This window comes from Lissotriton helveticus, chromosome 2_1 (assembly GCF_964261635.1).
Source record: "Lissotriton helveticus chromosome 2_1, aLisHel1.1, whole genome shotgun sequence".
Taxonomy (NCBI): domain Eukaryota; kingdom Metazoa; phylum Chordata; class Amphibia; order Caudata; family Salamandridae; genus Lissotriton; species Lissotriton helveticus.
The window spans coordinates 1246756158-1246828246 of record NC_136059.1 but is presented as its reverse complement, the minus strand read 5'-3'; the positions used below and the strand labels follow the sequence as shown (position 1 = coordinate 1246828246).

General features: G+C 45.3%; 1 protein-coding gene across 2 annotated transcripts; it reads right to left on the bottom strand.

The window, feature by feature from the left end:
* Positions 1 to 31742: 31742 nt before the first annotated feature.
* REST (RE1 silencing transcription factor) lies at positions 31743 to 64493 on the bottom strand. 2 transcript variants are annotated; one of them, XM_078676195.1, is made up of 4 exons: positions 64418 to 64493; positions 56248 to 57143; positions 40734 to 40817; positions 31743 to 36107 (listed from the first exon to the last, which is right to left on the bottom strand). In XM_078676195.1, the coding sequence occupies exons 2-4, from the start codon at positions 57131 to 57133 to the stop codon at positions 32227 to 32229; spliced, it is 4851 nt and encodes a 1616-aa protein (XP_078532321.1). In that variant the 5' UTR covers positions 57134 to 57143; positions 64418 to 64493; the 3' UTR covers positions 31743 to 32226. The 2 variants fall into 2 exon arrangements, with proteins under 2 accessions (XP_078532321.1, XP_078532320.1); XM_078676194.1 differs by lacking the exon at positions 64418 to 64493 and adding an exon at positions 64247 to 64400.
* Between the last annotated feature and the right edge of the window lie 7596 nt (positions 64494 to 72089).

Below are 72089 nucleotides of genomic sequence, written 5' to 3'. Positions count from 1 at the left end.
ACCGCAGACCGCTGGCCCTGGCCAGTCACCCACCGGCGGGCCTGGCTGGTCACCCACCAGCGGGTGCTGGTGGTGGGTGACCGCCCTGTGCCGGCAGTGGGTGACCGGCCAGGGCCATCCATGCCAGGGTGACCTCAATGCACAGGGCGCTCACCCACCGCCAGCACCCGGCGGTGGGTGACCGCCCTGGGACGGCGGTGGGTGACTGGCCAGGTCTGGCGGTGGGTGGCCACCCTGGGCCGGCGGTGGTTGACCGGCCAGGCCCGGGGGTGGGTGAACGGCCAGGCCCCGCAGTGGGTGACCGCCCTAGGCCGGCGGTGGGTGACTGGCCAGGGCCATCTATGCCAGGGTGACCTCAATGCACAGGGTGCTCACCCACCGCCAGCACCCGGCGGTGGGTGACCGCCCTGGGACGGCGGTGGGTGACTGCCCTGGGCCGGCGGTGGGTGACCGGCCAGGCCCAGCGGTGGGTGGCCGCCCTGGGCCGGCGGTGGGTGACCGGCCAGGCCCGGCGGTGGGTGACCGCCCTGGGCCGGTGGGGGGTGAACGGCCAGGCCCGGAGGTGGGTGACCGCCCTGGGCCGGCGGTGGGTGACCGGCCAGGGCCATCCATGCCAGGGTGACCTCAATGCACAGGGCGCTCACCCACCACCAGCACCCGGCGGTGGTTGACCGCCCTGACATGGCGGTGGGTGACCGGCCAGGCCCAGCGGTGGGTGACCGCCCTGGGCCGGCGGTGGGTGACCAGCTAGGCCCGGCGGTGGGTGACCACCCTGGGCCGGCGGTGGGTGACCGGCCAGGGCCATCCATGCCAGGGTGACCTCAATGCACAGGGCGCTCACCCACCGCCAGCACCCGGCAGTGGGTGACCGCCCTGGGACGGTGGTGGGTGACCGCCCTGGGCCGGCGGTGGGTGACCGCCCTGGGCCGGCAGTGGGTGAACGGCCAGGGCCAGCGGTGGGTGAACGGCCAGGTCTGCGGTGGGTGCTGCAATGTGACTGTAAGGGGGGGTACCAACTGACATTTCCAATTGCATATTCAAATGTATGTGTTAGCCTGCCCTGCCCCCGCAGAATGCGTGCTCCGCCATAGCGACGCCAGTGAGTGATTCATTTCAAATGATGCACCATCGCGGTAGCGCGCACATGCCGTTGCTGGTGTGTGACCGTGACGGTCCGTGCACATGTAGCCAATGGGAACAGGTAACGCGGGCCGCGAAAGCGCATTTAAAAATAACGGAAGCCATGCACCGCCACAACAGGGCCAGTCATTGGTTCATTTTGAATGAGGCATCCCGGGAAAACCAATTGCTGCAGACGTGTGCCACTGATGTGAGCTCAGGGCCCTATAAATGTGTGAATTTCAGCAGCACACATTCACTGCTTCCAGCCACTGCTGCCTGCCCCCATCACCTCGACCTGCTGCTGCTGAGCTATCCAACAACTGCTGCCTGCACCCATCACCTCGACCTGCTGCTGCTGAGCTATCCAACAACTGCTGCCTGCACCCATCACCTCGACCTGCTGCTGCTGAGCTATCCAACAACTGCTGCCTGCACCCGTCACCTCGACCTGCTTCTGCTGAGCTATCCAACAACTGCTGCTGTAGTGCCACAGTCCAGGAGCTTGCCATGTCCAGATTGCGAGAGATCCGGTCTCGTCCCTTCACCGCAGCGGAGCTGGATGTCCTTGTGGACGGTGTGCTCCGCCACTATGAACGGCTCTACAGTGCCCCCGGACAGGTGGTAAGTGCAGTGGGGGACATGTTGGTGTGCATGAGGTGGTCACTGACTCCTGGCTTCTGCAAGCTTGGCGGTGTGCTGTGGGACCTTCACATGTGTTGTACTGTGCATGGCTGCTGAAAGATACGTGTTGCTATTATGTTAGTGAATGTCCAACTGTCCACTGACGTTACCCTCTTGTCTCCAATCATGGTAGGTCAAGCTACACCTTCGCAAGGCCGTGTGGAGGACCATAGCACGTGATGTACGGGCAGCGGGGGTGTGCAATAGACGACACACACACACTGCCACAAGCGCTGGGACGACATCTCAGGCTCAGCAAGAATGTGGCGGAGATGACACTGAGGCTGATTCCAAGATCAACCCGGCTTGCACGACGTACCATGACCCCTCTAATGCACCGTATCATAGCTGTGACGCATCCTGACCTGTCCGCACGGCTGAGAGCGGATCAACAGCAAACTAGCGGTAAGCACTCTGAATGGGTTTGTGACTTGTGAGTGCATGCATGTATTGCTGCTCAGACACAGTAGTGACATCTGTGGTGTATATGTTGTGCTGCAAATGCATGTTGGTGCCATTAGCGGAGTGAGCGTTAGCATCCATGTCCGCCAGGTGAACATACCAGTTGCATTGTAGTGCAGGGTCCCAGGACATGCCGTTGAGGTCTGTGGTCCCATGGCATCACATGTGTGGTGGTCTGCATGCACTTGCCCTGTTTGTTTGATGTACATGTTTCACAGGCACCCCCGGTTCTTTGACATGAGGATGTCTGTTATGGGTGGTTCGTGTGCAGGATGGGTGTTACATGTTAGTCGACTGTGAGGAAAGTTGTGATTTTGTAACCTTCAGTACGTGAGTGTGGCACTTAGTTAAACCTCTTTTCTCTCTCTTTCAGATTTGGCAGAGGGCACTGAAACACAGACGACTGAGATGAGTGGTGCCAATGCCTCCGGATCAGAGATCACACACACGCAGACAGACTGAAGAGAGCAGCCCCGGAGAGGGGGACAGAACTGTCCCTGAGGAGTCACATATGGATACACCATTGTCCTCATCTTCAGACAGTGTTGGTGAGTCAGCACTATTAGGAGACACAGGGAGTGGGCAATCAACACCGTCAGTCGGTACACAGCACATAGGTCCCACACTGCCACCAACTGCAACAAGTACTGCTCGTGCTCGTCAGAGTAGGGGGAGCAGAGTTGTCTTCGGTGCAGGCACCGCTGCCCCTGCCCCTGTGACACAAAGTGCACTTTGTGCTGAGGCTGTTGATCTGCTGCGACAGCTGTGTGTAGGGCAGACCAACATGATTAATGCATTCCAAGACCACGATAGGAAGTTGGGGCAGGTGGTAGCATTCATGGAGGGGTTGCATGGCGATGTTGCTGGTCTCCACAGAACAGTTCAGTCATTAGCAAACACAGTGTCTGCAGCCATTCTACAGTCGCATGGACAAGGTTCTACTTCATTTCCCCCATCCACAACACTTGATGTCTCAGGGGAGAGTGACATTTCAGAGCAGGCCTCATTTTCGGGTTATTGCACTAGGAGCAGCCACAGGGAGCAAGGAAGGGCACGGAGGGCACAGACACCATCCCCTAGGACAGGGAAATCTTTCACAGAACACGACATCAGCTACCCTGGAGTTGACACACAGGCTCCTCAAGGGGTGTTTGGGGACAGGGATCCACAAGGACAAGGACACTACAAAGGAAAGGGCACCTCCCAAGGCCAGGAACACTCCCAAGGACAAGGACACTACAACGGAAAGGGCACCTCCCAAGGCCAGGGACACTCCCAAGGACGCTTCAAGGGACAGGTACACTACAATGGACAGGGACACTACAAAGGACAAGCCTGCTCCCAGGGACAGGGCACCGCCCAGGGATCAGGGACATTCCAGAGACAGCAGGGCTCAAAAAATCATTAAAAATGCACTAGACCTCCAGGTCTAGTAACCTACAAAATCTCCTCGACCTAACTGAAATGCACTTGATCTCTGACTTTGAAAGCTGAGCAAATGTGACAGGTTAACAAGATTTAAAAGCATTTTTATTGCTCATTTACTTTCTGAGCAATAAATATGCCTTTACATCTTGCTATCTTGTCACATTTCCTCTGCTTTCAGAGGCAGAGGTCAAGTGTCAGTTTGTATTCCTACTCGACAGAAAGGGCTAGTAGGACCTAAAAATAGCTGGTCCTGAATTAATCTGACTCGCAAATGCGAGCGGTCGAGTAAATTTATCGAGCCCTGGACAGGACACCTCCTACGACCAAGCCACATCCCAGGGACAGGCATACATCACCCCTGGCTGCCCTGAGGCTGATGTTGTTGAAGGAACGTAAAACACATGTGTCAGCGGTGGAGTCCCCCCATACCTCTACTCCCATCCACACCCCGCCGAAGCAGAGGAAGGAGTACACTGTTGTTGCATCCCCATTACACATGATGCAGAGAGCAGAAGGCAGGGCCACAGCAAACGTCAAGCAGGGTCCAGCACGTCCCCAGAGAGCAGACCCCCACCAGCACATGATCCACCTTTGAGGGTTGATGTTTCTGATGAGGCCAAACCACTTACCAGTCCAGTCATGTCCTGTGTGCCCCTACATATCACAAAGAAACGGAGACACACACCAGTGACACCTGCCCACCCCAATGTCGCTCCAGTACAGCTGTCCCCAGCTCCCAGAGCCAACCTGCCTCCTGGCCCATACAGCCCTGTGGCTCATCATTTCAGTGGTCCTAGTGGGTCAGCTGCAGTTCACTCTCATGTGTCAGATAGTGGCACTGTGTCTGTTGTTCGCTGTCATGCCTCATGTAGTAGCACTGTGTCAGTTGTGCCCTCTCCTGTTTCAGGTACTGGCACTGTGTGTGTCCGCCACTCTCATGTGTCAGATGCTGGCATGGTATTTGTTGGTCACTGTACAGGGACCTGTCCTGGCAGTGTGTCTGGGTCTATGGCTCATGTGTCAGTCACTAGAGCTGTGGCTGTGTCTCACACTCCTGTTTCTGGTGCTGGCAGTGTGTCTGGGTCTATGGTTCATGTGTCGGTCACTAGAGCTGTGGCTGTGTCTCACACTCCTGTTTCTGGTGCTGGCAGTGTGTCAGAGGCGACTAGGTCAAGCAGTCCACCAGATTCTGTGCTGTGAGGTGTAGCTCCCATCACTCACATGTCATTTAGATTGTCCATTGTAACCACCCTTGCATTATTACTGTCCTTGGGACGGGGCGCTTGACCCACGTACTTGTGTTGCCTCTAATGTACCTGCCCTGTTATGGACACTGCCCTGTTGCTGTTCTGATACTGCATTGTGCCCTCTCATGTGCTGCCACTGATGTACCTGTTCTGTGCTATGGACTGTTGATGCACTTAGCCCCTCTCATGTGCTGCCTCTGATGTACCTGTGCCTTGCTATGGACTGTTGATGCACTTAGCCCCTCTCACGTGCTGCCTCAGATGTACCTGCTCTGTTCTCTGCCATGGACTGTTGATGCACTTAGCCCCTCTCACGTGCTGCCTCTGATGTACCTGTGCCTTGCCATGGACTGTTGATGCACTTAGCCCCTCTCATGTGCTGCCTCTGATGTACCTGCGCTGGTATGGACACTGCCCTGTTGCTGTTCTGATACTGCATTGTGCCCTCTCATGTGCTGCCTCTGATGTACCTGCTCTGTTATGGACACTGCCCTGTTGCTGTTCTGATACTGCATTGTGCCCTCATGTGCTGCCTCAGATGTACCTGCTCTGCGCCATGGACTGTTGATGCACTTAGCCCCTCTCACGTGCTGCCTCAGATGTACCTGCTCTGTTCTCTGCCATGGACTGTTGATGCACTTAGCCCCTCTCACGTGCTGCCTCAGATGTACCTGCTCTGTTCTCTGCCATGGACTGTTGATGCACTTAGCCCCTCTCATGTGCTGCCACTGATGTACCTGCTCTGTTATGGACACTGCCCTGTTGCTGTTCTGATACTGCATTGTGTCGTCTCATGTGCTGCTTCAGATGAACCTGCTCTGTTCTACCCAGTGCCCATGCTCTTGGCTACTCTAGGATTATACCCCTATTATGTTTAATAAAGCAAGTCAATCATGTGTAGTGGTTTGTGGTTGTCTTCTTGCATTGTTGATATATTGGTGCTATCGTAAATGTTGTTTCCCCAACATGACCCTCCCCCTCCCAACGTCACGGCCCCGGAAGGTACTCCCCTTCAGACAGCAATTGGTGTGTTGGCGTACCTGCGTCGTCGTCGGCGACGGTCCATGACTTGCTGGTGGTGGAGCACGAAGAGTATCGGAAATGCGTGTAGCGCTTGGTCCATGACGGCGATCTGCTTGTGGTGGGTATTTCAGCAATGTGTTGTATCTCCGCTGTGGTGAATCCGCCGTAGTCAGGCAGGTTGTTTTTCCGCAGCGATTTGATGTGCGTTTTCCGCCTTCGTGATTTAGAGGACGGTCGGAGACGTCATTCCGTACGGCGGTGTCTCTGGATTGGTTACGTCCGCCGCGGGGTCGGGTGTTGTTCCGCGGCGGTGCGTGCTCTTCCGCGGCGTACGGACATTTGACAGTGTTTCCCATCCTTATATGGCGGACGGACTGACCGCGGCTGGCGGACTGTGAAAAGGCCTACTCCAGGCCGGTGGTCGTCCTTCCGTCCGCCATCGTCATCGACCCCTAGGTTAGAAGTGACTCCCTCGCTACAGGTGAAGGCCCGCTCTCTATTAATCTCGGGTTTTGGAGAGCGTGGGTTGTCCTATGATCAAGCATGACACTTGATGGTGTGAAAGGACAACACATTACATTTTTGTGTATGTCCAATACTTGTACATGTGTTGTGTTGGGAGGGATACATTATAAGTATTTGAAAAAATATTGGGTAGCTTATTTAGTGTGCATATCAAAATACTACTGCTCACAAGCAGCGCTGGCTGGTGAGGTTTTCAAAGTGGTGCGCTATAAAAGTTGGCCATGGCTTTTGACATGCGACTGTGTTTGGGTGGTAGTGGGGAGTTCACCTGGAAAAACAAAAGAGCAAGAAAAGGCACATTAAAAAAAATGATTTTAACAAAGAACTTTGTGAGAACGCAAGAAAGTTTATAAAGCAACTATAAATGTGTGATCTCAAAAATTTTAAAACATTAAATATCACCCGTATCTTAGTGCATTAAATATGACTAACATTTATAGAAGTATGATAAATTGACTTCAAAATGTACTGAAATGTATTTCATCTACGCTTAGGAGCATTTCACTTTAGCACATCAGATTATTTTGAACCTGAGAAACAGTCCTGAGCCTCGCCTTATGACACTGCTATTAGTTAAATAAGAGGCAAGTCAGTTGTCATGTATGTTATGTTATGTTATATGATATTTATTAAGCGCACTGTCACCGTGAGTTTCCTGGCGCTCCAAGGATCCTAAAACTATAACAGAGGAATTCAGTGACAATGGGAGAAGAGCAGGGTTTTTAAAGATTTCCTAAAGGCAAGAAGGGAACCGGAGGTCTTGAGGGGGAGAGGAAGAGAGTTCCATAGTTTTGGGGCCAAATAAGAAAAGGTGCGGCCACCGGATCTGGTGAGTTTGACGCGGGGGACAACTAAGAGGTGAAGATTAGTGGACCTGAGGGCACGGGAAGGACAATAAGGAGTGATCAAGGACGTGAGGAAAGCAGGAGATGGACCGGTAAGTGCTTTAAAGACCAGGCAGTGGACCTTAAAAGCTATTCTTTCACTGACTGGGAGCCAGTGAAGTTGATACAGTAAAGGTCGGGCCGACTGCCATCTAGAGAGATTGAACGCGAGTCTGGCAGCCTGGTTCTGGATGAGTTGTAACCTCGATAACAAGGAGTTGGGGAGACCGTGATAGATCGAGTTTGAGAAGTCTAGGCGGGACATCACCAAGGCTATGATGACTTGTAGCAGTGCTTCAGGGGTTAGAAAGTGGGCGACCTTCCGAATCCTGTATAGCTGGAACATACAGGAAGATGTTACTGCACTCACCTGGGCCTTAAGAGTGAGGCCGGAGTCAATAATGACCCCAAGGCTCTTCACATGGTCAGCGGGAGAGGGAGGAGTGCCAAGCTCGCTGGGCCAGAACTGAGGTCCCCAATAGGTGGCACTATTCCCGGGAAGGAGGAGCTCAGTCTTGCCCGGATTGAGCTTTAGTTGGTTTTGGCACATCCAGTGCTGAATGTGTGTCATAGCCGATTGGAAGTTGGACACAGCGTCAGGGGAGGTGAGGGGAAAGATAATCTGCAGGTCGTCCGCGTAATTGAACACGGTAGCGTCCCACCTGCTTAGAGAGTGAAGGAGGGGTAAAAGATATAAATTGAAGAGGAGGGGGGACAGTGAGGAGCCCTGGGGGACCCCGCAAGATGACGCAGCACTGGTGGCGCTGAACGGGCCAAGCCTGACTGCCTGAGATCTCCCCTCTAAGAAGGACTTAACCCAGGACAAGGCAGGCCCGCGGACTCCGGCGGACTCGACACGGTGGAGTAAGATGTTGTGGTCCACCGTGTCGAATGCCGCCGATAAGTCAAGAAGGACTAATGCCTGGGGTAGTCCTCTGTCCGCCTTGCTTCTGAGGTTGTCCAATACGGCGAGGATCACAGCCTCGGTGGAATGGGCTGGTCGGAAGCCGGCCTGGTTGAAAGCCAGGAAGTTGGACTCCTCGATGAAGTGTGAGGAGTGTATACGTGTCTTAGAATTCTATTATACAAGGAGCAACTTTATAAGCTACTAAATTAAACACAAGACATGTTTTGGGTACACTGCACATCTTTAACTCAAGTTTTTTGAAACTGCACTAGTATGTGATAATAAACAAAAATGATGTTGGTGAAATTATGTATTTGCTATGAATCACACGATTTGGTCAAGCAGGGAACCAGGATTGATTTACCTGTGCAATTCAGTTACAAGATTGGTATCTTTTACTACGCTTGGCCTTCTGTCCCTCAGCAAAGCATTATATTCCCATCCTATTTCCCTCACTTAACACATCAGTTCTTTCCTTCAACACAACCCAGTTTCCTTCTAGGAACACAATACTATCGATCTGCAGCACAAATCTCCTCTGCAATTTAACTCACCATTTCCCGGTCTGCGACTTTATCACTGCCCCGCTGTCAATGCATCTCAGCAAGTCTTAAATTTTCATGCTATTTAACTACAGATGGATTCATTTAATGCCCCTGCCTCGGGAGCTGCTTGGTGACTTTAAGGCTGGTTAACATGGAATTCGACCTTTTCTGCCACAACTACCCATGGCCTCTTGATTTTTGCATGTTTGTATAATGTGCCATGTGTTAGAATTGGGGGTCTCAGGTTGGCACAGGTATGTACTTGTGACAAGCAGGGACCCTCTCCTCTAGTCAGGGCAAGGGACTTACTCTCAGCAATAACCCCTGCTCACCCTCTAGGCGGCGTGGCGCAAGCAGACCAGGCTAAACTCCAGAGTACATACGGTTAAGAATTTGAAGTAACACACACAGTGACCCGTCAACCCACCACACAGAGGCACAAGACTGGTTGTTTTGTTAAAATATACTTTTACATAATAAACTCTTAAGCAGACTTTAAGTACAGGCTTCAACGACTTAATAAGGTTCCAGTTACTTTTAGAATGTTGCCACAGTGCTTCAATATAATGGACAGTACTGAGAATAGATTCAATCACTTTCAAAACGGCTTCTCAGTACTCAAATGGTTTCAGTTATTGTTAAAAGGGATTCCACAATATTCAGAGCAAGATGCAGTTCTTTTTGGCAATAGTTGTCAATGTTGTATGCTTCGTAGCGCTCCTGTGCGCTTCGTAGTGCCCCTGTACGCCTCGTGCAGCGTAAAGAAAACGGCCTCGCTAAGGCTCACGCGTCTCGCGTTAGACGCGTACGACGCGGCCTGTTCTTCAATAGGGGTACGAGTCGTACCACTTCTGTGCGACTCGTACTGCGCTCACAACCAGGACTTTTGACAACAGCATGCGCCTCGTGGACACCTTTGTCCGGGCGCAACACACGATGCGGCGCGTACCAGGGCTTTTGAGGCACAGAGGGCGGTGCGAGCCGTAGGCTTAAATGCGACTCGCACCGTTCACAGCTCACAGCGTACAGTACCTTTTTGTCTTGGGGGTTCGGGGCGGACCAGCAGGGGGGAGAGTCAATGTCCCATGTCGCGATGCCTTCCTCCGGGGGCGCGAGCTACGGCTCGGCAGCTCTGGAGGGCAGCGTTGAGTTGTGGGACCGGTTCTACCTTAGGTGATGCGCTCCGGTCCTGGATAGACCCCGAGAAGCGGTGCGAGGAGGCAGAAAAAGGCTTCCACGAGTACGGCGCGTACTCCCTCACTCCACGCGCCGCTGCTGTTCACGAACGGCGGCGGCAGATTACAGGGCAGTTTACCTCGGGGAAGATAGGCACACGGCGAGGTCCTTTCTTGCAGTGCAGACCACAGTTAGGAAGGCGGCAGTCACGGTGCTCGGGCCAGTGGGGCTGGTCCTTGCGATGTCAGCTGGGGCTTGTCAGGCAGCAGTTGCTTTGCTCGGCGGGTCGATGGTGCCCAGGGCCTTTCAGAGGGCGCAGCGATTTCCCACGGCGCACTCAGCTTTTCCTCGGTAGAGCTGCGGGGAGGAGGCAGCACTCACAGCAGCTTCTCTTTCCAGGGGGGGGGGGCAGTGCCCACTGTTCCCGGGGCGCAGTTCAGGGAGTAAGTTCACAAGCAAGCCCTTTGAGATTGTTGAAGATGCACAAGTTGAATTTCAAAAGTCTTTCAGTCTTTTTCTTCCTCTCTCCTTCTTGCAGCAAGGCACCCAACACAGGCCAGTCTCTCAGGATTAGAGACAGTAGTCCTCCATGCAGCTTTCCCAGGTCCTTCTCTTCAGGCAAAGTTTCTTCTTGGCGTCAACAGGATCTGATTTCTTAGGAGCAGGGCTCCTACTTTGATACACCATTTATTTTGTTCTCGCAGGCCAGGGGGGCCTTTGCCTAATCCAGTCAGTCTCTGAGCACTTTGTTTTTCAGGCCCTAGCTTCTTCTTTCAGTGTGCAGGGCAGGGACATCAGACGCTCCGCAGGAGGTGGAGCCAGCATTGTGGTGGCAGAGCACAGCCCTATTCAGAGTCAAGTGGCACCCACGCCCCCCCCCACCCATCCTGATGTAATCCCTCTATTCACCACCTGTCAACCCCAGCCTGTCCCCTGGAATTCCCCAGCCCTGTCACACACAGAAACCAGACAGCAGATACACATCAGAGCAGAGGCGGGCTGAAATGGTTAGGCAAGCACATACTAACTTTCTAAAAGTAGTATTTGCAAACACAGGATATTAAAATAAACTTTACTAAAAGAAGTATTTTATTATTCTGAGTTCAGGCATACTAAACCTGACTTTCTACCATGCTCTCTGAGTCTGCTGGGATTATAGAGTGTAATAATTCCAGCAGCCCACTCTGGCCTATGGAGAGTAGGTAGCCTTACAATAGTGAACAACGAAAATGGCTGTAATTCACTATTAGGACATGCCACACACATCAGGGTTTGTCCTACCTTATGCTTACAATGCACCCTGCCCTTAGGCCTACCATAGGGGTGACTAATATGAAGTTAAGGGAAGGTTTAGGGACTGGCAAGTATGTGTACTTGCGCAGTTAGCATGACAGTACCAGACTGCACGCAGGTCCTGCAATGGCAGACCTTAGACACATTTTGCGAGGCCGCTTCTGTGGGTGGCACAGCCAGTGCTGCAAACCCACCAGCAGTATTTGTATTTACAAGCCCTGGCACTCCTGGTGCACTTTACTGGGGACTGACAGTAAACCAAATAGGCCAACCATGGAAACCAATCACATATAGCAATTTACAGTAGGGAGAGCATATGCACTTTAGCACTAGTCAGCAGTGGTAAAGTGCCCAGAGTCATTAAACCAACAAAACAGGTCAGAGAGAATATTGGAGGAAGGCAACAAGTTCAGGGATGACACTGCCAAGAGGGCCAAGTCCAACACCATGCCATACAATTGAACTTATCTTTCCGTGAAATTTGTAGTTATTTGTAAGAGATGTTGACGCTTGAAACTCCTATAATATTGGAATTCTTTTGTTTATTGTGTTTGGGGGTACTTTGAAGTATAGACTGAGGACAGTGGTACACTTTTTCAATGTCATTCGTTTATCGCCGAATATATGATCATTGATGTAGCCATATTCTCCTGTGTTCCAGGGAAAAGTATTGAAGATGTGTTGTCTTTCTTTTCATGTAAGCAGAGCCTTGAGTGATGCTGGTTGAGATTACAAACAGTACAACTCCTTATATTTTTATATAGTGACATATATAGCGCAAACTCGACCCAAGGTCAGTGGGCCGTTCTGACCTTCCTTAAGGGTAAGATCGAGAGAGATTATTTTTTTTACCTACTGGTAGTTAGGACCTAGTGTCCATCGGAAAAGAGTTCTTTGTTTTACTAATAATTTTTAAGTTGTTTGATGAATCTTCATGAAATTTTTAAAACTACTTTGCTACTCACTTCAGCTGCTGTCCAGAAAGTTTTGGGGCAATTCGTCAAGTGTGGGCTGAGGAAAAAAAGCAGGGGGGGGGGGGGGGTCTCAAAACATTTTTGGACACGACTACAGCCCGAGCCGTTAAGCAGAATTATATCAAATTTGGCAGAAAGCCAGAAATATTTTTGAGTATCTAGAGACGTGGCTCTATCTCAAAGGATCAGCGGATCCACGCGCCAACAGAAATGCTGTGATTGGCTGGCTGCAACCTGAGTAAATAGTTGAGTCCGCCATTTTGTCAATTAGGACACAGTTCAAAGTGGCATGGGGGGAGTGTGCGTGGGGGTGTTGGGAGTAAAGTGTAAATAGGATATAAGGGGTCAAGTTAGAGGAATCCTTACACCATGGGACTGATGGAGGAGTCTGTGAGGGACCCCTTGTGGGCAAGAAATTGTCCGTAAAATGTTTTTTTTTTGTGCGAGCGAGGATCCGCAAATCCACTGAGGTGCTCTGCGTAGAATCCAGTGTGAATCTGCAGCGGACCTGTGGGTCCAGATCCCAATTAAAAAACAATACACCCACCCACACATCCATACAGCCACTTATATACCCACTGAGAGGCCCAGAGAGCCATTCACACACCCACACAACCACTCCAGACCCATAAAACCAGTCAAACACCAATACAGCCACTCACACACCCACTCAGAGAACCAGAAAACCACTTGTGTCCTAAGGTAACTATAACTTGCATGGACTGCTAATTACCCCACATATTGCATTACTCATGACATCTTCTATGACATCAGTGATAAAATCATTGCAACATTTGCAGTGAAATAATTGATGAGAAAACTGTACATAGCAAGAGCACGAGTTATAGTTATCTTAGGGCACAAGCTATAGTTACTTGAGAACTATAACTGCTGAATTTCTATGGTTTTGTGTATTTAAAATCTAAACTTAACTATAACGTTTTCGTACCGTTTATTTTTTGTGTGAATGAATATATATATATATATATATATATATATATATATATATATATATGATATAACAAATATATATATATGCTGGCAGCAGACAGCTGAATGGACAGGATTACCGGCAGCACTGAAGGTATTTTCCCAGACTTTGGCAGCCGAATTTAAAGAACGGAAGGATTTGTGATACTGTTCAAAAGTTTTAAAGGTCACACTGTGCCTGAATTCCATTTGTAACATTCGTGGAGAAATTGGCATTCGCAACTCCCGTAGCATGGGGTGTAAATAGCTAGACTAAGGGTTCTCATGCATACTCTATACCAAACAGGCGCTGGGAAATACAGGGCTAAGCAAGACAAATGAGGGAAGTTCAACCCTGAGCAATATTAATAATCCGCAGCTTGGAGATTAAAAGTATTCAAGCTATTTCTCCCATGCAGCCCCAAAAGTGACTTGAGACTCACAAAACGAAAAGATTAAGGGCTGCGAACTAAATAAACTAGTACAAAATATGTGCCAGTGGGGATTTAGAGTCGCACTTGGTGGGGAAAAAGAATTCTCCCCTATTTCTGCATTTTCAAAGTATAATGTCTGTTAAATGAGCAGAGACAACATTTTAAAATGTACATAAAATTTTATTTACTTTCCGTTCTGTGGGATTTTAATTATCAATTTGGGCACATGCACTTACATGGCTGAGCTCAACAAGCACAGATCGCGACCTGAGTTTTGAAATCTATGCATTATGTATGTGTGCTGCGAGGTGTTTTGCATTGATTGAGGTTTCACTATGAAGACCCGACATTTGTCACAGGTATTTAACCTGTGGTTTTCAAGTAACAAACATCAAAAAGTGCAGCAATAAGCAGTATTGCACTCATTATTTGCAGTACCTGTGGTATGTTAATTTTAATAGGGTCTGCATGGACAACATTAGCAAGCTGATACAAGAACAATAATTTTAAAAGAAAAAAAAGCAGTTACAGTTTTTTCTATGTCCATGCACCTTGTGATCTGTGACACAATAGTTAAGTGAGCTCAATATGGCGCCCAAACTATGTCAACAAGGGCGTTGCCTAGGCTGAAATGCATCATTTTGACTGAAGTCTTGGAATAAAAATCAGTGGTTGAAGAAACTGGTATTTTGTGTTGGTCATTACCTGTTGTATCCATGGACAGGTCGTGGTTGATACATATGTATATACTGTTGACATATGACACGGTGGCACAGATCCGTCCTCAACCAAAAAAAGATGCAAGAATATTAATTATTTATAGGTGAACATCAATTCTTCAATGAAACGTGTTAACAAAATACTACTAAAACCTAAACGATAACACGTTTCAGCTCAATGCCTGTAACTGTCCATAAATACTGGGCAAGTAAGAACAGGTGAGAGTGTGTTAACAGAGGTTCGTGATGGGTGTCAAGGAGCAAGCAAAACGGGGGTGGGGGCAGAGGAAGCAACTAGAGCAGTGCAAGCAACAACGGTCAAGCAACGAAGGGGCGTGTAACGACAGAGAAGGATGGAGGGGTCACAGGGCAAGCAACAGGGAGGGAGAAGCAACGACGACAGAGCGAGCAACGACCGGCAAGCAACCACAGAAAAGTAATGACATGGGAGGGGCTAAGGGGGAACAAGAAACAACAAGTTTAAGGTACCTTAATCCCAGCATGAGCAGGAGAAGGATATTAATAACAAGCACTGGCATAGCCAATCGGTCTCGCCTTCGGGACCTTTTAAGTGTTAAGCCATGCAGCACAATATCCTGTGTGCTGTGCCACCAGGGTTTGAAGAGCTATACATGTGCTGCACACTGTATACCATGTATAAGCAGTAGCCATCTGCAAATGCTCTGAGTTACTAATGAATTTCGAGGCAGGTGGTATTTGTAGCAACAGACACTCAATTTCAGGAAGTGGCAATGATATCATCCCAAGACCACCACTGTGAGGAATTGGCAAACATAACATCCACTGTCAATAAGCAGTGCAGGTAATATCCCCAGACACTCATTGCCAGCAAACAGAACTTTGAAATAGATCATATAGATGATGTCTCCAGTTTAATGTCAAGTAGAGCTCACTCCAGAATATTTGCCCTTGTGTACCTACTGAAGCGCGTTGCTATGATTCACAGCCGGCTTTAGGGAGATGTGACTGGTGCAACTACACGTGGCACCAACACGGGGCTAATGGGGGATTGTGTTCAAAGAGAACTCATCAGTTTAAAAGCACATGATGCAGAGAGTTTCTTGTGTGCTCAGCAGTTTTTAGGAAGCAAATAACATTGTTCCGATAACGCTGGTGATTAATGTCCATTCTGAAAAGAGAGACATGTTTTGTCTAGTGGCAGTTTTGGCTCATCCTTAAGTAGAGAAGAGGGTTAATATGCCTGCTGCAACTAATGTGCACTATGCAGATCACAGAACTGAAAGCGAATGAACTAGGAGTAGCGCTATAAAACAAGCATTGGCATAGCCAATAGGTCTCACCTTTGGGACCTTATGACTGTTTAGCCATGCAACAGTTAATTTTGTTGCACCGAGGATATTGTGCTGCATAACTAAATACTTAAGAGTTTCCAAAGGCGAGACCTTTTGGCTATGCCAATGCTTGTTTTATACATGAGGGAAATGAAGTGTGACTTGGATTATGTTGAATGAATTGAAGAATTATGCCTTACGGATTAAAGGTTTGCCACCATGATCATAATAGAATTATCAATTTAAAGTTAAATGGAAAAATAAAAGTTGTTCAGTGGGATGAGCGGATAAGAGCATGACTTTTTTCCCCCCAAAAAAACTTGCTTTCCATTTTTATAACAACATATTTTAGTTTTAGCTAGTGCTAGAACACTCATCGGGGAGTCCTTATTTTTTTTGTGTGTGTTTTTTTTTTCTTTTACATAGCGCGCACACCGTAGCTGGAGGTATTGGTGCACTTTACACGATCACCAGTTACATTATACAAGGTCACACACATTTTTTACGCAAGGGTAAATTAGGCGATTTGCCCAGAATGACTAAGTAATAAGCCGACGCAGAGACTTTAACCTGTTTACCTAGTTCCAAAGGTGGCAGCCCTGGCCTTAACGCCATTCTATATAATTTAAAATATTGTATCGAAATATAAAAGAGATGAAAGTGCACGAGGAAGATTTTTTAGACATCAGCGTGTGTGCGCCAAGTAATTTGAAATATTGTATAAAAACGTAAAAGAGATGACAGTGCTCAAGGAAGATATTTTAGACATCAGCATGTGTGCGCCAAGTAAGTTGAAATATTGTATAGAAACATAAACAAGACTGTCGGAGGGAGGGTTGGAAACAAAATCTAGGAGGCAGGACTATGGGCTCAATTGTGGCGGTTTATTTGACTATTTTAAAAGAAAACAAATTATAGTAGGAGCAGTTCTTCCTCACTCTACAGTCCTTCTTTTCCTCTCTTTTTCTTTCTTCCTCTTTCTGTGGTGCATGCTGAAGTCTTCAGAGCGGTTGCCTGTCCCTGATTAATGTCCTTTGGTTGTGTGTGGGTATTGCGGCCGTTTTCACAGGGCTTCTTTTCCTCTTCTTCTTTAGGTTTTAGGACTGGTGATGGACGCACCCCAGGAAGCTTGCAGAGGAAAAACAAAAGAGAATGGCAGTGAGTATATTGTTGTTCTCTTTCTTTTTTTCCTTTATCGAAAAGACCACCACCACACCGAAGACCGAGGCGTGAAGAGCAAAAGAATCGCACAGGGAGGGTTAAAAGGGTGGAGAGGCACGAAGTTGCCAGTGCTCACAACTGTGTTCACACTGAAAAGCCTACAGCACGTTGCCTACAAGCCTTGAACCCAGAAAAAGGAAATTCAAATTAAATGAATTGGCTGCCCTTCCTACGGGCGTGTGCCACTCTGCGCTCGGTTATAGTCCTGTTCCGGGACCCCACTGTCTCTCGGATCGGGAGGGTAAAAAAAAAAAAAAACAAGCGTCAGTTGCTTCTCCCCTACCCCCCTTTCTTCCCGTTTAGGCACTCACCGCAGAGGCCATGACTCTCCAGAGTCGCAGCAGCGGATTATCAGATCTCCTGGGGGGGCGGGGGCCCACGACTTCTTGGACCACCTCTCTAGAATGTCGTCTTCGGGATCTTCTCGGTTTCCCGGTAGCAGAAGGCGGCGTGTGGGTTGTTCGTCTTCTGTCTTGGGCCGAGGCTTCCCTCAGTTCTTCACCGTCTTCTGTGCGTTGTTCCTCTTCCGGTCCGCACAGTCACGCTGACTCTCCTCTTCAATGTCGCCTCCCCTTCCCCATTGGTTCTCCAGGGAGGTGGTTTCCGCACTGACCTGCATGGGGCGGGTTGAAGGAATAACCCTTTGTGTCTCTTGCCTTGATGCAGCAACCTCCGGTGTCGTCTTGTCCCCAGAGGATACGGCGTTAGGTAAGTGGTGGGGCTCCGGGTATACCTCTCTCTCACATCCCCCTTCCCTAACTTTATTGCTTGCAAGACAGGATTCTATAGGGTATTGTGACAAAAAGTCACTGTTCAGCTGATCTTTGCCTTTCTTATGCTGTGTAGAAAACCTGAAAGGTTGGAGGGCTAGGAACCATCGTAACAACCTGTCATTATGTCCTCGGTTTTTGGCTAACCATTCTAGGGGGGCATGGTTTGTGAATAAGGTGAACTCTCTACCTTCCAGATAATACCGCAAGGAATCAAAAGCCCATTTTATCGCCAGGCCTCCTTTTCCATGACTGCATACTGCCTTTCTTTAGGGATCAGTTTTCAGCTAATAAACAGTAATGGCCTTTCCTGAAATTGTGCATCCTGTTGGACAATACTGCACCCAGACCGTTATCAAAGGCATCTGTCTGTAGTATAAAAGGTTTGTCATAGTTAGGACTCAAGAGGACAGGCTGAGTGGTGATTGCTTGTTTTAGCCGGTCGAATGCTTGTAGAACCTCGGGAGAGGGTTGTTGAAGGTCTTTTTCGGTTCTTGCGGCTTAAGGAGATAGGTTAGTGGGCTTGCAACCTCTGAAAAAGAAGGCACGAACCGCCGATAGTATCCAAGGAGACCCAGGAAAGCACGGAGGCCTTTCTTATTTTTGAGGAAATGGTATTTTGGCTATGGCGGCCACTGTCTCTTCTTGAGGTTTAATAAGGCCTTCCCCTAGTAAGTACCCTAGGTATTTCACGGATCAAGCGGCTAAACAGCTTTTAGCTGGGTTTATTGTAAGGCCGCTTATACCTAGGGCGTCAACTATGTCTATTATATGTGCTAGATTTCCATGAATCACTAAAGAGGGCTATGTCATCGATATAGGCAGCTGCATAGGCTCGGTGCGGTTTAAGAATTAGATTCATAAGTCTTTGGAAGGTGACTGGGGCACCATGTAAACCGAACAGGAGGACCTTGAAGTGGTATAGCCCGCTGGGGGTAGAAAAAGCGTTTTCTCTCTGTCCTGCTTTCTTACAGGTACCTGCCAATACCCCTTGCAGAGATCTAACGTACTGATATATCGAGTTCTCCCCAGCTGTTCGATCATTTCGTACACCCTGGGTAAGGGGTGGGCGTCAAATTGGGAGATTTTGTTGACTTCCCTAAAGTCGATACACAACCTTATAGAGCCATCGGGTTTTGGGACAATTAACAATGGACGAGCTCCATTCGCTATTGGAGGGGTCTATGATGTCCATGTCCAACATCTGTTGGACTTCTTTTTCTATAGCCTCCCTACGGGATGCAGGTATGCGATAGTGCGATTACGGCCCTATCTTTTGTGGCTCAGTTTGGATAGCATGTTCGATCAGTGAGGTTCTCCCTGGGATGAAGGAGAACACTTACTGGAGAGTTGATAAAATAGCCCTCAATTCCTGTTGTTGCTCCCTAGGTAAATCAGGGTCTATGCTTAGTTGGAATAAAGGCTTATTGTTGTCTACAAGTCCTATTAAGGTTGGACTACTCCCCTACATTTTTTTTGTAGGTTGATATGATAAATCTGTGTATTCTCTTTTATTCCCAGGTTCTAGTTCAAGATGATACGTCACTGGGGTGACCTGTTCCAGGACCTTAAAAGGGCCTTGCCATTGACCCAGAAGTTTATGGTCAGAGGTGGGTCTCATTATCAATACACAGTCCCCGATATTCAGGGAACAGTCTTGTTTTTTTATCGTATTGCTTTTTGTGGGCTTCCTCAAGGTAATCCTTTACTATGCTACGTATTTTATGGAGATGTGTTTTTGGCCCGAGAACGTACTGAGGGAGTGGCTTAGCCCCTTCTGGTTCTTCCTCCCACTCCTCTCGCATCATGTAAAGTAGGGTACGTGGCGGTATCCCATATAACAACTCAAATGGTGAGAATCCTGTGCTTTTCTCCTGCTTACATCGGAGAGCAAATAAGGCCAAGGGCAACATGTCCTCCCCATTCCTGGCCTCCAAATCAAGAAGCTTTTTTTAATGTTATCTTCAGGGTCGCATTGTAGCACTCCACAAGCCCATCGGTTTGTGGGTGATAAGCCGCCGTACGGATCCGTTTTATATTGAGTTGCTGACGTAATTGCTTTAACAGCCGAGTGACAAAGGGGGTTCCTTGATCCGTTAAAATCTCTTTTAAGAACCCGACTCTTGAAAAGATGTTAATCATTGCCCTTGCCATCTGTGTGGCATTTGGCTGTACAGCCTCGGGAAATCGGGTTGCATAATCAACTAGGACTAAAACAAAGCAACGCCCACGACGGGACAGAAGAAGAGGTCCTATAATGTCCATCCCCACTCTAGAAGAGGGTTTGTCTATATTGGCAAGGCTTTTAGGGGAACTTTAGTGGGATGTCGTTGGCTTTTTTTCTGGCAAACTGGACATGCCCTACAATACCTTCGGACTTGATGGTAAACACCAGGCCAACAGAAGTTCTCTAGAATGGCTTTTCCCGTCTTTTCTCCCCCAAAATGACCCCCCAATAAATGGCTATGGGCAAGGAATAAAACAGGTTCTCGGTATGGTTGATGAACCAATAGTTGTGGGAACTGGCCCTGCCCCCCTAAACGGTATAGGAGCCCCTTCCTTTCTATGAACTGGGGACCTACTTGATTAGGGTCTTCTTGAGTTGTAGCCTTCTCTCATGCTTCTTGCAGGCTAGGGTCTAATCTCTGAGCCTCTCTGAATCCTCAGTCATGCTTCCAAGGCACAGAAGCTACAGCTTTAGTTATGGCTATGTTTGTCCATTCTCGTTTCTCTCTTTTCTTCTGTTTCCTACTTTTCCTTGGTTTACACAGTGGTACGTCTAACTCGCTTAGTTGGGGGAAGGGGGCGATTTCTCTCCACTCTTCCTCATTCTCACTCCTTTGGATGAGTTGCTTTAGATGTGGGTAATCATTTCCCCACACGAGGGGTTCCAGTAGTTTGGGAATAAGCCCTACTTGAAGATCTACAGGTTCCTTGGACAGTTTGTGTTGCACGCAAATCTTAGTCATGCACGCACTGGATATTCACGTGTTCTGTGAAGGCGTCTATGCCTCCAGGACTTCGGTCCTTATTGGGGAACATAAGTAGGACCTGGTCAGACTAACGCTTATCGGTTCCTCCTTTTGGAGACACACCCTAGCGATGTGGCCATGTTGTCCACAATGAAAACATGAAGGCCCGTGCGACATGGGAGGCCGCAACGGTACAGACGGAGAAGCGAAGGGAAGTGTGACAGTTTCAGTCCTCTTAGGAGGGTGGTTCTTGGTAGGCTCCCTCCTTGCGGTGTCCATTGGGTATCTTCCCGTCCCCTCTGGATTTCCTGTGCCCTACTATAGGCACTAGCAACTTCCACAACTCATTCAAAAGTGAGATGGGCATGTTGCCTGACCTATTTCTGTATAGGGGCTGTAGGGATGATAAGTACTGTTCGAAGTATACCTTCTCCATAATTTCTTCTTTTGTAGTGATTTTGGGTTGCAACAAGCAATCTGCCATGTTCCATATACAATAATATAGGGCTCTTGGTGACTCTTGGGGCGCTTCCTTAATTTGTTGTAGTTTGATTCGGTATGTTTCTTCGTCGATTCCCAATCGTTCCAAGATACACTTCTTGACCTCCTCGTTTTGGGTTACTCCTGATGGGTTCGCTGCCTGATAGGCGGCCTGGAGATCACCCGTGATTAAGGGACCTAAATATTGCCCCCACTATTCCGATGGCCAGGATGGTGCTCTTGCCATTCGTTCAAAATTGGAAAAAAAGAAACCGGTCTCTTCTTTTGTGGTATACATTCGTAACACTACCAACTGGAGGGTAGTATGGCTCCAAGGTTGCCCCAAAGTGTCTGTTAACCGTTGTACAATTGTCTCTTGTGTTTGGCTTTGTTCGGTTAACGTCTTATGTAATCTTTCGCTGTCTCCCTCGGCGGCAACAAGGAACCTTTCCATGATCTGGCCCAGCTTCTCCTGGTTTTCTGCCATCTTCTTTGGAGCGGCCTCCATTTCCTTTGATCCCACTTCTGACACCATGTGTCGGAGGGAGGGTTGGAAACTAAATCTAGGAGGCGGGACTATGGGCTCAATTGTGGCTGTTTATTTGACTATTTTAAAAGAAAACAAAACAGCTTATAGGAGCAGTTCTTTTTCACTCTACAGTCCTTTTCCTCTTTTTCTTTCATAGGCATGTTGTTGATTCATGCGGCCTTGCACCGCACAGCAATGCCTGGGAGTTCCTGCAGCCTCGTACACTTTGCTCTGGCTTTGTATCCGCGCCAGCTCAGCTTTGGGTAGTGGCTGCCCTATTTGCATACAATTAAAGAATATTGTTCAGCAGTTCCTTGTTTTTTTATTTTTTAAAGTTCATCACGGTCTATTTCAGCAATAAAAACAACAAAAGTAAAGAAAAATACACAAAACTCCAACAACATACCTCCCTTGGATGCATACTTGTGTCGCATTAATCCAACGTGCCACACTATTAAACTGGGCTGCAGCATCTGAAAACAAGATGGCTGGAACAGTTTTGTAACACATATTAATTGTGTGTTCCAAAGGAGTATAAGCCATTTTAAATGCTGATCTCGGGACAGGATGTGTTGTTTAGGCTAGAGATGGCCAACGTTGCCGCTAGGGCTCGAGCGATTCTTGTATGTACGGGAGGCTCAGAACCCTCTGTGGGTAAATACACAACTGATTTTTGTGTAAGGGCTCAGATAGCGTGTGGTGAAGTTTGCCCCATGTAAATTTTTCTTAAAACAACAGAAATCACATACTTTACTACAGGAAAGCATTGTCAGGTTGATGAGGGAGGTGCGGTAGCTCCCGTTCTATAAACGCATTGGGGAATAGAAATGCTGTTAGCAGAGCGCATTTAAATAGAAACGCATAACATCTAGAGCTAAAAGCACACATGGGAGATGCTTTACACTTAAGCGGGGCAGCCGTCAATCGGGTGCCACGCTAAGTGGGAAGTGCTCGATGTCAATGAAAACTGTTTGAGCTAATCAGAACACAATCCAAGGAACAACCCCAACCGCTCAACACTGGGCATGAGGCACCCTCCTGTGAAGACTTCGCTGCTTTCTTCATCCAAAAAACTGACAAAATAAAAAACGATCTCCTCATGGACGCAAGCCACTACTCCAAACCCCAATGCCTAGCACCCACTGAACCAAAAAACAATGCTACATGGTCAACCTTCGGCACATACTCGGAAGAAGAAATTGGCAAACTGCTCAGCACCCTGAAACCTTCCAATCACCTCACGGACCCCCTCCCTGCCTCCGCAGTAAAAGACTTTACCCCTTTGCTTCTCCCTCTCTGGACTAAAATTATCAACAGCTCTCTCCAACAAGGAAGCATACCTGACTCCCTCAAAGTTGGTCAGGTCACACCTCTACTAAAAAAACCCACAGCCGACCCCTCTGATCTCAACAATTACCGTCCCATCACCAATATTCCTACTCTCGCCAAACTGTTGGAAAAATGCGCACAACTACAATTGACTAAACACATTGAGCAATTTGATCTCCTCAACACCCACCAGTCAGGCTTCCGAGCAGGACACAGCACAGAAACTGCCATGACTCACATAATTGACGACGCACTTCAAATGCTAGACCAAAACGACACCTGCCTCCTCATCCTACTAGATCTCTCTTCAGCATTCGACACCGTTAAACATGAGAATCTACTAGAACTACTAAACACAAGAATGGGTTTATCTGGAACTGTCCTCAAGTGGTTCACTTCCTTTCTTCACAACAGGTCGCAGAAATTCAAGAGCAATAACCTGATGTCCTCGCCAATACCTGTAACGCTAGGCGTCCCCCAAGGATCCTCTCTATCCCCAACTTTGTTCAACCTAGTCATGGAACCTCTCACCTCCCTGCTACATGCATCCAACGTAAACTTTCACATGTACGCCGATGACACTCAGCTATATCTCAAGCTACAATCCCCCAAAGACATCTTGCGTCTGAACTCAACGATCAGAAGCACCCAATCTTGGTTGGCTGATAACCACCTCAAACTCAACGCTATGAAGACTGAGTTCCTTCTGATCTCACCTCCCACGAAAATATCTACCACACAAACATGGCTTAAGCACCTAACAGCTCTCAATGTCCAACCGACCATAGTGGATTCAACAAAATCCTTAGGCATAACACTTGACACCAACCTCAACATGCAGCAACATATCAGCAAGGCAACAAAGGGAGCGAACTTCCAGATCAATACTCTGAGGAAACTTAAACCCTACCTCCCAGCCAAAGACTTCCAAACAGCAGTACAAGCGCTAGTCATCCCACATATTGAATACGGCAGCACCGCCCTCTGCGGACTCCCCCTAACTACTACCGCACCACTAAGAGCTTCTCTGAATGCTGCAGCGAGACTCATCACTGGGTCAAAAAAGCACTCCCATATTACCCCCGACTTGAAATCCCTGAACTGGCTGCCTTTTGAAGCCAGAATACATCTGAAAATCGCCTGCATGACACACAAGGCGGTACACCTAAACTCACCCGGCTACCTCGCTCAGAAACTGACAATCTCTGGGGGTATTAGAAACACTAGAGGCACAAAGAATCTTCTGCTGAAACCTCGAAGATTCAGGAAGGAGAAAACATACAAGCGCTCCTTCTCAGGATTGGCGCCTAGGATTTGGAACTCACTCCCTCCCGAAACCAGGCTTATCTCCTCCACTACACTATTTAAAAAGGAAGTAAAAGCTATCCTCATGGCTAAATACACTTGATCTACCATCTCGAACTCTGTTAACACCCTGCACCGATCTGTACTACATGTTTGACCCATTCACTGATTTGTATGAGCTGTCTTATTACCCTCGTGATGGGCTTTGTAGCCACCTATTTGTACTGTATGATCTAGTGATTTATTGTTTGAATATGTTCCCTCATGTACCCCTCTATGTAAAGCGCTCTGATATCTGTGAAGATCTTGTTCGCGCTATATAAAACTTTGAAAATAAAAATAAAATAAATGTAAAGAAAAGTCTCAAAGACAGGACATACAATAGCAAAGTGGAAGAGGACAAGTCCTGGGGCGATCCATGGGAGTCAACAATTGAGAAGAAGCATTGGCATAGCCAATAGGTCTCGCCTTTGGGACCTTATAAGTGTTTAGCTAGGCAACAGTTAATGTTGCACCAAGGATATTGTGCTGCATAATTAAATACAATCAAAGTTGCGAAACCTACACAGCCTCCGAGTCCTATATCCACCCTTCCCTCCTACACCCAGTTTATCCCCCTAATTCTAATAGTAAATCTCCTAATGAAGGGCTGAGGATGTGGCTGTGATTTTTGCAGACGCTTTTTTGCTGTTTAAAACCTGCATCGAGGTTATTACTTAGTGCAGATTTACTTCCGAGGCTCCGCATCCGTTGTGAAGTAGGTTGCTTCTCGTGGTTCACACTTTGCTACATGCATGGGGAGGTTTGCCACCAGTTGTCTCTTGCCTGGCTCTCCGCTCTTCTGTGCATGTGCATTGCTGGAGTCAGACCCGCATGGCTGTATGTTGATTTGAATAATCTTCCTTGGGCTCAGATAGTAATGATCCCTCCCACAGCTGCTTTTCAAGAGATGCAAGCTGTCACTTCCTAATGTGAGGAGTGCCTACCTCGGTGTACAACAGCTGATGTTGCACCAAGGATATTGTTCTGCATAATTAAATATGCAAGAAACCTCATGGAGGAATCACTAGATTCATATATATCCGGACGTTAAATAAAAACAATCAAAATTGAGAAACCTACACAGCCTCCGAGTCCTATATCCGCCCTTCCCTCCTACACCCACTTTATCCCCCTAATTCGAATGGTAAATCTTCTAATGAAGGACTGAGGATGTGGCGGTGATTTTTGCTGCGCTTTGTTGCCGTTTACAACCTGCATCGAGGTTACTACCTCGTGCAGATTTATTTCCGAGGTGCCGCATCCCTTGTGAAGTAGGTTGCTTCTCGTTGTTCACACTTTGCTGCATGCATGGGGAGGTTTGCCACCAGTTGTCCCTTGCCGGGCTCTCCGCTCTTCTGTCCATGTCTATTGCTGGAGTCCCTGATGGACAAAGTACTCTATAGAAATGGGATTTGCAAAGGTTCTGTTGACAATTGTGCTTTCCTCCTGTGCGCAAACACGGACTTGGAATCATGGGTGATGGCTCCCAAGAAGAGGATTATTTCGAGGACAAAAATGCATCCTTTTTGCCCGTAAATTTGAAGACATCTTGCAAAATACTATAGTGTAGAGAACTCATGTTTTTGGCCTTGTCCCTAAAATAAACACTATAATTTCAAGGCTTTTTTTAACAAAAAAACGCATCTTTAAATCCATATATTGTAGCCAGGGGCATCAAAATCTGCTTGTGGTTTCCTTTAATAGGAATTAACAGATTAAAGGTGTCCTCGGGTCAGACCCGGCCTGTATGTTGATTTGATTAATCTTCCTTGGGATCAGATAGTAATGATCCCTCCCACAGCTGCTTTTCAAAAGATGCAAGCTGTTGCTTACTAATGTGAGGAATACCTACCTCAGTGTGCATGTCCTTGTGAACCCCCCCCCCCCTGCGGCAGAGATCAACATTGCCGCCATCTACAGTTATCAAAACTAAAAACGGTACAGTAGCATCTGTGGATCCCAAACAAAGGGAAAGCCATTCTAACACGCTTGCCAAAAAATATGCGACTGTTTCTGATTTTGTATCGTTGCATTTTTTAAATACCTTTTACTAATTCCATTAATGTGGAGCCAACCACGCCCAGAGGAGTAACGGAGCACTATTTTTCGGAATGATTCTCGTGGACTCCTCCAGTTGCCTCAGAGGCTGTTTCCATGTGGGGTACAGGTGGTGAGTGCTGGTCGAAGCACGTCAACGATCGGCCACCTTGTGATTGACCCAGTGTGAGGCCACGTGCATGGTCATGGGAGTCTCGAGCCCCAGGTCGCCAGCTGCACTGGGTCTAGGAAGCCACAGACTACATTCCTAGCAATACTCTGCTGGGCGTTTTATAGAGCTGGAGTGGGACTTGAGGCGGTAACAGCTGCTAGTGAAGCTCTGGAGGGAAAGGAACAGACGTATTATGCCAACAATAATATAACAGCTATATTTAAATAAACTAATTGGATTTCTATTATAAAAACGACGATGACGCCACAGTGTTAAAACCCCTACACTCAAATGTAACATTTCGATGATTAAGAAAATAAGGGTTTCTCTCAGTAGCACACATAGGTTTTCATTACTCGCGGTGCTGGCTGGAATGAAGTCCCATCAGTTTTTATTAAAGCGAAAGAGGCGTGAAGCAGAGAAGCGGGTGGGGGTGTCCTGGGACGATATGGAGAGCGCGCGAACAGCTAATTAGAAACAAGCGCAGCCGCAAATGCAGCGTCCCATGAGTGGTGCGCACACGCGAGCCGCTGCTCGTAACCGCAAGCCATAGGTTGAAAGTCCAGAGCGATTCCAAGAGGTCCTTTTTCTAGAGTAGCGCATGCGTGCTACGCTAGGCTCAACCTAAAAAAGGTGAGACCAGCAGAAACCTTTATCCAATTAGAAGCAACGTTTTTTAAAAGACACGGACAAAAGCCAATCAGAAACTGGAGGGGGGCAGTAAGCCCATAGAGTGAATACAGCATGTGGAGAGACAGCACACGTGCTGCTTAGGCTCGACCTAAAAGAAAACAATCAGTACTTGGTCCATGCTCCATGGAAAGGAGAAACAAATGAAGTGGAAGTGAAACCAGCATGCACTAACCAATCAGGAACCAGCAAATAGGAATGACAATGAAGCCAACTACTGATAAGCAACGAGCGGGCTCCAAGTTAACAAAATGTCTTACAAGCCACACCACATTCACCGAGTCAGGCGAGACCTAAAAAGCAGCACAGAAAAAAAAAAACCCGGCAATACAAAAACAAAAAAAAAATAACTTTGATAAAATATTATATGGTAAATGGCACAGTAAGTTGCATTTAGCCTGCATAAAGCAATACCTTATCAACCTTTTGTACGAGTCATTATGCAGTTGATTTCCTCTCAACTAGGACAAAAGTTTAAACCATTGAAGTTTATTAAACAATGTATCATTTTATTGAGATTTAGAATTAGGAAAGTACAGTCGATGGTTAATACAATGCAGCGTGGTTTTATTTTACAAACTTTTACAGTGATTAGGTTAAAACAGGACTTGCAATTAGATATATTTTGTTCAAAACTAGAACACGTAGAAAAGGTATATTTGTGTACACTACTAGCAGATAGTTACAACGTTGACATAAATATTACCTTTGGTATAACAATTACGAACATAGCACAAGTATTGCACTGCATGAAAAGCTTCAAAACATGATTTCAAAGCACTGTAAAATGTATTTTATGACCATCCTAAGAGGGGGTTATCTGCAGATGTGTGTGTGACAACATCAATTTGGTTCTCCGATTTACCGTTTATTTTTTTAAACAATTTTATGCATGTAGCCCACTATAAGGAGCAAATTACGCTAATCTCAGGAAAAGTCGCTACTGAGTCAGGAACGGTAATTACAAGCTTTTAGTTGCAAGGGTTGTTTGTAGGAGTGGTAGTTTTCTTATTTACATGTGTACAATATGTACAGAAATTTGTGAAGCAAGAAGACCTGGATCCTCAACTGCAAAGTCTTTGAGACTGAACACGTGGGCATATGAACATATGACGGCATGTCGCTGGGATGCCTCTTAAGCGAAGAATCAACCATCCAAGCACAGAACCTTGGACCAGGAGGTAAAGGCAGCAATGAGACCACCATAAAAATAAATACACATTTGTGTTACAGACACTACAAGAAATACGCAAGCCCTGGAAGACGTTGAAGACTTTCATAGTGAAGAACTAGAATTTCAGTCAACCACAATGAAAATTTGCTTCAAAAGTTCATTTACAAATCCTAAATCAATATAGAAACGAGCACAGTGCATACATCCCTTCAATACATGTAACTAGAACATCAAATTGGTACTTTCTGTAATAAAGACAGAAATAGAAATCCCACAGTATATCAGAATTTGATCTCTGAAAGCAGTCATTTTGCTAGTTAACTATTTTGTCAATTAATTTACATACGAGTGTATGAACTAACTGTACTCTGTGCAAAAAGGACAGCACGTTTAACTGTACAACAGCACTGTTCTTTGCATGAAGTTTACTAGCACTGGTTAAACAGAAGGATTCCTAGATGACAGATTGAGTGTTCAATAGTTCTACTCCAACTGCTAATGTACGGTGCAAAGGAACTATGTGGTCCTGTGGTTTGTGGCAATGAACAACAAAAGTATATTAATAAGGCACATGGCTGCAATTTTGTAAAGAAGGTTATAGTGAATATAAATGCTGAGCCTGTTGCTTGTCCGCTTCATTGAAAAACATGCAACTGTGACTGCTGTATGTTTCAAACTATGAAACCTTTAAGTAGTGTCGGCAGAGGTCCCACTACAAACTTTCTTGGTTATAAGTACAGAAACCATGAAGAGCTCTCCATAGCACTGTTCTTACAGATCTCTCTTCAAAACGTTACAGTAATGCAAACATTTGGTGTAGAAGTCCTCCACAAAACAAAACAAAAAAAAACAGTTTTCTTTCCTAAAGGTTTCAACATAAATAAAGTTACAAATCCGTTTTAGATTTACAGTGATTGTCAAAGCCAAGATAAAGACCACTCAAGAAAAATCTTTATACAAACAAATAAAAAACTGTATACGCACTGCGAAAGACAAGCAGTGCAGAAAAGGGAGGTTATTTTTTTTTTTACAAATCTTTGGCCTATGTGCAGAAGCACTGCGCCTCTCACTCATTCAGCATTCTTTCAGCTGCATAAGCACCGGTCTATTATGCATACTCACATTAAAGTGGAAATATTGATAATGAAATAGGTGCTACTTGTCGTACGTATGTAGCAAGGTGAATCCAAAAAATACAACAAGTGTCACTACTTATTTACACTAAAGAATCTAGCAACCGTACACTTTATAGAGTGGAAGCTTTTATTGAGGTTTCCCCTTTTATTAGCCTTTTCTCAGTCAACGCCTAATCTGACGGAACTTCCAAGTTTCATTTTAGGTTGCTTTGAAGTTCTCTAGGAGGATGGGTGGGTACACAAACTCTGGCAAAGACAGCACACAAGGTTTCGGTTGAATTGATGGTCCGGCATTAAGGAACTGTACTCTTTCACTGTACAATCATGTTAGAATAGCCGAATAGAGTGAACATAATTCTACCTTTTGTGCGAATGGTGCAAAGCATGAGCATTCCATTAACAAAAACACATAAAAAGAAGCACAGGATGCTTGTGCTCCTTACCTGCAACAAAGATATAGCGAGGGCTAGCCAGAACCACCCCTCTCCTTTGTTGATGTAGACTTACATTATTCCATAACGGTAAGGAATCAAAAAAGAGCCTATTTCTGGCTTGGAAAGAAAAAAAAGGGAGACAAAGCTTGTCAAAACGATTGCTAGCCCTCTGCTGTGTCAGATATGCATTATTTTATATATTATTGAACTAAATTTCCAACAACTATAAATACAAGACAGGAGCAGCTGTGAGTCCTTACAGAATATACAATATAATTTTATTTTTTGGAATGGAACCATATGACACTTATGTACTCGAAAGGGAATAATTGTCCTACACCAGAGGTTTAAAAAATATATAGATAACATATATGACCCTTTCCTTTAAAAAGGCTAGTTTATTATAGTCAGATAAAGGGTGGGGACATTTACCAAGAGCATACATCCTAGTAATCGGGAAAGCAGAAAAAGCCATTGAGGCAGCTGCAAAACCCAATTAGAGAAAAACAGGAGAAGTGGAAAGATAATGACACTAGAATATGCATATTTTGTAACTGCTGCTGTAATGCCCTAAGCCCAGAAAGTGTATTTAATAGCAGGGACTCACTTTTTTTCCATCCTCGAGAGTTTGGGCACCTATGCAACACATGGTGCAAGGATTCTTAAGATTAGTCGAGGAACCAATCCAGGCCTCTTATAATCATGTCAAACGTTCACACAAACTTCAGAATAGGAACAGTGCTTCTCATAAAGAACACAATTGCTAATAGGAATACAGTACTGCCATGGGCACCAGTCTTGGGTTTTCTGCACTCACATAGAGCCTATTAATCCGTGCGTTTTATCCCCTGTGCTTTCACCCACGAGCAGGCTTGAGTATTCTATTCTAAAACTACTAGTCTGCTTCTCAGTGCAGGGACGACACATCCTTTTTTGTGTGTTTTGCAAACAGATATATATTTCGCTCTTTTTTTTTTATAGTACAATAACACATATTCAATGACCTCTGGTAATCTGCCATGCTGGACCTTTCAAAACAAAATAATATTTCACACATAGAAAAAACATGCACATATATTTATGGATATATAATATATATATATATAAAGTGTAAATACAGTACAGTATACAGACTAACACTAATTAAACTGCATAGTAAAGATAAAACTCAAATGTGCAATAGAACAGTTGAAGCACCAAACAGAACAAAATAGGTTCACAAAAGCTCACTCATCCAGGTACATAGCGCCAAGGATTTTAATTCCTGGCCGCACAAACGAAACTGTAGAAAACTATATTTTTTGTGCACAAATCCATTTCTGTTCTGCAGCGTTTAAAACCGAGGCATACGTGACCAAAGCAAGAAGCATGACAGTTTTCAAACGGTTGTTTAATTGAAGAAGCTAAAGTAAAGGAACCAGAGACTGCAGTTTTTCTCTGGTTTCTAACTGAAGAACTTTTGGAAAGGTCATTCGTTTTAAGGTCAACAGCAGTTGTTTTCAGTTAAACAGATGGCCCCCAAAAAACCCTCTTAAATAATCAGAATAAAAGGCGATGCCCTGCTCACGTGAATGTTTTGAAACAATAATCGAAGCAGGCAATTTGATTATAGTTGGAAACTAAAGTCTATGTAGTATGCCAACATTTTAGGGGCTAATGAAAATAATGTTCACACTAAACCCGTTTGCTAATTATTTAAAGACCTCATAACTCCACTTTGCTAAAGATACCCACAAAGTGCTCACTTCATTCAACTGAAGCAAAGTTTATTTCATACGAATTTGAGGCACGACTTCACCCAACAAGACATTTGCTAATAATCAGAGCTAATGTCTGCTAAAGGAGTACATAGGCGGGTGTACGTTTAAAAACAAGCATTAACACAGTCTACTTTATCACCCAAAATAGACCTCTGATTTGAAAAATAATTTACTTGTTTGAGCGATCAAAAAATATATACAGAGTCACAATAGTACATTTAGAGCACAAATGCTATTACACCTACTAAATAGTCTCTCATTCAGAGATACAATACATAACTGGGGCCATCCCTCTACATTAGAGATGCTGGATTTAACCCAATGTTCATCCTGTGGTACAATATTTTTTTCCTATCAGTCAACCACCACACTTGAGTAAACTATGCTCAAAGCACACGGTTTACAAAGATCTGTACAAAAATGTACTGCAGGAGGCAAAGGAAGTGCAACTCAGCCACACATCTGAGAGTGGCTTACTGTTGCCCCATTGACGCTTTCTCCAGGTAGTACACATTGACCAGGTGACGGTTTAGATGTTTGCTATACTCATCTTCTTTCTTAAATGAACGATCGCAAAATATGCACACAAAATGATCCCTGGTTGCACTTTTTTCTGTTGCACTTGGTGCAGGAGCTTTGTTTTCGGGTTTCTCAGAATTCGACGAGGCGCCGTTCAGCCCAGAGTCATCGCTCCCTTCGGACATGTTGTCGCTGATGTCACTGCCATCGTGGCTGTGGATGCCTTCATCGTCCTCAGTCTCCACAGACACAGTCCTTCCTGTCTTACTAGAACATGGCACAGGCACGGTCTTGCAGGCAGCCTGGCCAGCTTTGACTGGAGAATCTGGTTCTGTGAAAGGGACAGTATTAGTCAAACCCTCTACTGGGTTGGAGCCTTGGGCATGTTGAGTCACACATTGTTCAGATGGCACTAGTTGTCGCACTACACCTGTATCCTCACTATGCTTTCCTGTATTCTCAGTGTCTGTCAGTTGATGCTCTACAGGCATTCTGAGCTCAGCATTCTGCAGTTTTACCTGTTTGTCAGTGTCCTCCTTACGCTGCTCTACATGCACTTGTGTACTGCCTACCACATTGTCTGGATGCATCTCTGTGTGCATTTTAGAGTGGTCTTTAGGCACTTCTGTGCAAATCTCAGAAGTATCCTGCATTTCTGGAATCGCGCTCTGTAAATCTGCATTAATTTCTGCATTGTCATTCTGTAGCTCCATGTTCATTGCAGATTCACTCTTTTGCAGCGTCACAATTTCTGAACCACCATTTTGCAGTTCTCCAGGCTCTGAAAGGATGTCTGCGTTCTGCCCTGCAAGTTCTAAACGAATGTCCTTACCCTCTGTGTGTTGCCTTGTATTAATCTCCACGTTATCCAGCTGTACCTCGAGTATTCTCATATCATTACTGTGATGCCCCATGCTTGTTTCCGATTCTCCTGCTTGCTCTTCTGTGCGCATTTTGGTTCCCTCATTTTGCTGTGTGCCACTAGTTTGTTCCTTTATTGGATGTTCATATGGCTTGGTCTGGCTTAACGGAGGGCCTTTGCACGTTTCGAAAAGCTCATTACCACGCTTTTCTTCCACTCGAGCTCCCTTTGGTTGCTCCTCTGTCAGCTCCACTGGAGTGACGAAATGTGGAATATCAGTCAAGTTGGGGGCAAGATGTTTTGGACTAGTTATACTGTTGCACTGTTTGGCAGCCTCCCTGTTCATCTCCAGTGCATCCAGCAGATGCTGAGCATTAGTCTCTGCCTCCAGTATCTGCTCGGACATCTGGCACTGGATACCTTTGTCCACATTATCCACAAGTGTGCACCTGCTCCCTAGCAGGAGTGTCACCTCAGCAAGTTCACTGTCCTTAACCAGACTGCAAGAGGTCTCAGATGCGTAGGGCTGGGTTTTCATTCCAACAGAAGATTTCTGCGGGACCACAATGTTTTTGCTCTTTTTCCCAGCGGCGATCTTTGTTTTCTTGCTTTGTGTATTTTTTAAATTCTCCTTTTTGCTCTTTTTCTGGCTGCATTTTTGCTTTTTGGAGACCATCTTTTCCTTCTTTTGAACTATTTGAGTGTTATGGTGAATTTCTTCCACTATCCTCTTTTTCATTGGTAGGCTGCTTTCATCCACTGGAGGTGAAGTGCACTCAATTTCAGCCTTCAGTGCATTCCCCTTCATAGACGTGGGCTTTGCTTCTGCCTTTCTATTATGCCTCCTTGTAGAAAGCGAGTCTGTTTCTGCCTTCCGGTTAACCCCCTCGATAGAGACTGTCTCAGGCTTCCTCTTTTCCGCCTTTTTAGAGGCAGCTTCTGCCTTTTGGTTATCCCGCCTGGTAGTGCCAGACTCCGCATCTGACTTTCGCTTTTCTCCTCTTGTAGTGACAGACTCTGACTCTGCTTTTCGTTTATCTGCCCTCGTAGTGGGAAACTCAAATTCTGCCTTTCGCCCATCCCTCTTTGGTGAAGCGGACTCTGGATTGTCCTCCTTTGTCGAAAAGGATTCTGCATCTGCCTTTTGCTTGTCCCCTTTTGTTGATACCGGCACATCCTCTGCCTTTTGATCATCTCCCTTAGTGGAAACTGATTCACATGCTGCCTTTTGTTTATCCCTTCTCCTTTGCACGGAGTTGGTTGCTTGTTTTGGCGTATCCCCTTTTGCTGAAAAGGGCTCAACCTGTGCTCTTCGCTTATTGCCCCTTGTACAGACTGACTCAGTCTGGGATGTCCGTTTATCATCCTTCGTTAAAATGGACTCAGGGTCTGCCTTTTGTATGGGTGAGCTTAATGAAATAGACTCAGCCTCTGTCGTTTGGCTATCTGCCCTAGTGGTGATAGACGCAACCTCTACTTTTCGCTTATCTCCCCTTTTACAGATAGACTCGGTCTCAGACTTTCGCTTAACCCCCTTTGATGCAACAGACTCAGCTTCTCCTTTACCCTTATCGCCCTTTGTTGAAATTGACTCCGCATCTGCCTTTCGCTTTTCTCCCCTTGTAGTGATGGACTCAGCCTTTCGCTTATCTGCCCTGGTAGAGACAGACTCAACCTCTGCTTTTCGCTTGTCTGCCCTGGTAGAGATAGGCTCAGATTCTGCCTTTTGCTTATCCCCCTTTGATGCAACAGACTCAGCCTCTGTCTTCCCCTTAGCCCCCTTTGTTGAAATTGTCTCAGCATCTGCCCTTTGCTTGTCTCCATTTGTAGAAGACCGTGAGTCACTTGCTGCCTTTCGTTTATCCCCTTTCCTTGGAATTGGCTCAGCTGCTTCTTTTTGCATATCCCCCTTTGTTGACAAGGGCTCAACCTGTGCCTTTCGCTTATCCCCTCTCGTACAGATTGACTCAGACTGTGTCCGTTTACCACCCTTTGATGAAATGGACTCAGTATCTGCCTTTTGGGTGTCCAAATTTGAGTGAACAGATCCAGCCACTGTTTTTTGGGTATCTGCCCTGGTAGAGATGGACTCACTCTCTGCCTTCCGCTTATCTCCCCTCGTACAGATTGACTCAGTCTGGGTCGTCCGTCTACCACCCTTTGTTGAATTGGACTCAGTATCTGCCTTTTGGGTGCTCACAATTGTTGAAACAGACCCAGCCTCTGTCTTTTGGTTATCCACTTTCGTTGGAACAGACTCCACTGTTACTTTTCGCTTTTCCCCTTTTGTAGGAATAGACTCCACCGCTGTTTTTGACCTATCCACCTTCGTAGAAACAGACTCGGCCTCTACCTTTTGTTGGACACCCTCCACAGAACCAGAATCGTCATCCACCTTATTTTTCACGCACTTTGTTTTTACTGACTTCTCTTTCTTTTTCTTGTTCACTTTTTCAGCAACATCCTTGATTTTGGCAACAGGCTTGCGAATTCTGGTGGTAGGCTCTTCCGCACAGTCCTCAGTGGTCGATTTTTCTGCTTTTGAACTCCTCTGCTCTTCCTCAGTTTGTGGAGGCTCATCAGCTTTTTCATTCTCTGTCACTTCTGCATGCACTTTCTCAGTGTTTTTATTAGCAGCAGAATCTGAACCGGCTGCATCATTTTTTTTCGTCCTTAGCTTCACCCTGGATACATCCATCGTGATATAGGAGCAATTGTAGTGCCGGGACTTGATGTGATACTGCAAGTTGCATTTCTTGGATGCAGCATACTGGCAAACAGGGCACATAAACTGCCGAGGGCTGACATGAAGCTCTACATGCTTCTTGAAGTTGCTTCGATCCGCTGTCTTGTAGTCGCAGTGTGGGCAGATCAGGGGCTTGGGCCCGTTGTGCACCTGCCTCGCATGCCGTGTTACCTCATGCTGGTTTGATGCCACGTAGCTACACTGATCGCATCTGAAAGGTTTCTCACCTAGGGAAATACAAAAATATTGGTCACCATGTGTAGTTTGATCTAGTGTGAACGAAGAAAAGTTACAGCCATTGCATGCACTTTGTCTGGGACATAAAACATGCCAATCAAATTCTGACTCAATGAAATCACACAGTTTGAAGAGTCCCTGCAAACTGGGAGTAATTTAGTATGGACCTACAGATCAGCTGACCCCACTGCACAGTTTGTCATACAACTGTATTCTGCAGCAGCACACTGTGTTTATTCAGTGCTTCATACACATTAGGGCGATTCCTAGTTAGTGCATGTCTTCCAGAGGTGCGCCATTTACCATACATAATCTATGGTACCCATATGTGGCAGCCAATAGGGTTGTCAGTCTACGGGGGTATCCGAAATTCATACAGCGAATGGACACAAACTCGCTTTTATATTAATTTGCCAATGTTTGCAAAATAGTTTTTAAACACTATGCCGCAGCCTCTGAATTATGCATGCATTTGTGTACTTTCTGTTTTTTTAATAAGGAGGAGGAAATCATTTTTCCACAAGCCAGCATAAGGCATTATCGTAAGATTATTATTAACTTGGGCAGAATTCAAACTTATCAATTTGAGTCAGTGAGTTCTTATAAAACAATACACTTACAATATCCACATGACAACATCAAGAAATTGAAACAAACACAGGCAGCAAACATAGGGTCACATTTATCTAGAAATACCTACCAGTATACACAATACTAGGTTACCAAACTGAATTCATACCCAACTGGTCCATTGAATGCATTGTAGAGAGACAGAAATTAAGAGTTTGTGAAACTAGATTATCACAGTGCAAATATGTAAAGTTCACAGAGGTTTTAAGTATTAGGACGTAGAGTGCAAATAAATGAACCAAGATAAAAAATAAAAAAAAATGTTGTGTAACTATATTCTATACAATTGGAGGGGATACAATATTATACATTTAAAAGAAAATGGCAGTAGCTGTAGAAATAATGAATACAAAATACATTTTAAAATTGTTTCTTTTTCAAATTGAAAACAAGTGTACATTAACCAGTATACACGCCTCTTCAAAGGTTATCATATATAAATGAAAAATCTAATTATATTGCAGTCCCCAAAATACCAAATGCAGGGACACTCAAGGCACTGCTTTGATTACAATCCTTCTTGAACTATATGGAACGCTTTCAACCGTGTAGTACTACGCTGTGTTTCTGGAACCTGCTCTCCAAAATAGTTTGCCATTTACAACCGAACGCTTGATTGAAAGGCAAGCCTGTAAACAAACTTAATATTTAATGAAGCAAAGACAAAGAGTGATGCACTGCTTGATTTCACCAGACACTGAGAGTTATAGTTATTAAGTAAAGGGAGCTACAACGTCACTCTTGAGATGCCCCAATTGGATATTTACACTGAATATGACCACGTGGAATATGGCAAATATTGCTTCTCCAAGCAGAAATAACTCCACAGCATAGAATTTCACAACCTATCACACAGCATCAACCACTGGTGCATGTTTGTGTGATGCCGCTGCCAACAGTATAGGAGCTATCCTTGTTCGGGGTAGTGGTTCACAGGGCAGACGGGTTCCAACTGTGGTGCTTGAGGTCGTTTGCCTGGGGTCATTCCATGGCTCTGCAAACTGGGAAAAGTACATTGTCTGCATAGGACTTTCAGGGTCGCAAGGACGAGCAGTCAGAACTCAAACAAGCGCACAAAAGGTACAATAATGTAATGTCTAGCCCAAAGTTTGTCAAAACATACGGAGTAAGGGAATCTCCAAGCATGGACTATGGGGTTCTCTATAGAACGAAAACATAGAAGTAATCACATTTAAAGCTCAGGTGCAGGACATGTCACTGCTGAGAAACTTAAGAGCCATGTGTGACCAGTAGGTCAGACCGTAGCAAATGCCTCTTCAGTCATAGTGCAGGGATAGCAATATTTGATAAATTGTTCCTCCAAACTCGGTTAGCCAAAGGTTCACCGTCAATGTCTGTCAGTGTATCGATTTTCCTGATTGGTGTGCACTCTGGTTTACCAAGTGTAGATGAGCCGGTGGACGTGTCACATGGTGACCTTCTGCGCTCACTGGCACTTGTTTGGGCAACCCGGTCTCCTCTCTGTGGTGAGTTGACTGGCAAAGCAGGGGCACCATAAAGATATCTTACAGCATGCTCCAGTGTTTGCAGAGAAGGGTCCTATCGTTGAAGTGCAACAGAGTTTTTTTTACTTTTGTTTACACTTGTCTTTATTAATGACATTGCACAGTATCACATTGAACTTCCGTCATATACATGCTACAGTACGTCATTGACAAACAATGAAGAGCAAATTATTACTTGCCAATTCGTAGAACTGTTCGCATATCGCCTGCAATGGTATCATTTCTAAACATGTTATAGCCATTGACGGTGTGCAAGCCCATCCTCTTACCCAGCAGATCAATGTACATAGCAATGCTCCTCAGTATTGTTAATAAGAGAAATGTATGTTAAATGAGAAAAGGCAAAACTACTAAACTGGAGAAAAAAAACCCTGGCAACAACTGATGGCAGCGCCCAACCCATGTATGATGTATATAATTGAGTCTAGGGCCTGGCCTTCGGGGAGACTGGCATGTTGTGCATTTACGTTTGGGTGAGAGGGCTTTTCCCATTATTTATGTGAGGTGCAGTTGGAGTGTGGTTCTAGGTTTGTGTAGGGTTCACCTCACTTTCATTCTGGTCTGTGGGGAGCGCCATTCCCGTAAGCTATTGTCCCTACGCCGCCAGGTCTTCCTCTGCATTCTCATCCACTCTCACTGCCCTCAGGCAACACTTCAGCCACGCCCCACTCTCACGCCCCCTCACTCCATTTATCTAGAGGGGGCGGGGGAGGGGGGGGGGGGTAGATTGGATCCAGTGTATGGTGATTCAATGTTAAGCCAGAACCAGGCCCAGGAGTGCAAACTTGTGCCGTATCCGGGTCCCCTTTTTTGGCATTGGGAAATGGAGGCCTCCACTCGCACTTCCGTTGTGGTGCGGAGAATCTGTGTCAACTGATGCCAATATGTTTGTAGGCGTATGCAACTCCAAGTCACGTGGAGGAAAGTAGCAGGGTCTGAAACGCAACGTGGGCATGCTGAGGGTCGCCCTGGGGTGAACCACGCCACCCACTGCAGGGTCTGATGTGTGAGGTGTAGATAATGGAACTGGGTGAGTTTAAACCGAGCTTTACCGGCTACCTCGGCCACCTGTTCTAATGCCCTCATCCACTCCCCGTCAGTTAGTGGGGACGGTACGCCGCCTCCCATCTTACCCTGGCTGCTGACAGGTCAACCGTGTGATCTCCTTTCAGTGCTTTGTAAATACGTGAGATGAGCCCTCTGCTGGACCCAGGGTCCAGCAGTAATGCCAGAGTGCGCGACTCCTTTGATTCCTCGGGGAACATGGTCCACATTTCGCAGACTGCGTGCAAGATTTTTGCGTAATGTAAGAAATTACCTTCTGGAACTTGGAACTATTCTTTTGCCTCGTTGAATGTTAGGAAAGTCGAAATGCAACAAAGTTAGAGTCAGCACAGTACATCTGTGTCTTTCTCTGCCTGGTCTAAATCAGGCAGTCTTTGCTGTGCAGTGGACACTGGCCAAGTCGGATAAGGCCCCTCCGGAGTCTGATTTGGTTCTGCAGTCAGGCAGGGAGACCAGAGAACCGTGAGCACTTTAAAAGCTTCCTCAGCACTCGCCCACATTTTCTCTGCTCCCTCTGGTCACACAGGGTTTGGCAGCCGGGTTTCCTTCAATGGTTTGGCAGCCGGGTTTTCCTTCAATGGCAGGCAAATTCTTGTGGGACAAGGGTCACCCATCTTCCCTCTCAGCAAGCAGGCAGTTTCCAGGGTCAATCCCAAACCCACAGCTTTTTACAGCAAGACATGGTGAAACCAGGCAATGTCCCATTGCCTACAGGACACTGGATATCATGGATACCAGTCCTGGAGCATAGCAGGTCTTTGCCTCTTGCAATGGATCAGATTGATCCGGTACAAAGTGGCGAGTTTTGGCCCCACTACTATACAGTATTTCAACTCATAGAATGTGGATCCACTGTCTCGCTATAGAAACTTTCATAGTCGCTTTTAGCTCTGCAGCATTAAATACCTAGGTGAGAAGTGGGACACATAATAGTAGATCAGCCTGGTATAAATCTGTGGGGGAAAAAAACACGAACCAGGGCTTTATTAGGATTTTATTTTAATATAGCTTGTTTGTTTGTGAAATCCCCTCCATCCAAAACAGGGGAAGATTGTTTAAACCTAATTCCGGTTTGATGGTTGTAGTTCCCATCCCTCGAAGAGGTATAGAGACTAGTAAAATGTTGAAACCTAAACATATCTTTACAGACTGACATTTGGTTACTTTGTGAAATTTGATGTACAGAATCACATATGGTATAAAACAACAAGCTAAGTAAGATTTCAAACATTTAAAAAGGGGAAATTGAACATTTTTACCAGGGTGACAATTGCATCTCAAGCTTACTTGTTATGTAAACAAGCAGATAGTGTGTGTCTTTATGTGTTGACCTGGGCAGTCTGTGCCACTGCTTTGTGATTCAAATATGAAAGAAAACCATACTTTGCTACCAACCTGAATGTATGCGCATGTGCCTCGTTAAGTGGGTCTTCTGTGAGCTTTGATAATTGCACACAATGCACTGGTATGGACGCTCCCCTGCAACAGAAAAACAGCAATACAGATAGCTTAAAAAACAGAGCCAGAAGGTGCAATACAGTACAAATACAAAATAGTAACTGGTCCCAATAACTTACCAATGAAGTTTTAACAGTTTCGCAAAATGGTTGCACTTGATGTAGAAAATAACTAACAGAACATTCCTTTGATGAAATGTCACAAAATATAATGTCAGGAAAACGCAGAAGTCCACATGTACCAGAATGCAGAGAGTGAAGTATTTTTACATTAAATGTAACACGTTGTTTCTCCGCCATATATAATATTGAAGTAAAAAAAATAAATTACTTGGGATGCGGCCACAGTGACTTAAATGAATTATGGTAACAAGCCCATAATATATGGGATAAAGTATCCCCTGCCATACATTATAAGGATACTACAAGTCACCAAGGACTTCCATAACCATTTAGAGGAATGAGGCTAAAGGCAAAGTTCCTTTATAAGGTATGGTGTAAAATCCTTATTGTGTAAGCCAGTGGGTACTTTATTCCCTATAATACATAGTCACACCATCACCTTACCCACAAACCACTTAAAACCTTGGTGCGTGGCAATCAAGGGCCTGGATACTCTCTCAGGTGATTAGTGTGCTATACTAATCAATATAACATAACATTTTATACGAAAGAGCCAGCATGTCTGCAAACGAAGAATAGAAATAAAACCCCTAGTTCAAAAACAAACCCATCTAAAACCTGTTAGCTATTTGTGCAAACAGATTTTAGAACAGTTGAATATTAATCAGTTTAAAAAACGCTAACTAGCTCAGACTGTGAAAAAACATGCAGGAAGATTCCAACTTTACTCTATCTAAGGAGTGCAAAAAACTAAAATATTATCTCTGCTAGTCATTGTAAACTAAAAAATAGAGCGGAAGAAAGAAAAGCAATGTTGCTAAACAGCCGATTTAATTATGCTCCGTGTGCCATCAGAACTAGACTGTAATAACTTTTAATAGTCTAGTTCTGATGGCTTTTCTTTATAATCAGCGACTGGGTGCACCACAAGTCGCCTTATTATAAAGAAATCAGAGACTGGCGTTTATACAGAGTACAGAACGCCATGTATTAAGAAATGCTTATGGTACGATTGGTTAGTTGGAAAACGGTTAGGTTACATGCTATAGATTTGATTTCTTTATTAACAAATGTGATAAAGACAGAAAAAGGCCGGAGTTATTTTGTTCTAGAAATATGAATGCAAGGATAAAGTTCATGAACCTAAGTAGGCTTCAAACTAATCACACCGTTCTGAATCTTTCTGAATCTTTGAAAGATGTCTTTTTAATATGGGACTTGGGCTTTAAAGGAACAACTCTGTGTTAAAGTCAATAAGATGTAAGGGCAGTGTTAGACCCGACATCTTTTGGCATGGTCTCCTCTGACCTTTTAGTCTGGCGACTTCATGTTTTGACCTTGTTTTGCTGGCTTAGGACTTTGATCGAATCGTCCACAGTCAAAGTGGGTATAACTACTGGCGCTCTGGCCTTAGAAAGTGGAGACGCTTTTGGATCTGGAACCATATTACACTGGTTCCACGCTGGAACTGGAGTATCCACAGACTTGTGGTGGCCAGGAAGGGGACCATCACTTGGTGGATTTTGCCTGAACGCTGCTGGCCTGCAGCTAAGTGGCAACTGTTGTGGCCTGGGTCCCTAAATACTCTCTGAGGGCCTGTTTGCCGGCCTCCTGTCCACAAGATCCCACGGACACAAAGGATCCCAGAGTTTCCACAAGATCATAAGGACCACAGTGTGTGCGGCGGAAACGGGTGGAAGTAATCGACAAGGACCGTCCTAATGTACATCGTCATCACACTGTGCTCGTAAAGATCAGCAGCCACCTGAGGTGCCGGACGTGAGGAGTTCGAGGAGTGCGGGAACCATGCTTGCAACCAAGGGGACCTGTGCTAGCTTGAACTCTGGAGCGTGTGGTGTCAGAGGGGTGTTGGGGGAACCTGAGCCAGGAGATGAGACTGTCTTCAACCTCCAGATTGGGCGGACGAAAGTGCCTGACACTGCAGCCTCTATCCGAGGTCGCTGGCTCCCTTGACCCATGCCACAAGGCACTTTGTTGTGGAGAACATCATGACGAGGCCTGAGGAGTTTTGTGTGCCTTGTGGGCACCCACAGTTGACTGTCGGGCTACGGCAGTTCACAACTCATCTTGAGGGGAAAACATTTCTCCAGACTTGGAAGCGCGCCAGCTTCCTGGGTCACAACCTTTCGTCTACAGGGGTGGGGAGAATATCGATCCCACACTCATGCAGGTGCTGCCGGGCGCCTGTAAATCTAATCCGGATGGACGAAACTAAGTAACTGTCTCTTTCCATGTTAGGTGGTTCCGACTGTCTAGTCAATGGGACGCCAGCAGATGCAACGTGTATTGTTGGCTAGTGTTACTGAGGGGTTGAGAGAGTCACAAGACATTGTCAAAGACCTGTGACTGTTTGACCTTTCTACTAATGGGAAAGTTGAACAATTGCATAAAACTGTAAAGTGTATATACAATGTGTGTCTAATTTTGATTTCAATGGGGAAGTTCGACAATTGCATAAAACTATAAAGTGTATATACAATGTGTATCTCGTTTTGATTTCAGTTTGTCTGTGTAATACAAAGAAAAGTGTTTTATAAATACGATGTGGAGTTTTTTTGTGGCACACCTAGTGTGTTGCGAGGGTGGTGTTGTATCAATACTTTACACTTGAGCTCTGAAAATAAGCCTGACTGCTCATTGCCAAGCTACCCAAGAGTGAACACAGGTCATCGGACACTTGCATCATACTCATTCTGTAATAATATGGAATCTCACAGATCATTATAGTGGCAAGGGTTTTGTTATTGGTTACAATACTTGGAAAAACCCAGAGGGTACAAGATTAGCACTGTGATTATTTCTCTAGGCCTCCCTGTCCTCTCGTGTGTTGAACGTGTGGTTCCGGGAATGTACTGACGCTCCTCTGCAGACAGCTGAATTTGATGGGCTATTCATCACACGTCACAACCCCCGACCCCCCATTTAGCGAGGCCAGGGGGCAAGTAAGTCACATGTTGAATACAGAGGTACATGTGCGCGCTTCTAGGCAGACAACACTAGTAGAACACTGCACAGTCAAACGAAAGAGGCAGTATACTGAGCAGTGGGTGCGAAGGGAGACCCAAATGCAGGTACACATAACGCAAAGATATTCATAGCAGCATATTTTACAGAGTCCATTCTTGAATCCTGCTACTGCTAAGAAAACGACATTTACATGCACAGAAGACTGTGGACACCAACCCTGCCTGCATGTGCAACACTTCCAAACAATTAACCTTTAATGGAGATTTTGTTGACCCGTTAGTTACTGGTCAAACCAGCTGCACAGATCCGTCAGATTTTTTGAAAACGCAGAGATAGAGGAATAGGAAGACGGGGTATATTTCGATCTTTCTTCCTACCACCCTCCGCCCCTCCCATGGGAAAGGTTTGCATGTTTTACTCACAAGGGATCTTATAAGGAGTACCATTTCACATATCCTTAGATATTTGATAATAAACTGTCTTACCAACGTACGTATCTAAATCAAAAGCATCCCTTAATCCACGTATTTTGAATTGTTTCAGTTGCTCAAATCTGTTTTATGTTAAATGTATTCTAACCTGAAAATTATTTTTCTGCCAAGCCTACTTTGAACCTCAAAACATTAAAACCTTCAGGTCACGAACGCCGAAAGTTCTTCCTTTAGCGCCGGAAAAAAAAATACAGACTAAAATGTGACCAGCATGTGGCCTTCATTTTCCGACAAAGGACTAAAGCCTGAAATCTTCCTTCTCTACCAATCTAAAACAAACTTTTAAAAGAGAACAGTCGAGCACATGCGGTTTCCACACAAACGGTTTTGTTCTCCGGGGAGTGAACAGACAGGCTTACAAGTGCAGTGTTAACACAACAAAGCTCCACTAAACAGGGCGCTCACAATTAGTCCGGCAGCTACTCTGCAACACCACAAATCAGGGCTTTTAACAAAAGATTAAAACGGAACAATGGGAAAGTCATTGGACTGCCCAGACGATTTGACATCAATCACTCGGCAACGCCGAACAAGGGTAAAATGCGCACAAAAAGATCTGGTCTGCAAAACCTTACATCGTGGCCGATAAATCAGAGAAAAATGAGCAATTAACTCAAGCGTTTGGGGCGAATCCGACAATTACCGTACTGTCTCTAATGCGCGCCAAATACAGTTTCAAACACTATGGTACGCTGAGAACATGGCCAACCAAAGTAGATTTCGGATTTCTTGGTTTATGGCAGACATTCCCAGCTGTCCCACATTAAAATGTCCTATCTTAAAAGTTAGTTGAAAGATGTCCCTATGGACAGGGGAAACCGACGGTTCCATTGACAGAGAAACAAAAGCCTGCTACACTGCACCCAAAATGTTAACAACACTTACATATAGTTTCTGTATCCGGACCTGATGCCTTTCATATAACCCTCCATTGCGTTGAACCGCCTAGAGTTGAGAAGAGGGTTCACCTCGAAAACTTCCCACCAACCCCACTGTTCACAGCCGAAGACCTGAAGGCCCTGGGATCCAATCCACCCCAGCCAGGTTCTGCAAAACCCAGAATCAACGATCACACAATGGGTCTGTTGACCAATGGGCACCCTCCACCCCACTAGGCCTGACCCAGCACAGAAATTATACTTTACATGGTCACATCATTTTAGGATGCAAGCTACTTGAAATGGCAGTCACTTTGAAATGGCACTAAACAATTCACAACAAATGTAATTTTGTAGACGTATAACACTCACTTGGGCTTTTGCAACACTACTCTCCACCATAGACATTTGAGAACAGCGCTATAGCAGTAGGTCTAGAATTCAAGGGAGCACTTCATACAAGACATTAACCAGAGCCACCAAGTATGATGCACTGTCAGACTGACCGAGATCCAGTACTGAAATGGAACACACCCCTGTTTTCCATTACACAATGTGTTATGACACTACAGGCTTCATACAGCTGACAGACCACTTAGCACATGCACGTTCAAGAGGAAAACAAAGCAAGAGGGACAAAAATACAAAGAAGGGAAACAAAAGGAAGGATTGGTGAATTAACAGAGAACACGATCCGTTTGTGGCTCCAGTAGCGCATTTTGTTTACTTTGTGCAGAAGACATTAGACTAGACCCCTTGAATCCCAGTACGGGTGAGGTGGTATTCAAGCAGAATAATGAGTCTGGTGAGGTCGCAATGCAGCAAAAACACATCACAAGTCATCAAAGCCATATCCAGACAGCCGTGCGCTCCATTCGGTGGGCACTTTTAACACGCCATCAAAGCATGTTTGGAGGCACTGGTGCAAAGCACACTGCTCATAGTCAAAGGAATACAAAGGTCAGAGCACGCCCTGGATCACACAAAGATTTATTTGTTATACTGAGCAGGTTGTCATATTGAAAGAGCTGTACTCAGTAGAGGTGGCAGAGCCAAATCATTAACATGGCAAGCCGAGCCAATGGCCTAGCTTGGCTCCGAGAGCCAGGGTAAGAGCCTAGCATAAACATATCTGACATGTCTATCATTTAATAAACATCATATAAAAATATGACAAATAACTTTTCCAAACTCAAAAAAGAATATTTGTTTAAATCACTGGAATAAGGTGCATTTACTAAAAGTGATAGTTCTTAAACATAAAGTACGAAACATTCCGTCCCTGCTCTAATGACAACACAATTTGAGAACTAAGATGCAACTGAGTTTCCGGTCAGTTTTATGTTGCCTAGATTCTGATTATACCTGAGCAATATTCTATTAAATCAAACACAAAAGGTTTTTGAACAGTGCATATCAGGCATTTAAAGGCACTCATATGAGATAAGAATGAGGCGACTTCGTGAAATAAAATATTTGACTGAGATCACACAATTTTGTCAAGTGAAGAAGCTGGCGTTGATCCAAGGTTTTCTGTTTTATTTGAGTAATTCAGCCACTAGATGGTTATCTCTTTCTATGTCCTTTTTTGCATCAATGCTAATTCTTGGCGCAGGAGGTTAAGGCATGGATGGCAGGCAGAAGCCACATGAAGGCTCAGCTCATTTTGGGCTTGCTTGCCTGGCCCACAAGCTGAGCCAGAGGCAAGCATCTGGCTTGAGAATTCAGTAGCTCACCCCCCTCTAATTTGTAGCCGTCCCATGAGGAGAAAATGCAAGCAGGAAAATTTTTTTTGAATTCTTCAGTGGATGCTGTATTGATTTTAGGTCTCACCTACAGACAGCCTTTAACTGTCTGTTGTGCAAGTCTATGGGGTCCATTACGTTGTCTATCGGATTCGGCTCTGCCGAATCCGATTCAGCTCTGCCGAATGCGATTCGGAACCCGTCTTTCTGACCGATTCGGATAGCGTTCCAAACCACTGATTACGATGTTGAGAGAGTTCGGACTTTCCGAGTCGGTTCCGAATGACACTCGGAGGAACCAAGTAGTTTGGTGCGACTCGTACATGTCAACGGTCTGCATTTCCGACCGAGCGATTACGTTGTCAGATTCGGACAGACTTTCCGATACGGTTGTTTCAGCACGGACCTGCTGTCGAACTCGAGCTGTCGGCTGCTGAACGGAGCAAGAAGAGGGACCCAAGGGACCACTATTTGCAACCATGCACAGTGTGGCAGGCACCACGCTTTTCCCCATCCACCCCTTTCTTCAATGGGAGCCTGTGTATTCGGTCGGAACACAGGCTCCCATTGAAGCCAATGGAAGTCTGACCGAATCGTATTCGGAACAATCGTAATCGATAGGTAGGACTCCCCGGATCAGATTCAGTCGGAAACCATTCCGAGACTGATTTGGTCAGAATGCTTTCCGAACGACATCGTAAATGACCCCTTATTGTGGAGAATACCAACACTCACACTGAGCTTTGGGCCAGCCCACTGCTCACTACTGGCTGGCTTTCTTGTCACTCTAATTTATTTCCTTCTTACTCAATGGTTTTACTTCCTCCTCTCGTGTCCGTTCCTCTCTTGCAGTATAACTTCTTACCCATTATTTTAATTTGATGGCTTGTTTCCTCTTGCTACTCGCCTTCAGTTAACTACTTTTTACTTTGGCTTAGAACGTGCTACAGTTCAGTACACTATGTGCTTTGTTCTCTCCTGCGTGCGCTGGTGTTCTTCTGCGTTTACCGTGATCACCGCCATCACCTCTTCCCCTTTGATGCTCGTCTATTGCTTCCCTTCAGCTCAGCTATTTGTTTTTTTCTTTTTCTTAAATTTAAGCCCCGCGACCACAATATTCCCTTTTTTCTTGCTGCAACATACTCCCCGCCCTCAACTCCTCACTGTTTTTTAAATTCTTTATTTATATTCATTTAGTCACAAACTACCATCATGTTCACAGGAAAAATAGGTCTGGGTACAATCTGCGGCACTCATAAGCTTCGCATGTAAGGCACAATAAGGTATACCATAAAATATAGAAAACAGAATAGACAAAAGGAAGTGGGGGCGGGTGAGGAGGAAATGATTATGCATGATTTCCTATTTCAGATTAATATTCGTGCACTTCACAAAGATCTTAGCAATATTAAAATGAGAAACGGGTGACACAATGTTTATGAATATAAAGAACCCTGAACAACCTAGGATATATGATTGCAAACGTATATGCTCTAATGCAACAACTGTGAGAGGCTGAGGGGACCAGGTTTAGTCACCCATTGGCATCATTTCCACTGCGGTACAGGAAGTCTGCCAGCTTGTCACAAATTTGGTGATACACTAAGACAACCAACTCTGCCGCAAACATGGGGTACTATTTGGTCCTTTCCCTTTTTTAGCGTCTGGCAGCTGCAAATTGCAGCCGGAATACTACTTTTTGAAAATGAAGGCCCCTTGTACATATTGGACACCCACGTACTACCTCCTGCAGACGAGGTTAAAAATACAGACCAAGAAATCTCGTGGGGAGTTAATGTGCTCCATCAGGGATGGCAAATGGGCGACTACATTTGCAACATGAATAGCAGAAAGCTGTTGCCCTTCTCTTCCGACACAGCATTGCCATGCTCTAGGAGCACCCAAGGTAGCATTTATTACATTAAAGGCAGGAGTCGAATTGCCAGCTACAAACAAATCTGGCTCAGTAGCATATTTAGAAAACTGTGTGTTATTCAATATAAGCTTTATTTTACTTAAAGAGGCCGCACGCCACACTGATACAATTGGACATAATAATATGAATACGGTGCGATCCAGATGGTAGAGTCCTCACCAATCAGTCAGATGTTTGGAGGGTTCTACCATCAAACAGGAGATCTCAGTTAGATTGGTATAAAAAGTGGACCTGCAGTGGCAGGTATTGTCTTAGCCAATGTCGGTTTAATTACAGATGGCTAATTACTGCCATTTAGTGAAAACAGTGTAAAATAATAGAAATGCAACTTTTTTTTGTGTAGGACAAGTATTTTATATGAGACTACACCACAATTTTGCTACCTATCATAACAAAACAACCCCTTCTGACATTAGGCACACTTGAACAGCTGTATATTTTTATGCAGTCTTGTTTTCCTGCTGTACTAGCTCATAAGTGACTAACACAGACTTATGTATGGAACTCCTGTACGATTCAAAGACAACAGTCCACAATGTAGAAATGCTTGCCAACTAATTTCAATGTCTAACTGCAAACTGACACTTAGTACCATTGCTATGGATGGTAATTTATGTTTTTTTACACTGGGAAAAAATGTATTTTTTCCAATAACGTCTGCGACTGCTTCCTATTTGTTTATATATATATATATGTGAAGCCGTTTTTGTTGTCCGCATATGAATTAATGATTTTTTTCATTAACATTTGGTGGAATCCAGGCCCCTCCCTAGGTAGGCTAAAGTGGCTTCGTGGTATTTCAAACAATGTAGGGTGGCCCGGAGATCACTCTCAGATGGCATTAAGAGGGGACAGAAGGATTTAATCAAGAAAGCAAGGGCCTCTTATAAAGCTTCGATAGTCAGGGCCAAGCAAAAGTATGAGAAGGAGAAATGAGAAGCCCTGTTGAATTTATAAATAAATAAAAATAAATGCAGAGAAAGATCAGCACTTGTTTTGGTATATTTTGGTCGACAGGACTTTGGAATCAGCTGTCCAGTTGAACTCTAGCATCTCTGCAATAGCATGGATTGACCACTTTTCAGGGCTGTATGCCGGGGGGGGGGCGGACCCATTGATGAGGCAAAGATTCACCCTGATTGTACTAAGGGCCTCCCTGTGAAGATAGTAGTGACTGCTTGCACACGGAATGACTTATATAACGAGACCCTGCCTTAACTGAGAGGATGTGAATTTCTCCCCATTACCATCAGGGAGGTTTACCAAAGTCATAGAATGGATCACTCCAGGAAAAGCTCAGGGGTGAGATAAAGTGCCTGGGGACTTGTTCAAGGCAGATTTTGACATTTGTGGACATTACTTTGTTATATATTTCAATTGTATTTTGGAAGGCTTGCTCATTCACCCCACTTGGGCAAGGGCCAAGTTCATACCAAATTACATGAAAGGCTTGCGGTCCCGGTCATCCAAATACTAGCCAATATGCCCTATAGGAAGCTCCCAAAATTATCATTAGTCGCTTATTGTTGGATGGGCTGGGTGTGGGTCTTCTAACCCCTCTTCATGCAGGGTTCAGATCAGGGACCAGTACCATAGACCAAGTATTTCAACTACAGCTCGTATATTGAAAGTAAATTGTCGTGAGAGGTGGTCAGCTCTATGTAGTCTTTGTTGACCTCCGCACCTCCTTTGATCTTGTGGCAAAGGAGGCCCTTTGGAAAGTTCTAATCCATCAGGATGCCCAGAGATACCTTGTTGATGTCATCAGGAGGTTGCATCAGAAGAACTATGCACACGGTAGGTACTGCAAATATGGGGAGTTGACAACATTCAGGGGGGTAAGGCAGGACGGTGTCCTTCCCCCAACCTTGTTTCCATTATACATTAATGACCTGGTAGCTCAGTCACAGAAGTGCAACCGTGACGCCCGAGCGTAGCGTGCAGGAAGATCCCAGCGCTCCTGTTCGCTGACGACACCATACTGGTATGCAAATATTGGGTATTCAAAATATCCTAGACCAGTTTGGTGTCTTCTGTGAGCAGAGAGGGCTGGAGATCAACCTTCAAAAGACCAAGTATATGGTCTTTATTCCTAGCCACACAACCTACCCAAACCAGAATCTGAATGGTGCTTCCCTCGAGTATCTGGGTCTTACCCGGATGGAGAATTTTGACTGAATTGCACAGGAACTCCACAAGAGCAAGTTGCAGCTTGACCATTATGCAGAGGCATTGTGAGGTGTTTTAAGGGTTCCTGCTTTTGACCAATATTCATGGCCATGCAGATTTTCAACCTACAAGCACTTCTAGGCTCATTATATGGGGAGAGCTATGGGGACATGAGAAGGTCACTGCTTTGGAGGTGGTTGAGAATCATTTTTTGCGAACTCTGACAAATATCCCTACTAGTACCCCACTCCTGCCACTACAGTTGGATCTTGGCCGTAGGTCTATCGCCCACAAAGCAGCTTTTATACTTTTGCTGTATTGAAGACAGGTATGGGCCTCTGTGGATTTGGCCCTGTATCAGGCGGGATTGGAGGATCTACTCAGGCATCCTTGAGTATCTAGGATCCCCTGTTTGGGTATTATAATAACTACCTAACAAAGCTGGGGTGTGAACATCTGTGGTCGAATCCAGGAAACCATGGCTGGTGTGCCAAAGACTGCTCTCACGGGGAATTATTGGAGGCATATAGATGGAGAATTGAGATCGGGCAGGAGTATGGGTGCTTTGACTCCAGCTTTCTTGGAATTCAGAGATACCTTCCTTATGGAAGAATACATTGACTCTAATGAAGCCCCGTTGGCAAAAACCTTGTACGTTACATTTTGTTTCGGGACCTTATCATTGCGTACATTTACCGCTAAATGAGGGCACGCGGATACCAACCAAGGTATAGCTTGCCCTCTTTGTCCCCAGACATTAACCATATCTTATTCTTTTGTCAACGTTATCATAATCATAGGAAGAAGTGTATTCTGTGTATGATGACACTTTAAGCTTTAAAGACCAGATCAACGCAGTGACCTCAACCACCTAACTCATTCTCAGAACCTGTAGGAAAATAATCCGCCTACTTCCGAAAGTTGCACAACAAATAGTAGTCTCAGCCCTGGTATTGTCCAGGCTGGACTATTGCAATGGTCAATACTCAAGTTGCAAGAAGACTCCATGCATAAATTGCAAATGCTGCAGAATGCTGCTGCTAGACTCCTTACTGGTATCCCTAAGTATGCATCCATCTCCCCATCTATGAAAAAACTCCACTGGCTACCAGTCAAAAAGCGCACCCAATTTAAGACACTTTGTCTGGTGTTCAAGGCCCTGTAAGGATCTGGGTCTGACTTTTTAAGGCAACAACTCCGCTGGTATATACCAAAAAGAACACTCTGTTCATCAGAGGCCAAGCTTGTAACAACACCACGAATAAAAAAATCAAAATGGGGGGCAGAAGTTTCACCGCCAATGCAGTTAATGCCTGGAATAGGCTCCCCCTACATCTAAGAAGTACGACCAATTTGTTGGCCTTCAGGAAGTCCCTAAAAACATGGCTCTTTCACAACTAACCAGCTACACCCACTCAGGTATCCCACGGGTAGGACCTCACCTTAGCGACAGGACACCTTAGGGTAGCAGCTGCGCTTTACAAATCCAGTTAACATTGACATACTCTACCACTCTATCGAAATATCGGGATTTGGGGCTTTATGATTGTTTCTAGAATCCTCAGATCCAATACATCACCCTTGATCGTATTTGCTGTGCTCTGTTTTTCACTGTGAGCATGTTTAAACAGACAGGGCAGTGTAGGGCTATGAATATTGTATTGCATTGGCCTTTGTTATTGGTAATGTGATCCATCAGAAAATAGTTTAACTACACCTTGCAACTTAGTGGCATTCTTAAATAAGGTGTTAATCTTCTAGTGGAATCCAAAAGCACAAGTTATTTGGCTGCAGCCTGTTCAGAATAATATGATTATAAATGTTTACAGACCAGTTAAATACAATTGTCTTGGTATTACGATCATGGGGAATACCAGGGTATGGTTCGCCGGCCTAGCCTTTTCATGGAAAGAAGAACGTCTCATTACCTGTCCCTATCTCTTTTTTCACCCCTTGCTTCCTGCTCTCTTCAGTCTGCCTTTCTCTCTTCTTCAATAAAGAATGCCATTAGGGGTTAGCTATATAAACTGCGATGTATAAAGGGCAATTGTTTCCTCTTAAACTAACCCCGTAACAACTGTTTGCAAATGTTTTTCTTGTATAAAAATAATAAAAAATAAAAACGGGATTAATGTTTACAGATTATGCTGCTATTTAAGAACTATTTATTAAATGGTCTTTTATAATGTTTTTCAAATACTTTTATTGTTTTTACCGCTTTTTAGAGTTCTTTTATGTGAATTGCATTTATGTGAACTTTTATGGCATTATTGCTGAATACAGATTCTACTGTATAAACTGCATCAACATTTTGTAAAGAAATAAAAAATGATTACACACAATTTTTTAAACCCCTATTTGGATAGGTTCTATTATTCTTGATTTCTTTAATAAATATACATTGCCCATACATAGATTTAGGTACCATGAATTGGTGTTCTTTAAATTATATTTTGTTGTACTGCTTGAACACTCAGGCTCCTGGGGGGCTATAGCTTTGCCCTACTGCATATGGATATTGGGAGTTTGTCAATATTTTCTTTTAAATATATTTTCTTGATAAGTTAAAGATCAATACATAGAAATATTTATGGCTAGATGCAGGTTACATTTTGAAGTTTCGCAAAATGAATGTTTGTACAGATTTAAGGTGGTTCGGCAATGGAGGGCCCACACTGCCCCATCAATCCAGATGTGGAAGTGTGTGGTCACTATAGAAAATGGAAACATTGACTGCTGTGGAGGAGGATAGGGTTTCCGGATTCAAAAGAATATGGGCCCCTTTTCATACATACATGAAAACCCGAAGGTAGATTGGCATGGGTTCTGATCGCATCCCTAAATTTCTAGAGGCATCGGGTTTATGTGATCCAGGTTCCTCTTAACCTCTTCAGCGCGGCGCAAATTCGTGCGCTGTGCTGAACGTTCTATTGGGCTTATGGACTCATGACGGAACGGTTCCGTCATGAGCACAGGCCAACCGACGCTCATGACGGAACCGTTCCGCCATGAGCACCGAAGGGGTTATTATTCCAAGGGCCTAATTACGAGTTGCTCGTAATATTCCAACCCATGCTTTAGCCCCTGGTTACACTTGGGTCAAAATTACAGGTTTGAAGGTAACCTGCCGATATTGAACAGGGGAAAACATGCGCTATTTACTGTATCAAGCGGAATCTGGTGCATTAAACCCCCAAATCAGCATGTTATTCCTCATGGACTCGTAATAGGTGTTATCACATCCGATAAATAACATAATTGGGAGAGGATGTAGCCTTACAGCTAGAGCGGTCGACCCCGAAGCTGGGGAACCGGGTTCGAATTTCAGCAACACAGCTCAACATCCTGTGATTCTGGGCAAATCACTTAATCTCCCTGTGCCTAACAAAAATGAATGTGTCCATCTGTAACGAAACTTGTGCTCATGTAAAGTGCTCTGATAGCTGATGTCTCGGGTCAAGTTCGTGGTATATAAAACTCTTCTGAAAAACCTCTGGTATCGTTAAAATAGGCGATAAATAATGCCTCAACTTGTAAATCGGGCCCTATGTGGACTATTGAAACATTGAATTGGATTTACACTAGATATACACAGATGGTGACGCATATAGCAGATAAGGAACATCTACTTTTGGGGACTACTGTAAGCAAAGTACATAAGAGGTACTGTACCCGGTGCAATGCTTACGCTGGAACGTTTGGTCATTGTTGCTATATATTATATGTAGGTTGACATCCCTAGGTTGGGACTAATATGTGGAGTTTGGGCTGTTATGTCACTCTCTGTTTTGTTATAGTTTGTTTCATTCAAATGAGGACCCTTTGCTGACAGAAAAAGTTCTCTTTGATATGATGCCTAATGATAAAATGTGACTAGGACTGCGTCTGGCTTATTTTCATTATATACATGTTTTGCCTAGGGTCTAATGACCACTATTTTCAAATCTGTACCGTAAACCAAGGTCTTCTTCTGCCCCATTGTTAGGTAGAAAATACTGATCGCCTAACTAGCGTTGCTGTGCCTAACTAGCGTTGATGATCGGACATCTGAGGACAGTTGGAAGTTGCAACAGTTCAGCTCAAATGTGGTCTCCTGGCTCTGGTCTAGGCTTGCTGTTGAAGACTAGTGTTACATACAATGTATGTAAAGTGCTTTACATACAATGTATGTAAAGTGCTAACTGTTCTATCTTACTGGAAAATAATAAAAAATAGGTTTAAAAAATGGTTTTCTCCAGAGGGAGTTTTATAACTCCAAGATCCACAACAAAAAATAAAAAGTACAACATTTGACAGAATTTGTTAGAAGGGTATGTTTCCACATAGCACCATTCCCTGCAAAATAGACAGTCTCCCTCATACAATTCAATGCCAGAGACTAACCGGACTAAACAATAACACGACGAAACATGAGAGAAATTTGGTGCTTAAATTAGGCAGCCAACCATCAGGTGGAAGCATGGGGTACAAGCAACTGAATACAGCAGTGAAACACTGTCAGCATTGTTAGTACGCATTTATCTACCACTTACAACTTCCATCCTTCTCGATGAGAGAACTTAAAAGTCAGTAGTGCAAAAGTGCTTGACACTAACCATAAAGGATCTGTGCTATGTCTCAAATGGAAAAACTCATCCACTTCAGATCATACTCTGTACATTAAAAACATAAATGCCCCCTCCATATTTGTAAGATTCATATACATTATATATTATCCCCCTTATACCCATGGATTCACAAGTCATGAAATCGGACTTGCCTCCACACGACGGCTGCTATTATACTGCATGAGGTTGACACCTAGGACAAAGTTGGGATCCATAAAAGCAGTGGTTCTAGCGCAGGACATAAGAGCAGCGGTGCTAATGCAGGTTTCCTTGCAGAATTTATGTGCACAGCACCTCAAAGAAACAAAGCCTGTGTACGTGTGCATGCCATCCAACACAGACCACTAAACCTACTGATCATGTGATGGATCAATGAGCAAAGGCAGAAGAACACGCAACACTGAAAATACACCTAATATTATGACCTTCGTCCGGCTGCATGAACATTCAAAGAGAACACCCCCCTTCTGAAGAGATCACACACTGTAAGAGATGGGATAAAAGAGCAATCTCACCTGTATGAGTGCGTATATGCTGAATATAATTGTTCTTCCTGTCTGAGAAATAGTTGCACTCATGGCAGGAGTATACTTTTCGCGGGAAATGGTTCCTTAGATGTTTTTTCCAATGATATTCACTAACTGTATTGTACGTGCAAATGGGACAGCTGAACACCTTCTCGTTGTCACCCACTTGGTTGTGGTGTTTCAAATGAGCCATATAGTGGTCGTATCGGCTAGTGTTGTACCCACACCGTTCACAGCGAATAGGTCCTTTCATTAAGTCCGACTCTTCTGGCGTGCCCGATTCAGCTTCCTTTGCCTGGGCTAGTTTTTCTGCATCTTCCTCGGCAATGAATTTCTGTGCGCTGTGAACCTTAATGTGAAGAACAAACTCTTCTTCTGATCCAGCCACGTACTGACATGGCTTGCAACGGAATGGCTTGCTCTTTGAATATTTGTTTTTCTCGTCAGTGAGCCCAGGGGGATCCGCAGTGCCCATTCTCTGATCTCCATCCACACTGCTCACGGTTGACGATTCTGAAATACTACAGGATCCATCTTTCTGATTTTCAGAATCCTCACTACACATTCGCTCATTTCCCTCACAATCAATCTCCATTGTGCACTGGGCAGTCAAACTGTCTCCTTCACTGTCTGAAAAACTACCATCTTGGACAGTGCTCAGTTCAGCCATTTGTTTTTCTTCCTCAACATGGTACTCGGAGCAGCTGCTCCCAATCTCACCAGTCAGGGCAACATCTGCCAGCATGAAGAGTTGAGGTGCTGCCAGCTCTGCTTTAGAAAGGTCGTACATGCCAGAAGCCATGGTCATCCCCATATCTGTATTGCCAACAAAGAAGCAATTACTCCCAGACTGGCTTAGCACCTGGGTAGCCATGATGGCAATTCTGCAATGAAAAAAGGAGATTAATTTCACTCAACTGTACAAAAACAAGAGTGGCACTTCGAATACTTTAATATGGTAAAGTTGGCATATGGTTTTGAAAATACAACTTCCGATCACAAATCTACCTAGTATTAAGCTAAGACAGTGTACGGTTGCATAGATTTTCCTAGCTGCTTCAAAACGTGCACCAACACAGTAGTTAAAATGACTTTCGTAGTTAAATATTAAAGCAATAGATCCAATAGGACTATCGCACTGTACTTCGCAGAAATAATGACAACATATTTACTTTCGTAGTTTAATAGCGTAGACATCAAAGTGATGACCAGGAGGAGCAGCCAAACTATAGTGAGTATACAGAATAGAGACATATTTTGCATTGCCATAAAGGTTTTGTGTCAATTAACTGTCCAGAAAGCAGACCGGACCACTAGTACGGGGTCAGAAGAAGGGGCCAATTGAAATGTATACATTATCTAGTGTGCAATAGAGGATGCAATAGAGGATGAAATAGGGACCTCACAGACTTATATTTCAGGTTTGGTGTCTTCAGCATATCATAAGATTAACAAAGAAGAAAAAAAACAGGAGGAAGGCATGGTCAGTAGGGAGTAGAAACAGGAATTTGCAAAGCCAATTGGTCTGGCTTTAATGCGCCAACGCATGTGCACACAGACATTCACAAATGCACTTTACATGCATAGATTACGAATGTTGTTTATCATATTAAAGCCTGCCCTACTGACTTTATTAAGGTCGGTAAAAACAAGAGCAAAAAGTTTGCTTTCTGTGTATAATGCATATAGGAGTTGTAGACCTGAAAACTACTTCCTGGAAGATGGCATGATACACCCAACAGCCAAAAGCATGAAGTGAGGGAGCAATAATCTTATGCGGTGAGCCATAACATAGTTTTCAGGCCAAGACTTTGAAGCAGCTTTAGAGGACTCAGTAGACTGCTGCGTCTCCAACATGCATACACAGAGGGGTTTTCGTCAGCTAGATTGATCCACTAATCTTTTAAAGACACTCACGGTTTGCTTCCACCCACCATAGCATGGCCAATGAGTCAACCTACTATACCCACTGGCTCCCTTCACGTTAGTGATTGCATAAAAGCATATTCATGTTATCCACTTCCACCTAAAAAAGTTCTATCTTTCCAGGGACAACCCTTGTTCAGTCTGTCTTTTTTCTTTTTATATTAACTTCAAATACCAGTCGTTTATTTTGCCTGCCCTTTGGGTGCTCAGTTAGAAGACGACTTATTTTATATCTCCCATTTAAAGTTGCTGTAATAAAGTGCTGAAGTGACAATGCAACTATTTAGCAGTCTGCAGCTTGAGTGCTTTACATCAGTGGTTCCCAAACTTTTGACTCCTGAGGACCCCCATTGAGTCGCCACTGGAAGCCGGGGACCCCCATACAATTTGTATGAGTTAAATTTCAAACATTAACCCCTTGCGCGCTCGTGACGGAAGCATTCCGTCACGAGCCACGGCGGGGCTGTGCTGGTGACGGAATGGTTCCGTCATGGCCCGGCCACCGCGCCTGCGTGGCGCTGATTTCGCGCCCGCGCGGCGCGTTCTATTGAGCGGGACTGGCAGTGACGGAACCATTTCGTCACAAGCACAGCGCCACCGCGGCTCGTGACGGAGTGGTTCCGACATTAGCATGGCGGCGCCGCGCGGCCCCCCGTGCCCCCTAGCGCCACGGCGGAATTACCGCCGCGGCCAAGTGGTTAAAACAGTAATTCGAAAAAAATACACACGTGTGCACACAAAACAAATACTCAAAGTACTAAGGATTTTGGGGCCAGATGTACGACCATTTCATTTAGCGCCTTGCAATTGGAGACACATTGAGAGTGGCAAATTGCGAGTCGCTAAATGAAATGTACAACAGTTTGTTTAACGCTGTTTGGGATTCCCAATGGGGTCGCAAATTGCGAGGTTCATTAATATTAATGAGCCTCTCGCAATTTGCGAGCCCATTGGGAATGCCAGCCCTCCCAGCGATGGTGGCCTGCTGGGCTTTGCAGGCCACCATGTCTCGGACTGCTTTTAAATAAAGCAGTTTAAAAAAAAAAAAAAGCAGCCTGTTTACCATGCATTTAAAAAAAAAAAAAAAGAAAATGAAACGTTTTCGTTTCATATTCTAAGGGCAGGCAGAGGTCCCTGGGACCACTGCCTGACCTTCAAAAATTATTTAGCATGCATTTGGGAGACCCTTTCCCATTTGCGAATGCATTACCATCTACTTGAAGTAGGTGGTAATAGTGACTGTTTGCGATCGCAAAACATTTGTACATGGTTTTGAGACTCGCTATTTGGAAGAGAATGCCCCTTCCAAATAGCAAGTTGCAAAATCTATTTAGAGAGTCGCATGCGACTCGCGAAATAGGCTATGTACATGGCCCAATAGGTTTTTGCATGCGCAAACGGGTTTGCGAACCCATTCGCGCATACAAAAACAGATCGTACATCTGGACCTTAGTATTTTATATTGAAGTAATAGCCCCTCTGTCACATGTATTTCATTTGATTTGTAGCATCTCTCATACCATTGTAGGATGTCAGACCACTTTACATCACACACATATAGAGACATTGAATCATACATGTAAATCAGTGTGTATATAAAATGTTTACAGAGTGCTTGGTCTGGAAAAGCACAAACTCAGGATTCAGAGCATAACACAGTGGCTAGCATTGACTTTAACATTAACAATTTATTTCCACCCAAATATATCTTTTTAGCAGCATCAGGATAACGAATAACTGGGACAAAATATAAGTTACTAACTGGTACCATGCAGTTTGCAAGCAGCTCTTTGATGACAGTTTATAGGTCCCTCTGCTAGATTACGATTGTCACTTATGAAGTGCACAGTAATAAAGGAATCTCTGTGACAAAAGCAGTGACCACGAACCTAGGCACATAAAAGGCTGCTTTTTAAGATGCATGTTACACATTCTTTGCAGTAGGCACATTAACCCTCTGTGCTACATTAGTTAAATCAAAGCTGCCACTGAACAAAACTCTCCTCACTCTCCAGCAGGTACATTAATCACTGGCATTCTCTTGACACTTTTATTGTTGCTGGAAAGCTGCTAATTATACAAGAAATGTTTCTGTGCTTTTAAAACTGTTGCCTACGGACCCCCTGGGAATGTGTCACGGACCCCTGGGGGTCCGCGGACCACAGTTTGGGAAACACTGCTTTACATGATTTATTTCGGTCTCTTTCACAAAATAATAATAATAAAATACAAAGTCCGACTGAAAGGCTTATTTATAAAACCTCACTAGTAAAGTGGATGCATCAATTAATGTTTTCAATATAAATTGTTTTACTGTAAGCAATATGGCAGTCACGTTTAGGGGGCTGCATGTCTTTTTTGTTATTTTTGGGGTATATGCTTCCATTGGAAAAAAACTTTTCATAATGTTGCCAAGGCCAGACACATTCACTTTTCCAATGCTTTATGAGCATTGACAGCAATACGACAAGCTGACAACTGTGCTGTCAGGTCAGGACTAAAATGGGACTGCAGCAGCAGGCGCAATATCACTCAGATCACATTGTGCGGAGATTGCTGGGATGTGGAGCAATGATACTCCAGTAAAATACCCATTTCCAAAGAAAGTAAACACCACAATTAGACTTCTGGAAAACACCATTAATAAGTAATAGCCAGATAGTTAATTTCTGTGAACTCATATGTAGAAGCGCAAGAGTTACAAACCTATATAGAATATCAGATTTAACTTTTTATCGATATTTAATAGCCATTTTCTCACAATAGCAATGACTTCAAAGAGCAAGTAACATGATACACATCTCTATATTTGACAACACAATAACTCCCACTCGGTATGCCACTCTTCATCACACTGTGTTGAGTACAGGGCACAAGTCCTAAAAAAAGAAGTAGGGGGACTGATCAGTAAGACAATATGAAAATGACCTCATGACATCACGACATAGCGCCATAAAAGAAATAAAACTGTGCAATTTTAATTATTTGTGTACATACTGGGACAGACTAACCCATCTGACAGTCTACAGTGTATGCATTTATATACAGGGACAGAACCAAGGCAAAAGCATGCCTCTCCAAAGTATCTGTGAAGAGAATGCAAGCTGTGTGCCTTTATTTCCCTCTGTGGCATTTACATTTAAAGGTAAGGTTCCAGACGGCCCCCAGTCAGCATATACAAACAAAAGGAGGCCGGATGGCCCCTTAACCCCTTGGATGCTGATGACGAGCTCAGCTCGTCATCAGCTACGGCGCTAATGTGCGGATGACGAGCTGAGCTAGTCATCTAACGCGGCTTTTTGAAAATTGCCGCACACAGCGGGAAAAGCCGCCGCATCGAAGCGGTTAACTTCGACCCAACTGGAGGTGAAAAAAGGCTCCCTGCATGCTGCTGCTGGGAATGTAAAGCAGGCAACGTGCAGGTGCTGCTGAACGTGTTCCGGTGCCTGAAAATTACACTGGGACAAGTTCAGCATATTTCTGTGGGGCCCAACTTCTTGGCGGGGGTAAGGCGTCCACCCTCTGAAAAGGGGGGGGCGTGTACCCCTGACTCGAGCCCTGGTTGAGTAGCTCCGAATTCGGAACATCACACAAGATCGGCCTTGTCTCCTGTAGTCAAGGAACTCTCTGGTAGTGACACAACCTGATAATGCAGTTGATCCTACACTTTAATGGACATGTATTTTTGAAACACCAAACATATGGATGACGGGGAATAGGTTAGATTGACATAGCTCTCTTTTTTCACACTGTTCCAAGAATCTTGGATGCAGCCAACTTTATTAACATACTCCGACAAGGAAATCTGCAATGGGTCATTGTTATGATGAACACACATGATGGTCTACCTAACGTAAAGATCTTAAAGCCAGCAAACACTACTTTAATGCAGCTCCCCAAGCAAGAAAAATGGCATGAGATTCAATGATGTGCAGGTTGAGAGAGTCAACCTGCGCATACTATATACGAGCTGGAGCCAACTTCGAATACATGGGGGCTATTCTGGACTTGCTCCAGTGAAGAGTCAGACTATAAGGCAAGGCATGCTCTTTTCAGCACCAAAAACATGTCAAATTCAGGCAAAGTGAGTAAGAGGCATGAGAGGCCTTCAGCCAGTGCACATAGGCTGTGTTGCTATCTCGGCAGGCAGCGGACACGACTGCCATGGTTGGCGTAGGCCAACGGCAGCATGTCAACTTATGGATCGCCATCATGAACTGCACTGAGAAGGCAAGTTACTCATATGCAAGTGTACTAGTGCCAGGCTCCATTGTGGCTGTTTATTTGATCATATGAGGGTGCAGCTTTCGTGATTTTAGAATTACCTACTTGATTACCAAAGGGTCTGCTACCAAGGCTTTGTAGAGTGACAACTCTATAATGATGGAGTAACAGCGTATAAGTAGTTTAACCCCAAATGATGCCTGCTTCAAAAGCCAAATCTATTGTAGCTAACCCTGTGGCTTAGAATAGCAGTTAGGGCCATGGCCACCCATCCTCAGTCAGTTGTGTCACCATAACTTGACAGTGACTTCAAAATCCTGCATGCAAGCTCTCCTGCGAAGTGATGTAACTGAAGTACTGACCACTGGATCAACTTCTTGTAAGGACATGAATTATTTTTCAAACCACGAAGTTAAAACTAGTCTTATTGGAGTTTGCTGCTTCCTGGAAGATAATTAGGGGCTATGGAAATACAAAACAGATACTACAAACATTAGTCTAGCGCCTGCACAGACAGCTGGGCTGTTGAGAGTTGTCGGGCACAAGCCGAGGAGTCTGAAGCAGGTCACATGCATTGCCGCAGTACCCAGAATATGCGACATAGCAAACTTTCTTGGCCAACCAAATCCGACATGTCACCAACACAATGTTGCATTCTTGTACTGAGCATAACTCTTAAATGGCAATGCACCTTATAGCCAGAGCAGCTGTGGCCTATCATATTACATCGTGTCATATATTACCATATTACACCCCTAGTGTAATAATATATGAAGAGTTTGCATAGAGTTGTTATGCAAGTAGTTTTGTTGGACCTGCAATCAGTAAAACGATCTAACGCGGAAAATAACCGGCCCACGCTGTGTAAAACCACAAAAACGAACCTAATTTATTAAAAATATATTTTCACGTCTGCTCCTTGAAAAAGTGGCTCTCAATTGTGACAAATCCTAATTTGTGGAGTGAGTTGGTTAGGGATTGCTAGTGGTGGAGGAATAATTCTTATAAAAAATACTTGTTGGCAGGCATTAAGGTCTTTTAAAAAAAAACAGTGTTGTTAATAACTCATGCGGTCGTATTTTACAAAGGCCTTGAGATGCCCTCTCTCTCTCGTGATTAGGCCTAAATCATTTAATAACTATCACGAAGTGGAGTGGCCGGGGAGTCAACAGCAGCGCCTTTATCATGTTCAGTGGAGCAGCAGGAAGCAGCGCCTGGTGCTGAAATGTGGGAACGGACACAGCAGGACGCCCTCGGGCTCGGGGGGCAGGGTCACAGCCCCTCACAGGGAGAGGATCAGACCACTGCCGAGGCGGCCGGGCGGTTCCACGGACTCCCGGGCTACGAGAGCTGCATCCGGCCATTTTCTGAAAACCACCAGCACAGGGGCCGGGGGCTGCACTCCCGAGAGTCAAACAAAGTTAAGCGGGGCGCTTCGGGGGGACTCCGACAGTGCTCCCTGCCCGGCGCCATCGCTGGTGAGGGCTGAGTGAAGTTGGGAAGTCGAACTCGGCGAGGAATCTTTGGAAACAAGTTCGAAGCGAACAAAAGTTTTCAAAGAGACGGTGGGGGAGCAGCTGCACCCCCCGCGGAACTCCCCCAGCGCCCCTGGTCGCTGCCCACTGCAGGCCGCTTATCTGGCTCGGTAAGCCCCCCTCAAACACTGAGATTTCGGGTGCGCCTGCCCGCGCCACCCCCTCGCTCCTCCTGGCCGTGGTGCTGATCGCGCTTCCGGCCCTTCCCCCCGCGCGCCGATCAGCCCTGGACAGCGCCTCTCCCGGGCCAGGCACCGGCAGGGCCCCCCCTCTTCCGCACCCCTCCCCGAGTGGCCTCTCACCCCCGGGCGGGTCGCCTCGCTCCGGCTCCGACCCCCTCTCAGCTCTCCGAAAACTCCGGCCGACGCCACATTCCACCACAGGCCGACGCGCTCCCCGCACCTCCAGCGGGAGTCAGCGCGCGCGCTCCCCGGCACACTGCTGCCTCCAGCGCGCGCGCTCTCCTCACTCACCCGCGTGCGGCGTCCCCCTGTGTGTCGATGTGCGCAGGCTCGGAACGCTCGCTCAGTCTCGCGCTTCGTTCTATCGGCACGCGCGCTCTGGGTCGCGAGGCAGCGCCGAGCTACGTGTTAAGAGTAAGAGTTGCAGCGGCGTGACTGAGCGCGCGCGTCCGCGCGGCCCCCCTAACCCCTCCTTGGCCGAGGGAGGCGGGGGGAGGAGGAGGCTCCAGGGCGCTGTCCAGACAGCTCTAGTACAACACGAGCCGACTGATGCGGAGCGAGCACGCCGTGGGGCACCCGCACCCAGGGCACTTTAAACCCTACCCTTAACTCCCGAAGCATGTGCCACCCGGGGAGTGGGTTTAGCGGACTATAGGCCTGCTCGCCACTGCTTCAAGTCCTGCGTGCGAAGTGAAGCCGGAGCAGGCCCACTCGAAGTTAGTTAGTCAAGAAACAGCAGGCGACAGCCACCAGCGGCTCCGACACGAGGCTCTCACCCCCCCACCCAGTATGAAGGTCATCCTGACTCGTTTCTCCAGACACTGCTCTGCTAGGCGTGTGCGAGAAACAGAAAACCCAACTTAAATCAGACGGGGCCATTTTGTAAATACAAAGAGATATCCGAGAAAGCTCTAACGTGGAAGTCCACGCACAGCCTTCTTTACTTAAGTAATCCCAGCACATGGCGCTGGTTAAATACTCACAAAATGAGTTACACCAACCATGCAACTTTTGACTGACTGTTGGGCACTTTGCTCGAGTTGTAATGCTTAATGTACGTACCCCTATTCCCAGCGGTCACGTTGAATGTACGCAGTTAGAAAAATGTGATCGTATTTTTGTGATAGTTTTTGTTCGAATTAAAACTATCAGTTTCTACCTTTTACGGACGATTAATTTGCCCCTCCCTTGCGCATTTCTTGGTTAGCCTGTTTAAGAATGATTATTTGTTAAATATTTAATAACAAACATGCCCTGTAATTACTGTTTTTAATCGGAGAAGTACTAATTTACGGAAGGAACATTAATCTGTTTCTTTTAAACCAACGTTCAGAGTGGGCAATTATTTTAAAGTAAGCCAAATCTTCAACATCGTCTCTATTTTAGAAATGTGCACTTGGATTCTGCAATAAGTGACAAGCAAGCCTGCCCTCATCTTCCCAATGTTGGAGGGATGTCGGCGTGGAAGGCAGTTTACGAGGGCAAACGCAAGTTAAATCGTTTCGTTAATTAGAATGGATCATTTCTCAAAGGCGAGGAGCTTTTCTCTTGCCTCTAAGAGCAACAAATGCATATAGTTTAAACGACACTATGGATGGTTGAAAGCAAGAATATGTGCTCAATTTGGGGGAAAAAACAATTTGCTAGTATGATCCTCCAAATTGTCCCTTCACTTTAATAAATGTCGAACAAACTCGGAAGCTGGACCAGCATTTTAATGTTAGGATGCCTTTACTATATACTTTGGAAATATTTAGACATATGCTATTGTATCAGTTTGCTCTCCTTCCTTTACCTTTTCCTCGATAACGTTATAAAAAGTACCACTGATTGTTTATCTGTGCAGAATGTTTAAACATTTTACCTATAAAACCCAAATGCTTCGGCGGCACTCCTAAAGACAATGGCATGCCCAGGATTGCATTGCCAATGACACTAGGAGGTCAAGTGTCCAATAATGGAACTCAGAAGATTGTAGGCACTGGCCCGCTCCTTTTCCTTGGGGGTGGTTGACTGGAACAATGGGTTTCTGAAGGTGACATTCCAATAGATGTGCTGTGCAGCCAGTCCTTGTCCAATTAAACTGACTCGAACCGACTAATTTCTTCGAGGGTAGCCCCCACTCGCCCCCTCCCCTGTGCCCCCCCCCCACTCCTGCCTCTATCACAGAGCTGTCTGGCAGCATTGAGGAATTCCTTTGTCCTTTCAGACACGTGAAAAGCATTCTTTCTAAGTTACCCCTGAAAAGAAAACCCTGAAGTCAGCATATTGATTAAAGGAAACTCACAGGTCAGTCTATTGTAAAAACACATTGGTCATAAGGAATATAAGCGGCACTCCAAAGTTATGAGCAGTACATTTACAAATTATAGAAAACTTCAACTTATACAGCCACTAAGGTTACATTGGATTTTAAAATCTTAATATGCAAATCTACAGAATACACACGTTTTTCAGTGTGAAATATTATAGACTCCATCTGCCAATAGACAGATTTTTATTGTTTCCAGTTATTTAAAACCATCACAATATAAGACAACAGAGTTCTTAAAACAATACAAGTGGCGAGAAGACATACTATAACCTATTCACTTCATACAGACATCTTTCCTCTAAAAGCTATGGTCAGACATCTATCGTAGTAAAACACAGTGCACCAAATTGAGGCCATGACCTGATAAAGTACAAGTTGCAATGTGATATAACAAGTTAGTTGAAACACACTTCTGGCCCCGGACTACAAAGGCCTGGGTGATATGTTAGAGTCTAACTGCAGATCAGCTGAAAAGACCTACAATGGGCCAGGCATATAAAAACGGTTAATTAGTGCATCTTCGGCTGCCGGAGGTAGCCAGTAGCCATGCTGGAATTAGATAATCAAGTGAATAAAATACAAGTAGCGAACATGCATGTGCGGGACAACTTGTTAGGCGTAGGGAGCCCCAGGAGATCTTCATTGGACAGCAAGCGTCTTATGCTAGGGGTTTCTATAGAGGAACGTGAACAAAGAGCACATTGGTATTGGAAACATGCCTAGTGCAGTGTAGACTGGCAGGCACTCTGCGGCGAGGCCGGAGACTTACATGTAAATATTAAGTTTCGATTACGGTAAAGTGCAACAGGATGTCCATTTTGGCTGAGCTTTAACAGTCTGATACTTTTGAGGTGAAGGTGCGCTATCTAAAACAAACCCAACCAGATTGAAATTGGAAAAGTGGGTAATGCTGTAAGAACTGGCAGGCATCAATGCAGCGCAGCCAATGGCTGGAGTGCAAATTTAAAGTTCAATCAAGGTAAAGTGAAAATATAACTGGAAGGCGAAAGTCCGTGATGGTTGTACTCTAATAATTTGATTCTTTTGAGATAACTGGTAGATGACCTAAGACAGACCCAAGAAAAACCAAAGGTGATGATGGACGGAGCGTTGACAATACAAACACTCACCCCCAGTCAACTGATCTGGGTTTAATCATCACTGTTCTTTAGCTCACTCCGCCACCCCAGTTCAGACATGGCCATATGCAAATCAGTCTGACCCTGTGCCTCATGGGAACAGTCCAGCCCGAACTGCCAAGCCATGTCTTCCCTGGACCGGAATCAAGCTTCCCAGGACCGGTTTCTGGCATTACAGCCGTCTTCAGCCGGGCTTGCTTGACTCCAGTGGCAAAGTGAGCAAGGGACTCACGTCTGAGCATACCCTGCCAACTTAGGGCGAACAAAGAAAAACCAAAGGTGATGATGGACGGAGCGTTGACAATACAAACACTCACCCCCAGTCAACTGATCTGGGTTTAATCCATCACAGTTTGGGCTGGACTGTTCCCATGAGGCACAGGGTCAGACTGATTTGCATATGGCCATGTCTGAACTGGGGTGGCAGAGTGGGCTAAAGAACGGTGATGGATTAAACCCAGATCAGTTGACTGGGGGTGAGTGCTTGTATTGTCAACGCTCCGTCCATCATTTCCTTTGGTTTTTCTTTGTTCGCCATAAGTTGGCTGGGTATGCTCAGACGTGAGTCCCTTGCTCACTTTGCCACTGGATTCAAGCAAGCCGGGCTGAAGACGGCTGAAATGCCAGAAACCGGTCCTCGGTAGCTTGTTTCCGGTCCAGGGAAGGCATGGCTTGGCAGTTCGGGCTGGACTGTTCCCATGAGGCACAGGGTCAGACTGATTTGCATATGGCCATGTCTGGACTGGGGTGGCAGAGTGGGCTAAAGAACGGTGATGGATTCAACCCAGATCAGTTGACTGGGGGTGAGTGCTTGTATTGTCAACGCTCCGTCCATCATTTCCTTTGGTTTTCCTTTGTTCGCCATAAGTTGGCAGGGTATGCTCAGACGTGAGTCCCTTGCTCACTTTGCCACTGGATTCAAGCAAGCCGGGCTGAAGACGGCTGAAATGCCAGAAACCGGTCCTCGGTAGCTTGTTTCTGGTCCAGGGAAGGCATGGCTTGGCAGTTCGGGCTGGACTGTTCCCATGAGGCACAGGGTCAGACTGATTTGCATATGGCCATGTCTGAACTGGGGTGGCAGAGTGGGCTACAGAACGGTGATGGATTAAACCCAGATCAGTTGACTGGGGGTGAGAGCTTGTATTGTCAACGCTCCGTCCATCATTTCCTTTGGTTTTTCTTTGTTTGCCATAAGTTGGCAGGGTATGTTCAGACGTGAGTCCCCTGCTCACTTTGCCACTGGATTCAAGCAAGCCGGGCTGAAGACGGCTGAAATGCCAGAAACCGGTCCTCGGTAGTATGTTTCCGGTCCAGGGAAGGCATGGCTTGGCAGTGCGGGCTGGACTGTTCCCATGAGGCACAGGGTCAGACTGATTTGCATATGGCCATGTCTGAACTGGGGTGGCAGAGTGGGCTAAAGAACGGTGATGGATTAAACCCAGATCAGTTGACTGGGGGCGAGTGCTTGTTTTGTCAACGCTCCGTCCATCATTTCCTTTGGTTTTTCTAAGACAGATCCAAACATATCGAAATTGGAAAAGTGCCAGGTGCAGTAAGATCTGGCGTTAAGTAGCTTAAATGCTTCTCTGAAACATTTCACACATCTGACTGATAGCTGCACATCCACACTGGTCAGACAAGCAGTGATGGCCACGTTGCAGTGTGTTACACCAAGGTTGCTGAACAACATTTTCAGCCAGTAGCACCTTAAACCTTTTAGGGCTGGACACATGTACGTGACATGGGTCAGTTTTTCCTTTTTGTAGCTGCATAAACAGCAGTTATGTTCCACTGACTCAGTTAAATGGCCACACTTGTGGCCTTTTGGGAGGAATTAAGCCACATCTCAGCCTCAAGAGATCTTTGTTAAAGGCCAGTTTCATGGAGTGGCTAGATATGATGCTTTCCCCCAATCTTGGTACAAAGTCTCACATAGAATGGTATGGGCTTTTCAAGAAAGATCTTGTTTATCAGCGATTCCCGATTGTATCTTTGCCGTTTTAACCAACAATTTCGCAGGGAGCTTTGGGGCTAGATTTTGCTTAAAGATGATCTGCACGTCAAGTGCTTCCATGGCCTCTACCTAGTAGGGTTCTCACAGGAGGTTTTCTGTCTTGGATACCTTGCCTCATCATTTCTTTAAAGGACCCCGAAGGAGCATCCTTCTGTTTCACATAATATCCCAAGAACCGAGCTTTCAACATATTAGTTTGTTTATAGAGACCGAATTCCGGCCTTATCTGTGAGTATGGTGCAGCGTCAATAAGGTAATAGATGTCTGTAACATCTTGTCTGGGCTTTGTCCAGCCAGAAAGAGATGTGATAGTTGAAAATCAATGAGCCATGCGTGAGCGATGGCATACATTTGGCATCAATTACTTTACAGATGCCAGTTAGATCTGGACTGCTTATCATAGATGCAAGTTTTTTTAAAAGCTTATTGTCTTTGACAGGGCAGATTCCTAAAGGCTGGACTGGTGTGTGACAAGGGTGCGACGCTGGTCAAAATAAATGGCCAGATATTTAAGGCTTGTCACTTGTTCCAGAGCCACATTGTTCATCGTTGAATAAAATTTGACAGTACATCTATTTTTGACTCCTCATGCCATAATTTTAGTTATCTCATGATTGACTTAAAATTTGTTTTCAGTACAATGGAAAGAGAGAGCCACCAGAGATCGCTGTTGCCCTACAACCATATGGTCAAATAGTAAAGTGTCATCGGCGTACTGGAGGCAATGAATGTGGGTGCTGGCAAATTTAGGGGGAAAAGCATACGCAGACGCCAGAGCTTTGTTTATGTCTGCCAGACAGAGATTGAACAACAGTGGTGCAAGAATTCAACCGTATTTTACTCCAGATGTGGTCCAAATTTTATAGGTTGTGATTTTTACCTTTACCTAAGTTCCGGTGCATAGGCTTCTGATGGCTCTTAGTAGAGTTTCTGAGATACCCCAGTTATAAAGCTTCTGCCAAAGTCTCCCCCTGTTGACTTTATCAAAGGCAGTTGTAAATTTGATGGATGTGACAAAGCGGGGGGACTTTTGATGTTAGCTTTTTTAATCAAGGAAGAGAAGATGATCAGGTTGTCTTCAGTGCCATGCCTCTGCCTGAAGCCTGATTGAGTAATGGGTATTAGGGCCTTGAAGCTGGACCATTCTCCTAACTCAGTGTTTAAGATTTTTACAAAGTATTCGCCCTCCACGTCAAGGAGGTCAAAGAGCCGGAAGTTAGATGGGTTGTCACATGTCCCTTTTTTTGTGGATTGGCGTGATATGGCACCTCTCCAGCTGTCTGGCACTGCATTCCCCCACATGCAGTTTTAAAAAAAAACTGGCTGAGCAGGGCTGTCTAATCACCTCTGGCAGATTTAAATATTCTCATGGGCACGCCATTTGGGCCCAGGGCTCCAGCTGCTCGAATGGAGGCAAGTACATGTTTTTCTTTATTGATATTTTGTACAACAAAAGAACAAACAACAATAACAACATAGCCAGCTACTCCCAGTTACTGCACACAGCATCTGTGCACTAACTGTGTTCAGATGTCTGTACAAGAGATAGTCCCTGCCTCTTTAGTACTCTGGGAAAACAAAACATATTATACGTTGTGCATCCATTGTATGGTTAAGTTGAGCAGTACAGAATAAACCCAAAATGCGCGTAACATTTTTCCAGGAGGGGGGCTGTTAGATTTGGGGGTCTCCAGTTGGCACAGGTAGGTATGTGTGACAAATAGGGACCCTCTCCTATAGTCAGGATAAGGGGATAACACTCCTAAAATAGCCCCTGCTCACCCCCTTGGTAGCTTGGCACGAGCAGAAGGGCTTTACTTCAGAGGCGTTGAAAGTTAAGCAGTTGTGACCACATGCAGTAACTCAGTGACAACACTACAAATGGACACCACACAGGTTTTATGTAAAAAATAAGTAGACTTTATATAGAGTTATCACAAGACCATAAACAACAAAAATACTGACTATGAGTACTTTCAGATGGTAGATTTAAGCTTAGTTCAGTTCAGTTCTTAGATGCAACACTCTGCGTCAATGTACCTTAAATTGCGTTACGCTTCCATGACAAGCAATGTCGCAGCGATGGGAAATGCGGCAAAGTTCATATACAAAGAAAAAAAGACGTGAAGATATTCCGGATGTGACACGCTTCTCAGGGATGCGAGAAGTGCTCGGTTCAATGCGTGGACTGCAGCGGCGACACCCTTATGATGCAACGGCAGTAGCTCCAGTGGCGACACTCTTCTCCCATGATGCATGAAGCTTCCGCTCGATGCGAAAACTACACTGGCGACATCCAAGATGCGACGGCAGCAGCTCCAACGGTGGCGCGCTTCTCGGGGATGCGAGGTGCTCTTGGTCGATGCGGTGCAATGCCACAGTTCCAGCGGCGACACCCTCCTTCGGAGTTGCCACGGCAGGCACAGCGACGGTGACACGCTCCGACCTCGTTGCGAGATTCTTCTCTTGATGCGGCGCAGTGCGACAACTACAGCG

Coding starts and splice junctions, on each gene's coding strand:
- REST (XM_078676195.1), bottom strand. CDS start 57,133: ATGGCTACCCAGGTGCTAAGCCAGTCTGGGAGTAATTGCTTCTTTGTT. Junction 40,818..56,247: donor GCATATACGCACTCATACAG/GTGAGATTGCTC, acceptor TTTCTGTTGCAG/GGGAGCGTCCATACCAGTGC. Junction 36,108..40,733: donor GCACATGCGCATACATTCAG/GTTGGTAGCAAA, acceptor GTATTTCCCTAG/GTGAGAAACCTTTCAGATGC.